The following is a 64,831-nucleotide window of genomic DNA, read 5'->3' as shown; positions in this document are numbered from 1 at the left end:
TTGCCAGTGGTGGCCGGAGAGCGATGGTACAGCAAAGGCACCCCTTGCTATTGAAGCAGTATGGGGCCTGCTCCCCTGAGTTGCCCAGATTTGGGGAGGACTGCACATACAACACTCCCATATGGTGAAGACTGACAGAGTCGCATGGCAGAATGGCGAGGCCAGGTGCGGTTGTTGTCCCTGGGGACCTCCCAGAACACATTATCCCGAAGAAGCAAGAGCTCATACTCACTGACCGCTGTGGCAAGAGAGGGGTGGCCTAGGCTCGCAACCACCCACCTGGGCAGGCATGGGGAAGACTCCATAGCACTACCACCCTCTGATCTAAGGTAGCCCAGTGCCTGGCCGCTCACCAGGCAGGTGCTGTAAACAGGGCGCATGAGGACTCACTGAGACCAGGAGAAAGGGCACACACTTGGGAGCAGAGCAACTGGAGACCAGAATACAGAACTGGCAGGGTCTGTCCGCCCAGGTAGAAGTAGGGGAGAATCAAGACAAATGAGCTGCAATATTGTGGAAACAGAGGGAAACCAGTGGGCGATGTGCTGGGTAGTGGATAGTCCTGCTGCAAGTGCCCCTGGCCCTGCGAGTCACTCTGTAATGATTGCACCTATAACTGTGGCCACGGCCACATGGACCATAGCATTTCAGGGTGTGCTGCTAACTGGGACTACGCCGGGAGCGGTGGGGGCCTGGAACAGTTTAAGGCGCTGCCCCAAGATATGACCAGGGCCCTCTGGCACACAATGCTATATTATCACGGAGTCACCAGGTCGCTGCCACATAGAGGTCGTGCTGCTAGTGGTGGGACTACTGACGCTTGGGACAGCTGCCCTGCAACCAGGAGGCAAGCAGGTTTGGATCACTTGGTTTTGAACCTGCTCGGCCAGTCCTCGTCATCCACACCTACCATCCTTCACCATGGGGAAACAAACTTCAACAGGTCGTCCAGCAAAATAAAACAGACCAATACACAGCCCCTGGAGCACTTGGAAAAGAGACCCCAAAACGCCCCCCTTGAAATCTCTCCTCCCCACTCCACATTCCTCCATGCCCCCTTGTGGGGAGACACCCATGAACACAGACACGCCCAGTGAGCCCTCTGGAACACAGATTCTTGCCATGATCAAGGGGTCCAGAAGATTGAGGCTATCTCCCTTAATGTCAGAGTGTTGTGGGTGAATCTCCGCATAGTAGCAGAGACCTTCCTGGCCACGGGGCAACATGTAAACACACTACAGGATGAGGTGTCCCTCAGGACAGCTCTCACCTCCTCAACAGCCAAAGTGGAAATCCTGGAACATAGGGCTAAAGACACAGAGGGTCGGTCCATGAGATGCAACCGCCGCTTTGTTGGCTTCCCAGAAGATGTCGAGGGCCAGTCGCTGGAATTGTTACTGGCTCAGGGGAGCGTCTCCTGTGTTTGCGATCCAAAGAGCACACTATGCACTCATCCCGAAAACACCAGTGTGAGGTCCGCCATCTACCCTCATGGCAAAAATTCTGAACTACAGAGACCGGGACTCTATCCTTCAAGCAGTGAAACAGACTGGCAACCCCAAGTTTGGAAACCATGTGATCTGGATTTTCTCAGATTACACTTGCCTAGTGTAGCAACTCCAGGGGTGTGAAGCAGAAACTCTGGGCCATGGGACTCCTGTACATGCTGTGATACCCTGCCAAGCTGAAAGTTCTTCATGCTGACCACGCCCACTTCTTCACCACTCTGGAGGCAGCTTGGACATGCCTCGAGATACGTGGGGATGGGCGGACCCCTTTGCCTTGATCACCCAGACCCGCCAGCTCGGGACCTGCGTCCCCACCCCTCTCCCCCCCGGCCATAGGGGAAGAGGCAGAGAGGAAGCAGAGTGTTCAGCTCCTCAACGTATAGTGGTCCGGCAGGGTGGTACACTGGCCCTGGAGCAGACATTAGGAGACTAGGGGCACGCCATAGATCCCGAGCAACAGAGAGGAAGCAAGAGCACTGGTGGAAGAGATGACTGCCTCCAACTCCGATTGTGGCATTTGTCTCTCAGATGAGATAAGGCCCTCTGACGAATCCCAAGACTCTTCCCTATCCATGGAAGGGTCCCTGCTGAAGGAATCTACAATGAGGTGGGGCAAAGGCCCGACTGTCAGCAAATTAAAACTGCTGCGGCAACCTCAAACAGATGGTAAAGCGTCGCTAGAAATGGGCAAGAGGCAGATGCAAATTGTTGGGCGGGCCACAAATGGTTCACCCTCTATTTAGAGAAAGTTGGGAAAGATGGATGCAAGTGACGTTTCGCTGCAGTGGCGAGATAGATATATTTGGCTTGTTTGGTAGCGATGTTTTTCTGGTGCATATGCCAGTGTGTGTGTGAATGAGACTGTGCCAGAGGAGAGGGTGGCAGCAACAAAGTACCTTGATACAGCGAGGCAGGCGTATGATCCCCATTCAGCGCAAGATACACTTGATGCAGTGAGTTGGGGGGTGTGAAAAGAGATGCGACTGCAGTGAGAGAAAATTGGATACGGCTGTTGGAGTATTACAGGCATACTTGGATTTTTAGTTTTGCTTCAAATACAGGGTTGATGTTGCAGGGCGGGATTGGATGATGTTTGGGGATACACTTGTTGGTGTTTTGTGTATACTCGGTGGTTTTGGGGGCGAGGGGACATCTATAATTTTACATGGCAGCAAGGACAGCAGTGATATCACTTGACAGGGGGTGTGGGAAGTCCGGGTGGGGGGGTTAATACAGCACACAAGGGATACTACTTATAAATTCCAGACATTGAATGCCCGGGGGCTGAACTCCTACGTGAAACGATACAGGGTGCAGACCTACCTTTGCAGACATGGAGTGCAGATAGCTCTGCTTCAGGAGATGCATCTATTGGACGATGAGGTACACAAACTACACACAAAAAATGAAGCAGCCAACTGTACTCTGCCACATAATCTACATATGCCAGAGGGGTCATTATCTGGGTTGTCTCGCAGGTCCCATTTCAGGCAGATGTAAATGGCTGGTACCTACTGGTGCATTGACTCTTGGGTGGCACGGAGATGTGCCTGTTAAATGTTTACACCCCAAATGTGGATGACAGCGATTTTTTCCTCGAGCTCGAGAAATAATTAATTCCCTATATAGGGGTACCCCTGCTGTGGACCGGGGACTTTTGTTCTAGATGGTTGAACTAGACAAGCACCACAAAACAAAACAACATGACTGATGTACTTAGTGCCGTGATTGATCATCTGCACAGCATAGATGTGTGGAGGGCCACGCACCACAGGAAGCAAGAAAACACTTTCTACATTGCAGTCTACGAGGCCTATGGCCACCTTGATAGATTCCTCATATCTGACGGCTGTGCCCTGCATCCAGACTATGGGTCGGTTCCTCTCAGATCATGCCCAGGTGTTGCTGGAGTGGGGGTTTGGGGGCAGGGGAGCTCGGGTCCACTTGTGGCATCCGTGCCTAGAGACACTGAAGGACATGCTGTTCAGAGGGGTGCTACGAGACATGACGGGGTTTTTCAACAAACTGGCTATCCACAGGAGAGAGGGGGTTGGAGTGGGACACACTAAAGGTAGAGTCTGAGGAATGACTCTCCAGAATTGATGGCATGGGAACGATTAGAAAAATAACTCCTGGAAGCAGTGGGGTCCTTAGCAGACCAATGCTTCCGCCCTGACATAGGGGAGAACCATGAACCTGTATTGCAGGCACCGCGCCACAATGCTGGGATGTGGGACAGACTGGACTGCCCCACAACGCAAATACTGGCAGTGGTCCACTGAGAGGGGGATAGATCTGGAAGACTACTGGTGTGGCTGCTGCGTCAGGAATGCCTCCCACAGTTATCCTATCTTTACTGCATCAAGACGACAGAGCGACACTGCAAGACAGTATAAATGAGCTGCTGAAGGACAACCTGGCGGATGTCTATGACGAGGACCTACAGTTGGAGGAACTCAGAGGTGCTTGGAGCCATGCCACGATGTAAAGCCCCTGGCCCAGATGGCCTGCCAGTGGAGAATTTTAGACATATGCGGACCTCCTACTACCTTGCCTGCTGGAGACACTCCAGGCGACTGGGTTCCTTGCTGTGATCTATGAAAAAGGCCCAGACAGTTATGCTCCCAAAACAGAGCAGAGACCCAGAGGATCCTGGTTCATACAGACCCCTCTTCACAGTTGTGTGTCGACAGCAAAATACTGGCTATGGTTCTCGCTGTGAGACTGGTGCACGTTGTGACCCACCTTGTTCACAAGGACCAATGTAGCATTATGCCAGGCATAACGACATGAATTTTCTGAAACTCGCTCACGTACTCCACTCTAGTAGCACAGAGGCACGAGAAGTAGTCACGCTTGGCACTGAAAAAGCTTTTGACACTATAGAGTCAGAGTACTTGTGAGTAGGCATCTGGATACCTAGCCTGCTACTTGCCTGTGGCTTCCAGCTCCTGCTTGTTCCAGACTGATCCAGTGACACCTCAGCAACCTCGTTTTCCTGACTGGGTTTTGCCATTCATTGTTCTTCCCGGCAACAGAAACCCCGCCAATCCCAGGACCTACTTGATGCAGGCCGCAGCAGTTGTGTGCTGCTGTCGCGCCACAATCAATCAAGGATTTATAGAGCGCACTAATCACCCGTTAGGGTCTCAAGACGCTGGGGGGGAGCTACTGGTCGTAGAGCCATGTCTTGAGGCGTTTCCTGAATGTCAAGCGGTCTTGGGTCTGGCAAAGGTGAAGCTGAAGGGAGTTCCAGGTCTTGGCGGCTAGGTGAGAGAAGGATCTTCCTCCGGCGGTGGTGCGGCGGATGGGGGCGAGGCTGGCGGAGCGAAGATTGCAGGTGGGGGTGTGGAAGGTGAGTGTTGTTGAGGTAGGCTGGGCCTGTGTTGTGGATGAGGAGTTTGAAGGTGATCCTCTTTGATACTGGTAGCCAGTGAAGGTCTCTGAGGTGGGGGGAAATGTGGTCACGGCGTGGGATGTCCAGAATGAGGCGGGCAGATGCGTTCTGGATTCTTTCCAGTTTTGTTAGGAGTTTGGTTGTTATTCCTGCATATAGGGCGTTTCCGTAGTCCAATCGGCTGCTGACCAGGGCGTGGGTAACAGTTTTCCTGGTTTCGACGGGAATCCACTTGAAGATTTTGCAGAGCATGCAGAGAGTTTTGTAGCAGGAAGAGGAGATGGCATTGACCTGCTGAGTCATGCTGAGTGTGGAGTCCAAGATGAAGCCTAGGTTGCGTGCGTGGGTGGTGGCTGAGGGTGCGGTTCCTAGGGAGGTGGGCCACCAGGAGTCATTCCAAGTTGAGGGGTTGGTGCCAAAGATGAGGATTTCTGTCTTGTCTGTGTTTAACTTGAGGTGGCTTGATTCCATCCAGCTGGCGATGGCGTGAAGTCCACTGTGGAGGTTGTTCTTTGAAGTTGTAGGGTCTTTCGTGAGGGAGAGGATGAGCTGAGTGTCGTCTGCGTAGGAAACTATGTTGATGTGGTGGGTTCGTGCGATGTTGGCAAGGAGGGGCCATGTAAACGCTGAAGAGCGTGGGGCTGAGCGAAGATCCTTGGGGAACACCACAGATGATTCTGGAGGCTTCTGACAGGAACAGTGGGAGGCGGACTCTCTGGGTTCTGCCTGAGAGAAATTACGAGATCCAGTCGAGTGCCTTGTCGCGGATTCCAGCGTTGTGGAGGCGTGTGCGGAGAGTGTGATGACATACCGTGTGGAAAGCTGCGGAGAGGTCCAGGAGGATGAGTGCTGCTGTTTCTCCTTCGTCGAGCATGGTCCTAATGTCGTCTGTGGCAGCAATGAGTGCAGTCTCAGTGCTGTGGTTTCTGCGGAATCCGGATTGGGAGGTGTTGAGTACCTTGCTGTCTTCCAGGAACCAGGATAGTTGGCTGTTTACAATTTTTTTCGATGACCTTGGCTGGGAAGGGGAGGAGGGAGATCGGCCGGTAGTTCTTGGGGTCGTCTGGGTCTGCCTTTCGTTTCAATAGCAGGGCGTTGATTTCTGCGTGCTTCCATTTTTCTGGGAAGGTGGCTGACTCGAAGGAGCTGTTGATGGTTTTCCAGAGGTGGGGGGTGATGATGATGTTTGCCTTATTGAAGATATGGTGTGGGCAGGGGTCCGATGGTGATCCGGAGTGGATGGAGGCCATGGTGGTGGTGGTGTCCTCTATGTTGACAGGGGTCCAGGTGTTGAGGAGGTGGGTGTTGCTTGGAGCGTTGGGTTCTTGGGTGTTTGTAGTCAGCTGGTGGGTCTGGGGTTTGAAGCTATTGTGGATTTCTTCTATCTTTCGACGGAAGTGGGTTGCCAGTGAGTTGCAGAGCTCCTGTGATGGCGGGGGTTCATTGGAGCAGGTCCTGGGGGTGGAGAGCTCATTAACGATGCTGAAGAACGAGTTACTTACCTTCGGTAACGACTTTTCTGGTGGATACATTAGCTACCTGTGGATTCCTCACCTCATGAATACTCCCATGGCGCCAGCATTCGACGGAAATCTTCTTACTAGTCTCTGCACGTCGACGAGGACGTCACTGTCTCGCACGCGACGCCGTCTGACGTCATACAGGCAATAAGAGGTCCTCGACGACGTGCGGACGTCAGTACCAATCATTTTTTACGTGCATGAGAACAACCAGGCAATGCAATGAAAGAACAAAGCAACATCCATTATATTGTAAAAATACACCACATTGTATGAATAACTGTAAATCTTTTTTATGTACATATATATATATAAAACTCTTTCTTTTAAAATATATACACACACCAAGTATATACATAAAGATATATACACATATACCTATATATATATATATAAATATATTATATATATACATCTATTGCACCCTCAAAGATCAAGAGGAGCGCACTCAAGGATTACTTGGCAAGACCATAAAGGCAACGGGGAGGCGGGTGGGACCGTGAGGAATCCACAGGTAGCTAATGTATCCACCAGAAAAGTCGTTACCGAAGGTAAGTAACTCGTTCTTCTGATGGATACAACTACCTGTGGATTCCTCACCTCATGAATAGAGTCCCAAAGCAGTACCACGCCCGGCGGTGGGTGCCTAAATGGTCAAACCAAGAAATCCTGCAGCACTGACCGTGCAAAATGGCCGTCCCTTCTAACCTCAGAATCTAAACAGTAATGTTTTGCAAAAGTGTGAAGGGACGACCAAGTTGCGGCCTTGCAGATGTCGACCACAGGAACACCTCTGGCTAAGGCCGAAGTGGCCGACTTAGCTCTGGTGGAATGAGCTCTAATGCCCTCAGGAGGATCCTTCTTTGCCAAAGAGTAACATATTTTAATGCAAAGAACAACCCACCTGGATAGTGTTCTCTTGTGGACTGCCTTTCCTCTCCTCTTGCCCACGTATCCAATAAACAGCTGATCCTCCAGCCTGAAATCCTTTGTTCTATCGATAAAGAAGCTCAACGCTCTCTTTGGATCCAGACGGTGCAGTCTTTCTTCCTCTTTGGAAGGATGAGGCGGAGGATAGAACGTGGACAAAGTAATTGCCTGAGCCAAATGGAAGGGTGAAACAACCTTCGGGAGGAAAGCAGCCTTGGTCCTCAACACCACCATATCCCCATAAAAAGTTGTATAAGGGGGTTTTACTGATAAGGCCTGCAACTCACTCACTCTCCTTGCTGATGTTATAGCTATCAGGAAGACTGTTTTTAAAAACAAATACCTCAAGGGGCAAGAATGCATAGGTTCAAAAGGGGACCCCATAAGGAAAGTCAGGACTAAGGACAAATCCCATTGCGGCATAACGAATGGCTTTGGAGGATATTGATTTAGAAGACCTTTCAAGAATCTGATAACAATAGGGGATTTAAATAAAGATGGTTGGTCTGGAAGACATATGAAGGCTGACAAGGCCGATAAATAACCTTTAATGGTAGCCACTGCACAACCTTTCTGCGCCAGAGATAGAGCAAAAGACAAAACGTCCGATAGATGAGCTTGTAAAGGATCAATCTGCCTCTCTCCACACCACGCAACAAATTTAGACCACCTATTAGCGTAGATAGATTTAGTGGAGTGTCGCCTGGCCGCTAATATAACATCCACTACCTCAGGCGGGAGAGAGAAGGAACTCAGGTTGCCCCGTTCAATCTCCAGGCATGTAGGTGCAGACTCTGGAGGTTGGGGTGTAGAACCTGCCCCTGCGACTGCGAGAGGAGGTCTGCCCTGAAAGGGAGACGGAGCGGCGGGCACGTTGAGAGTTGGAGAAGGTCGGAGTACCACACCCTCCTTGGCCAATCCGGAGCTATTACGATTACTAGAGCCCGGTCTTGGCGAATCTTCCTCAATACTCGAGGAATCAAGGGTATGGGAGGAAACGCGTAAAGCAACTGGCCGCACCAGGTCATTTGAAACGCGTCCCCCAACGCTTCCTGCATCGGATACTGAAGGCTGCAGAACAACGGACAATGCGCGTTCTCTCGAGTGGCGAACAGATCTACCCGAGGAAACCCCCACTTCTGGAAGATTAAACGGACTTGATCTGGATGGAGACGCCACTCGTGGTCTGCCGAGAAGTGGCGACTGAGACTGTCCGCACGCACGTTCAAGACTCCGGCCAGATGGTTTGCTATCAAGCAAATCCGATGGTCCTTTGCCCAGGACCATAGTCGAAGAGCTTCTCTGCAGAGAAGGTACGACCCCACTCCTCCCTGCTTGTTTATATACCACATCGTGGTAGTATTGTCCGTTAGGACCTGTACTGACTGACCACGAAGGGAAGGGAGGAAGGCCTTGAGAGCCAGACGTACAGCCCGTAACTCTAACAGATTGATGTGAAAAATCTGTTCCTCTGGAGACCAAAGACCTTTGATCTCCAGATCCCCCAGATGAGCTCCCCACCCTAGAGTGGAAGCATCCGTTATGACTGTGGCCACTGGTGGCGACTGCTGGAACGGTTTTCCTTGTGAAAGATTGTTGCTTGCAATCCACCACTTCAAATCCACAGCAGCATCTCTGGAGATCTTGACAGTACCCTCTAGATCCCCTCTGTGTTGAGACCACTGCCTTCGGAGGCACCACTGAAGAGCCCTCATGTGCCAGCGAGCATGCGTGACCAACAGAATGCAGGAGGCAAAAAGACCGAGCAGACGAAGGACCTTGAGGACTGGAACTACCGCTCCATTTCGAAACATTGGAACCAAATCCTGAATATCTTGAATCCGCTGAGGCGGAGGAAAGGCCCGACCCAATGTCGTATCCAGTACTGCCCCTATGAACAGGAGGCGCTGAGAGGGCTCCAGGTGAGATTTGGGCTCGTTCACCGAAAAGCCCAGGTCGAACAACAACTGGGTTGTTGACTGCAGATGACGCAACACAAGCTCCGGGGACTTGGCTTTGATCAACCAATCGTCCAAGTAAGGGAATACTGCTATCCCCTTCCTTCTGAGCTCTGCCGCAACCACCGACATCACCTTCGTGAAGACTCGAGGTGCTGAAGTAAGACCAAACGGAAGGACCGCAAACTGGTAGTGTTGCGATCCCACCACAAACCGGAGATACTTCCTGTGTGACTCGAGTATCGGGATATGAAAGTAAGCATCCTGCAAGTCGACAGACACCATCCAGTCTTCCATGTTCAACGCCAAAAGCACCTGTGCTAGGGTCAGCATCTTGAACTTTTCCTGCTTGAGGAACCAATTCAAGATCCTCAGGTCCAGAATTGGTCTCAAACGACCATCCTTCTTGGGAATCAGGAAATACCTTGAGTAAACTCCTTGACCCCTTTCCTGCTCCGAGACCAACTCCACCGCGCCCTTTAAAAGGAGGACTTCTACCTCCTGTTCTAGCAACAGGAGGTGTTCTTGTGAACAATACGAAGGGCGGGGCGGGATGAGGGGCGGAAACTCCCGAAAGGGAAGGGTGTAGCCTTTTCCCACAACACTGAGAACCCAAGTGTCCGACGTAACAGTCTCCCATTTGGTGAGAAAATGCTGTAATCTTCCCCCTACAGGAGAGGAGTGAGTGGGAAATGGTGGAAGCCTAAGGCTGCTTCCCCTGCTGCACCCCGCCAGAGGATGAGGAAGAGGCAGAGTGCTGCTGAGAGGCTCCCCTGGTGCGGACCCTACCCCTCCCCCTAAAAGATCTATAGGGATGGGAAGAGGCAGGTTGCTGATATCTTCCCCGAAAGGAAGAGGAGGAAGAGCCACGCCCAAATCCACGAAACCTCCTGAAGAATCTGGAAGAGGCCGTGGAAGAAGGAGCTTGGAGTCCCAACGACTTAGCCGTGGCCCTGCTCTCCTTAAAACGTTCCAAGGCCGAATCAGCCTTAGTCCCAAACAGTTTGTCCCCATCAAACGGGAGATCCAACAATGTGGACTGTACATCTGCCGAAAAGCCCGAGTTACGTAGCCAGGCCTGTCTCCTTTCCACCACAGTTGTGCCCATTGCTCTGGCTACCGAGTCGGTGGTATCCAGTCCCGTCTGGATAATTTGGGTCGCAGCAGCCTGGGCATCAGAGACAAGATCCAAAAGACCCTGGGGAAGCTCTGTAAACGAAGAGGAGATGTCATCCATCAGAGCATGAATATACCTCCCCAGGATACAGGTCGCATTAGTGGCTTTTAACGCCAGACTGCAGGACGAAAAAATCTTCTTCGACTGCGCCTCTAGCTTTTTTGAGTCTCTGTCCCCAGGCACCGTCGGAAAAGAACCAGGCGCTGATTTGGACGAACAGGAGGCCTGCACAACCAAGCTCTCCGGCGTAGGGTGCCTAGATAGGAAACCAGGATCAGTTGGAGCCGTCCGATACCTCCTGGCCACGGCTCTGTGAACTGCTGGGGAAGATGCCGGCTTCTTCCACACCTCTAAAACCGGATCCAGCAGAGCGTCATTAAAAGGTAATAGAGGCTCCGCCGCGGCTGAGGCCGGATGCAACACCTCTGTCAAAAGGTTTTGTTTCGCCTCCACCACCGGCAAAGGCAGGTCCAAAAAACTAGCTGCCTTCCGTACCACTGTATGAAAGGAAGCAGCTTCCTCGGTATATTCCCCCGGGGACGAAAGGTCCCACTCAGGGGAAGTGTCCAGCCCACTGGCCGACTCCAGTCCACGCAGCCCATCACCCGAGTCCTCTAGCTCTCCTTCCTCTAGGGCTCGTTGGTACTCCTGCTCCTCTAGTACCCGGAGAGCACGCCTCCTTGAATGCAGTCGTTGCTCAATCCGCGGAGTCGACAACACCTCCGCCGAAGTCGGAGATCGGCGCCGATCTTCCGAAGCTACCGACGCCGCATCCGGCGCCACAGGTAACTTCGGCGCCGACTGAAGAGCAGATGAAACGGATGGACCCACCGGAGTCACAGGCCGAAATCTCGACGTCGACGGGATGGAAATCCCTGGGGCCAATCCCTCCGAAGCCATCGGAGCGGCCACCGGCGCCGACACTGGCGCCGAGCCCACGTTCCCAAACGGGAGAAAGGGCATAAAGGGTGCCGGCCGAAGAGGCGCAGGATCACCCAAAGAAAAGGCCAAAGGCCCAGCCGGAGCACCCCCTGGAGCCATCTGTTGGAAGATGGCATACATCGCATTCAAGAATGCGGAACTATCGGCTCCAGGGGTGGGAAAAGCCGGATACTGGGGTGCCTGACTCGGAGGCGACCCCGACGCCGGCCTCGGCGTCTGCGCCGGAGAAAACACCTGAGGCTCCAATACCTCAATCACCGACGCCTGTCCAGGCGAAGTTGGAGACGTCGGAGAGAGCAACGGCGTCGAAGGATGCGGCGTCACCGTGGGGCTGACCTCCCATGTCCTCCGGCGCCGATCCGGAGACCTGGAACGAGCCTCCCTTGAATGACGCCGAGATTCTCTACGGCGCCGGGAGTCTCGATGACGCCGATGTCTTGGAGAAGACTTTTTCTTGTGATGCTTCTCCTTTGACTTGGCCATAAACAGCTTCGCCTCGCGTTCTTTAATGGCCTTCGGATTCATGTGCTGACACGAATCACAAGTCGAGACGTCGTGGTCGGAGCTCAAACACCAAAGGCAATCGGAATGAGGATCCGTCACCGACATCTTGCCTCCACACTCACGACAAGGCTTAAATCCAGACTTTCTCTGCGACATTATTTCCACAGAGAAAGAGTACGCAGCAAGATATACACTGTAACCGCAAGAGTAACAGTTGCTCCCTCGAAGATAACCGTTTCGAATGCACGGAAAAAAGGGAACTGACGTCCGCACGTCGTCGAGGACCTCTTATTGCCTGTATGACGTCAGACGGCGTCGCGTGCGAGACAGTGACGTCCTCGTCGACGTGCAGAGACTAGTAAGAAGATTTCCGTCGAATGCTGGCGCCATGGGAGTATTCATGAGGTGAGGAATCCACAGGTAGTTGTATCCATCAGAAGAGCTCTTTACTGTTGTGAGTGTTGTCGTCGATGCAGTTTTTGAAGTGGGTCCTTTTGGTGGTGCGGATCAGTTGGTGATGTTTGCGTAGGGCATCCTTGAAAGCGATGTGGTTGGAGTTGGTAGGGTCAAGGTGCCAGGTTTTTTCCATTCTGCGACATAGCAGTTTGGATTCCTGTAGTTCTGGGGTGAACCAGCTGGCCTTGATTCTGTGGGAGGTGTTTGGGTTTTTTTTGAGCGGTGCGAGGGTGTTGGCGCAATCTTCTCTCCAGCGATGCAGGTTGGTGGTGGCTATGTTGGGGTCCGGGGTCCCAGGGGGTGGGGCCTGGGCGAGAGTGGAGCTCGGTTGATCCGTTGATATTTTGCTCCAGTTGCGTCGGGGGGTTGTGTGCAGTGGTGGTGAGTGACTGGTTTTTGGTAGGAGAAGTGGATGCAGCGGTGGTCTGTCCAACTGAGTTCGGTGGTGTGGCTGAAAGAGACGTGGATGCTGGCTGAGAAGATGGGGTCAAGTGTGTGGCCTGCGGAGTGGGTGGGTGTAGAGACGAGTTGCTTGAGGCCGAAGTTGGCGAGGTTGTCGATTAGGTTAGTGGTGTTGATATCGTTGTTATTTTCTAGGTGGAAGTTTAGGTCACCAAGGAGGATGTAGTCTGTTGAGGCGAGGGCTTGGGAGCTGATGGCGTCGGCGATGTCGTAACAAAACTGCGGTCTGGGTCCATGGGGTCTGTAGACCAGTGTTCCTCTGAGTGTGTTGTTGGCGTTGATGTGGATTTTGAAGTGGAGGTGCTCGGCGGAGTTGATGGTGTCGTGGGAGTTGGTGGAGACTCTTATGGTGTTTTTGTGGACTATGGCGATTCCTCCTCCTGGTCTGTTGATTCGATCTCTTCTGGTGATCTTGTAGTTTTCTGGTATGGCTATTGCTACGTCTGGTTCTGAGGTCTAATTCATCCAGGTTTCGGTGAGGAATGCAACGTCGGGCGAGTATGTGGTCAGGAGGTCCCAGAGATCAATTGCATGTTTGTGGACGGAGCGGGTGTTAAGGCGGAACGTCCTCTCTACACCGAAGGCACACCATTGCTGAGGTCTACACCCTGAACACCGGACGCTGCAACAAAATGCTACCCAGCTGAGCCCACACTAGGAGCTTTCACCTACACACACTGCCACTTCACCCACCACAGCGCACACACCAGCCCATCGTTCAGCCCCACCTGAACAAAAACACCAACTTGCATGCGCCCTTCACAACACATGCTCACAATACAAGCAGTCTACCAAATTATGGTACTTCATTGCGCCCTTGCATCCAATATCTTCTCACATATGCTTGACATTGCCACAGCGATCCCTGAAGGATATAAAATCATTCAACAAGACTGCACCAAGAAGCCAGGAGGAGGAGCAGCCATCATCCACAAAGAGACCATCCAGTGCACCATTACTACTAACACCACCACTACCCCCCATGGAACATCTCAACTTCAAGCTCCACACGGATGACAAATCAACTGTCAGAGGCACCATTCCATAGCAACCCCCATGTCCGCACTCCAGCTTCTGCAACATCATTGCAAACTTCATTGCACCCCTAGCCTTTGATTCCAAGGACTACATCTTCCTCTGCAACTTATATTTCCAGACAACCTCAACGAAAACACAGCACACTTCCTCAACAGTATGAGCAGCCTCTGATTGACCCAGATCGTCCACGACCCTACAAACATCAGACACACGCTGGACCCCATTTTCACCTGCAGCAACCGTGTCAAATACAGCCACGTTTCAGAACCCACAAGGACTGATCGCTCCATCGTCCATTTCAGCATCTCCAGCCACCCACTCTGTTCTGGTATTACTAGACACCAAGACAACTTTCAATAAAGTCTCTGGCTTCTGTATTAACCAGCGCATGTCTATTCCCTTTCTGCTGGCAAGCCTGACCGGAGTGGATGCTGTTGATTTACTCCAAACATAGTTTGAGTGGGAGAGCAGGCATTTTCGGTACCTGGGAATGCAGGTGGTCTATTCCAATTATGACCTGAATTTGGGAGCAACGGTAGCTCGCCTGGAGGATGCTACCCAATTCTAGAGTCGCCTCCCGGTCTCTATTATGGGACGGACGGCACTGACCAGAATGGTTCTGCTCCCCTGCTGCCTATATGTTCTACAGAACTCAACATACATTATTCTGCAGGCCACATTCACTAAACTCAATAGCCTCTTAATATGGGCAGGTGCACGGAGCAGGGTAAAACTGGAGGTGCTGAAGCTTGACCCAGAGTTTTGGGGCATGGGGAATCACAGACCTGCAGTTGTATTACTTTGCAGGAATCCTACAATATCCTGCACAGTGGTGTGCAGAGGGAATGACAGATGACAAGGCCCATCCGGCAGGTTGGAAAGGGGTGACAGACCTTCCGTGAAACTTAGCGAAGGGACAATGGATCCCGGCAGAGGCCCCATTTGTGGTCCAACAGGTGGCTGAGGTGTGGGCAGTTACAGTTGTACTCCGCGGGGCCCCATATGCGCAACTATTGCCTCTGAATTGGCTGCCAAATTTTAGGCAGATACAGGCGGTGATGGACTTGACACAATGGTATGATGGAGGCTGAGAGACCATGAGACCTGTATTATAAAAGGGCATCCCTCACAATGGACGAGGTTTGAAGGTGCTACCCCTCTCCCAGCCAATTTTTCCAATACGCCAAGCTCTTTCGCACAGTTAGAGTGGTGTTGCCTTCCTTCTCTTTGGAGCCTGAGGAGTCCCACATGCTGCAGCTCCTCCAAGACCCAGACACTACTAGTTTTAGTTTAGGTGTTTGTAACGCACGTGGCTACCCGAATCCCTCCCAGCGCTAAATTGGAATCAGAACAAGGAGACAACTTCTGCTGTGAACAGAAGGGTTTTCAAATTCTTATGAAAGGAAATTACTTGACTATCCTGGCTGAGCTCCAAGGGAAGGACATTTCTGAGATTTGAGGCTCTAAATGCTAAAGATCGACCTCCCCATCTTGCTTTCTTAATCCATGGAATGTTAATTAGGGAGGCCGTAGAGGATCTAAGAGCCCTTTGAGGGATGTAAGGCAACGCAATCTGTTTAAGGAAGCCTGGACCCTTATTATGCAGAGCTCTGCACAGAGGGCCTTGAAGTAGGTACGTTGTTCCACAGGCAGCCAATGAAGGGAAACTAAAGCAGGTTTTGCGGACAGTTGTCTGGGAATCTTCATAAGTATGTGTACACAGGCGTTCTGTTCCTCCTGAAGTCTTTTTAGTACATATTGCGGTGAATACAGATAGAGGATATTTCTATAGTCCAGACGTGAAATTATGACAGCCTGAGTGATTAGTCTTTTGGCTTGAAAAGGGAATATTTTAAAGACTTTTCTAAGAAGTCTTAATAGACTAAAACAGGTGGCTGCCAGCTTTTTAAATTGATAGTCCATAGTCAGGTGGGAGTCGAGCCAAAAACCCATGGATTTATGTTGTCTTTTGGTGGAGGCAGGCCTTCCAACCCATCAGGGAGCAGAGAAGGGGATGTGAGTGGGCCATAATTACCCACCAGCATGACTTGTTTTTTCTTCGTTCAGCTTAAGTTTACAGCTGGCCATCCATCTAGCTACTGCTTGGAGACAGGGTGTCAGGTTGGGCTCACCTGTCTTAGAGATGGGCATTTATACAGGTGCAAGAGGTGGCCAGCAATGCCCGGTTTAAACTCACAGTTCACTACCTACACTGTATTTATCTTACTCCCCATCGGCTACAAAAAATTGATGCAGCACGCTCGTCTGGGTGCCTCTGCTGCAGGTTCGAGCCAGCAGCATTCATACACATGACCTGGAACTGTCCCAGGCTGTAGTTACTGGGCCGCCGTACTGGATGATCTGAAAGAAATCGCAGGGATCACGCAAAAAAAGGGCTAAAATGAAATATAGGTTAGTCCTGTTAGGTCTGATACTTTCTAAGCGCTGCATCGTATCCATTGAACCCGAGCTCGCCGCCCCTATCCCTACAAAATGGAGGACAGACCTGCACGAATAGGGGATAGCGGAAGAGAGGAGGCTAAAGCTAGTCTGTACTAATAAGAATGAAGAAAGGGACTTATAAATGCAGAGCAATATCTTAGAGGACCTGGAGATGCAACCGACCACACAATCTGGATGTATGCAGGATATGAATTCTGAGGGGACACAGAGTGGGGAAGAGCAGCCTGAGGGGATAGGGCAGACAACTATTGAGGGACCTACGCCAATACACACTGAAATCTCCCCACATGAGGGGCAGACAGAAGTCTGGATTCCGCGCCCATTTGCACCCCTATTATTACACGAAACGAGACACACATGCACTGACCATCCACAGCTGAGTTTTGTTGGTCCTTTCGTTTTGCTTTGTGCTTTAGTAATTTGTTGTTAATTGCATACAAACCTGCAAAGTTCAAATCTTTGGGAAGTCGAGGAAGTTCCTCAGGGTGCTTCAGACAAAGGAAATACCCTAGTTTTTCATTGCTCAAAACTGGGGAGACATGCACAGCTTCACCAAGCTGGAGTTGCCACACAAGAGTCTCCATACACAAGATTATCAACTGTTATGCCATATGCAGCCTGGGAGATTGAGATGTTCTGTATTCTTGATGAGTTTGCACAGAGCACCCATTGTATACCGATCAAAACGTAGCATGAGACAAGATGCATGAATATGCAATAAAGATGGGTTTAAGAAAGAAGAAAAACAAAAAGATTTTTAAAACCTTTTCTGAATCATTAAATGGGTTTAACTAGTCCACCACAGCCAGAGTTAACGGACCTTAAAACTCTTTCCAAGCACAGTGGGCGATCATATCCACGTCAAGTAAAAAACACAAACTTGCATGCACACACCGACCCAGTCACTTATTAACCCTTATTCAACGTATGCCCAAAACTATCACTGAAAAAAAATGAATCACCAAGTAACATTTTGGCTTAACCTCACACCTAAGGGATATGTATCTATCACACCCAGGACATAAACAATAAAAATTCTGCTCACTGTCTGGGCTGATCTTCAGGCCATCAATTGTAGGAAACCACCCATTCGCTTTCTAATGGCTTCAGAGCAGCATCAGTAACGTGGGACAGGGCTTGCTGGATAGGCAGCATATGGCAGCCAGAGTGTTGAAAACTGTCCTTGGGCAATTTAATACACCTTCTCGGAGCAATCACACCAACACAATCTTCCCATGCCACCAGCTTTGTCGGGTTCCCCAAGGCTCCCATTATTCACAGGTACTTCATTTAAACCACCATCACATACCACTAGCCATTAATGCAACATTTCATTTTACACATGATGAAGACTTGCCTTCCTTCAGACAACTTCCCCTAGCAATACGTTACAGGCAGGTATATTTTCTTTACTACCTGCATCAGGAAGGTCTTCAGCTTGCTTCAACTTATTACTATTGTGTCCCTTTTTAGCTCCCTTGAGTCCATTCCTTTCACCCAGCACATCACCAGAAATCTGAGAGCTCCTTCTGGTGCAAACTTCTGATATTTCAAACAAGTACAGCTGTTAAATCTAGTTTATTTCAATTAAAAGTGCTTGCCTACCATCTGTGGGAACATTCCACGATATGGGCTTCAAAAGATTACAGGTTCTTTACTCAAATTTGGCCTATCCTAAAGCCTTTGATACACATTATCTACACTGCAAATGCAGCTCACAACACCCTGAAATTGTCATAAGGCAACATCATACATGAAACATCAACAAAACCGATGATGTACTTAAAGATTCCAGTCTCATCTAACTGGCGTCTCCTAAAAAGTATGATACACTACAGTTTTGAGGAACTGTGACTTACCAGAGAACACATGCCGGACTGCACCCGAGATCTTTCACTGCTCTCTCTAACAGCACAATTTAATTTTGCAATGCTCAGTAAATGCCTTAATGGCGCACCACCACCATTAGTCAAATGGATTTCCAGTTACAAACCTATTAGGATCAGGATTTTGCCTATGAAATTCCACCTAAACATCCGTGTCCATCGACAGCACCTGATATTAGCTCCTTTTCAGCTTGGGGCCCGGATTATGGAATTTGATCAATGAGCCCTATCGTCTGCAGGAGAGCCTGCTACCTTGGTGACCAAGCCATGGCAAGGCTAACGTTAAGGTATTTGTTTTACAAATCCCATGACATGCTGATCTTCCCTTTCGTAGGGTTCATGCTTTAGTCACATGATTTTCAAGCAAACAGTATCACATTGTAGTAATCACGATGGTCTCAAATGACAGTTTCATATAACTTTCTCATTAATTCTTGAAGGAGCTGCAACCAGTAAACTGGGGGATACTACAACCAGAAAATTGCTAAAGGCAAAGAATATTATATACACACACAAATCTATGAAGCAGATTAAAAAACATTTTAGAACAGCTGAATTCAATTAACACCTAAAAACTTAAGTGAGATCTAACAAAGGTAAACTCAGGAAAATCTGAGAAATAAGAAGGCACAAAGGTTCTAAGACTTTAAATCTAGGACTTTTGCCGAAGAAAAAGTGAATCCAAATGTCAACTGATACCACATAGTAGTATGGCGCCTTGCATTATCAATAGTGCCACAAAAGGTTTCAAACCTTGCACTCTACCTGCAGATACAATAAAGGCAAGGTGCCATCCACCTCCTCTCAATGGTTCAACAGCTATCAATGTTAAAAAGGACAGGTTGCACTAGTAAAAGTATTTTCTCCCTAACAAATGATTAGACGTGAATAGGCGGACAGAAAAAAGAAGAAAACGATCCGTTTCAGGAGCAGTGCACTTTCCAATCATCCTACTGGCCAGGTCTACTGAATCCTAAATCTATTAGCAAACATAACGCGACTCTGCAAGAACAGCTTGATGACATCAAAGTTACAATCTGCAAGAACAGTTCAGGTAAAAAGCATTTTCCTATGAGGATGCCACAAATGAGGCGCGATTTAAATATTAGTTTAATAAATGTGGATTTTAGTGGGACTAAAAGGTCTAACAAATGGAGTTAACAGCTCAAGTGTTCACACGCGAGTTAAAGAAGGGAGGTAGTGCAGGTCAGCACCGATAAAAAGGTACAAGACATTTTTAACCTCTGTTGAGAGAATAGTAGTTCAACACAAAAAAAAACTATTGTCCAAATACTAGCTTTCAGGCTCAAAATATATTTTAAACCTAAACATCCTCCAACAGTGAGGAGTATTATAAATCATTTTGCTTTAGTACTCATGCTTCAATTACATTATTGAGAATGGTCTTTATTGTGCTCCAGTGTTATGGTTAAATGAATGCATTAAAAAGCAGCAAACCTCTGAAGGAAAGGTGGTGAAAAGAACTTACACCCCCTTCAGCTGCAGACCAACATTTTGTAAAAAAAAAAAATCCTCTCATATTAACCCCTTGAGTCAGAGTGCAGCCATTGATTCCTCTCCCAGGCGCCTGGCCAGTCAGTATGGATCTAAATTTCAGTTACTTAAAATAAATACTTTATAGACTGAAGGTACTGTGAAGTATGCCTGGCACAGTGCATTCAAAATTGCTTTGCTTTCTTAAGTGCTAGAAGGGATGCAAGCCCACACAATAATAGGGAGATCTCTGGTCATAATATTAAACTAGGCCCACTGAAATGTCAGAGGAAAAGAAGACTGCAGCAGAGTAGAGAAAGTAAATGCAGTTGTTAAGCTTAATTTCTGGAAATAACTTAGGAGCTAATGTTGTGCAAAACCTCTTTACTCAACAGAGCTGAGCACACGCGTTCTCAACAAACTATACGATGTTCCTCAAATTTGAAATCAGTGGAAAAGAACAAAAAAACAACTTTACGCCACCACAACTTATAGCCAAAAGGCTCAGGCTATAGTTTTCAGAATGGATAATGGAAGTGGAAGCAACTGGTATTCATAACCTGCACACATAACAAAAAAAAGAAATATAAAGAGGGTCTGACTGCTTGGGTAATTACTTTTAAAACTCAGCCACTGCTTACTTTTATACAGGTGTGGCCTGCTTGTGCCAATTGTATCTGGGACCCTTTATAACTAAACCAAGATCAGTTTCAGTAAGCCACAGTTTAGCCATCACAAATAGGTGGGAAATTACTGTTGTCCAGTTAAGCAGAAGAGTACTTGGGCAACATTTGAGAAACTCAAGAATAAACTACTATAAACTGTAGAACATGGAGAAACCACTACAGCTTCAGGCTGGCCCTGGGAATATGGCCACCTTCTTTCAACGGTTTCATACGTGTGAAGCTAAGACACACATTTGGTCAGATACCTATTCAGCTCAGTGACCCTCACCTATATAATGCAGAAATGTCAGCCAACGCATTATGAGGCCATCAGAAAATATTGGAGGCAAGACCCTATCCAAAAGAATTGTGTACAGTCTGTACAGGGATCATATGTTTTGGCATTTAAAATGTTTAAGTATTGCCATGCAACGACATCAGACTCGTGTCATGGAGGCCTTTCCGCTGCAGCGCCTTTATGTGGAATAACCTGCATACGTATATCTCGCCTTTTGTTTGTGGGTTTTGAACAAGCAGAGATCCTCTTGCTGTGATGGGAACACTATTCAAACTGTAAAACGAAAGGAGTCTAGATTCAAAAGTGCCTTATTTCTGGTTTGAGCACAAAATGAACCAACTTCTGTAGAACATCCATTTGCTCCACTTGATTTAGTGATTTTCTTTGAACAGGATATTCCCATAAGCAAGTCGCACAAGTCAGTATATAAAAAGGCAACCTTCTGTTTATTCTTTTTTACAATCACACAGGCCAATTACGCAAAAGTCTCCATTAATGACTGTCAGTTCTGTGGCTTGAACTTGAATTCAGGTAGTAATGTCCATGCCCTCAACAAAAGTCCTTTTCTGTGTGCACTGCTGCAACATAACCATGACCCAAGGACCCACGCTGGACTTCTTCGAGTCATCAAGTACCGTGGACCAAGGTGAATTTCTCCTTTGGTGTCCAACTCCATTTGATTAAAACATCTTCTGTCGACTGGGCAAAATTGCTTCTTTGATGAAAGAAAAGATGAGCAGGATTCCAGAGCGTTTACCCCTCTTTCCTTTCGTGAAGTAGTTTGATACAACATCATCTGTGAAGAGAGAGAGAGAAAGGTAACTTAAAGATCTGACCCCAGTGATATTTGTTCGGTGCCACCTGCCTGAACCAGGTGAAACAATGGAATTATGAGAAATCAAGCCCCAATTCACAATACAGATTATTGTCGAACAGAGAGCCTGTTAGAAATGAGAACCTGCAAACTTCATAATCAAAAACGCAACTTTTAAGTGTGTTTAAAGGGACCGAAAAGAACGCTATCGGCATGATTACTCTATTCCTAAATCTAGGATTTACTCGATGTCAGCGATATAACAAAACCACAAAGCATCCGTACTCTGAGGATTCTAGGCAACACACTGCAATGCACTAATTCGCTTTAAAATCTCATACAAAAATGTTGCAACACAAGACAGTCCTTAGCAAGAACGGGGAGCTAAAATAGCAATATTTTATGAAAGCCAACATGGAAATGAATTGCCAAAATGGATGGGTACGAGACGAATCATGAGAGCAAATTCAATTTGAGTTGTATGCAAATTGCTGAATATTAAACACACGACTGCAGTGGCAACAAAATATGTAGATATGCAGATTTAATGCATCGACCTATTATCTCCAAAGTGAACTGAGGGCATCGAGCTATTTTTCTATAAAAGAAAATTGTCCTGGACTTACCTCCCGGCTGCACTGTGGATGGAAGGACGTTTTCACCAGCAGAGAGCGACACAAAAAATGCAAATGGAGTTATCCACAAACAGAACGTGAAATACGCCAGAACCTGCCAAACGAAAGATCACTATGAATGCGGAGAAGCAAAAACATAAAAAATATATATATATGTATAAACTGTAAGAGACAGCTTAGATTAAAAACAAAGGGCAAGCATTTGAGGTCACTACTGGGGCTGGGAAAACTGGTATGTTGGGGCATGTGGGTACGAAATGAGAGGGAAGCCGGGGTACTGTGGGGTGGGGGGGCAGACCACCGCTCTCTCACCCTGTGCCCTGCAAACATGACACGAAATCTGTTCAAAAGAAAATACAACATGTTTAGGAGACTGATAGAATTCACTACAAATTTTGTAGTTTTCAGTGTTCTAACTCTTTGTGATAAAAACAGCACGCCACATGAGTTAGTGGAGTTACTGTACCGACACCAGAGCTGAAACCACGAATATGCCGCCTATTTTTTTTTTTTTTAACAGGACTTCAAATTGTGTCAAAAGCACAATATTACGACCCTGTGAACTTGAAATGGTCTTCACTCGGTCACAGTCAATGCCCATTCGCCTCCTACAACAGACCAAACAATAGACCCGAGGTAAAGTATTTATATTTAACCAGGACAAGAACGGTAGGACATTTGATGTTAGCCCGGACTCCGAAGTATTGCTCATATAAATGGGAGGAAATAAAGTTTCATGCCCGTAGTTTGTCTCTTACAGCACAGTTTTTTGGGGGGAAAAGTGGAATCAATCTGGCCCTGCAATGTAATACAACACACATGCCCCAAACACAGTCCACACTGAAGTCCCGACAGCAGAAGTGGCCTTTTCCTGTACTGCATGACAGGCCTACCCCACGTCAGATACGATTTCCAATAAATGGAAATATGGGACACTTGCTAGTGGGATGTTGCGCCTTTGGAAGTTAGATGTGTGTTTGGGGGGGGTGGAGAGATCAGATGACATACACAAACTTTTCACACATTTTTGAGGTTTGTGTAGTAAAGAATGCTGGCAAGTGACATTTCCGTATACTCCAGGCCACTGGAATTATGCAGCAGGGGAGCACCAAATTATGCAGCAGGGTTGACTAAATAATGCGTCAAGAGAAGGCAAATTATGCAGCATAATGCAGCACATTTGTTTTTTAATCGTATTACTTTTAGGATTTCCACACATGGTAATACTATCTGGGCAAAGATGTCCCCTCATTAGTACTAGTTTAACAACCACATACGAACATGTCACGTTTTTAGCAACTTTTGATCCGTTTCATCTAGAACCATTTTATTTTTAAAAATCTGCAGATTATACAGATGATGAATTATGTGACAAATTCATAATTATGGGAAGAAAACCGCAGCATCGCATAATGCCGCTTGCCCAGCTTTTACTATCCTGAGTTTCAACTCTTCAAAAAAGGTGCGGGGACACATTTGTGGCCATGCAACCTGCAGGACAAAAAAACATGCAGATGTGCCTCTTCGCGGAAGTCAATGACAAACCACAGATCCACGTTTCATGGAGGTGGTTTTTGCCTGTTCCAGCTCTCCAGTGATATAAACACCCACACGTAGATTCCATCGTGGTTATGGGTGGCGCAGGGCATGACCAATGCTAACTGGGGCAAAGGTGGCAGGTCATTCTGTGGTTTGCAGTTTCAAGCGCGTGGAGGTCTAGTGATGGCAGTTGTGTGAGATTATGGAAGCAAATAGGGGTCAGAAAGAATAAATACAGATGGCTTACAATGAATCTTTGGCCACCATTACAAGAAGAGTCATTGAAATCAATGTAAATAGAGTGAAGACTGCAAAGCCACAAATCCAACCTGTTCTTCAAGTTAATGCAATGTATTCACATGCCTAAACTCCATTAAAAGAACTACTTATCTGGTTTCCATTCCGCGTGTTGTGTTTACCCACACAAGTAATTGCACACCCTTCCCTCAACCGGGCATGATCTTCCAACTTGTAACCCAGCAATTAGCCGTACAATCAAGAGAGTTTTTCTTAATAGAACATTATTTGTATAGACCAGTAGTTCCCAACCTGTGGTCCGGGGACACCTGGGGGTCCCCGAAGCCTCAAGGGGTCCACAACTGCTTAGAAAATGGAATAATTTTAACAGATTAGGTCCCCAGCTTTCAGTGATGACTCAGTGGGGATCCCCGGATTTCAATAACGATTCAGTGGGGGTCCCCGGGTTCCAGTATTGATAAGCTGGTGGAAGGGGAGGTCCACAGAAGTCAAAAGGTGGAGAACCACTGGCATAGACCATTCAAGTGACTTAATGAAGCTTTTAAAGAATGAAAACGCCTGTGTTACATCAGAGACATACAAGTGGACGTGTCTGTTCTGTCACCCAAGGTGCACAGTAAAACCAACAGCACGTTAACGTCATGAACATCATCTGCAGTGGAGTTTGCCTTACCTCTGAAAATGGATAATATTCCTCTGCGAAGTACTGGAAGGCTAAGTAGTGATTCACCACAACCAACACTGCAAAACAGAAATACATCTTAGATCACGAGGGGAAAGGATTGAGGCATACATCGGTTTATTTTATTTAAGTCTCTTGTACGAAACGATAACACTGCCAATATTTTGCTATAGTTCTAGGTGCACCTTTTAAATCGGACGACGATCTCAAATCTCCTATTTAAAATAAGCAGGACATTACAAAGGTTAAACGCAGTGAAGGAAACACATTAAAGAACTTTAGAATTTATTTGAGAGATATGGTGGGTAAATAACGACTTTAAAATTGCTTTAATTCATAACTTGTAAGGTTGAGGGAGGCAAACTTGAAAATTCTACCATTGAGAGCTGGACTATGCGTAAAACGACAAAATGCAGGACCATATGCATTCTTGATGGCTTAAATATACCCGTTTCTAATGCATTTTTTTTCTTTCTTTCTGAGAGGGAGGCTCTATACATTTGGAGGTCTTGCTAAAAATATCGTAAACATGCACATGAAGACTTCAGAAGACACACGAGATAACAAATTGGCCTAATTTGCCACCTTGTATTGTGAAAACATGCTACTGCACCACCACTTTGCAAATCCTGCAAGAACAACTAGGGTCCGGCAAGAATAGGTTTGTGACCAAACTACGATCACAAACGTGATTCACTGCAGCTCAACCCAAAAATGTACAGCAACAGTGAGAGCCTCGGTAGAGGTCTTTGCTATCCTGTATTTGCTTTCTCATGCCTAGGCCTCTCACACCTTTGAGATGGCAGAAGAAGCTGAGGTGCATCTACCGGTCACTGCAAGACTCCCAAACTGACTGGTATTGTATCCAGCTGCTGCACAGCTGCTAGCCAGATCCTCAAAAAGGTGGAGAGAATATGCCCCAACAGAAAAGTGGGGAAACAGCTATCGCTGACAACTTCGAATGTTAAGTTAAAACCAAACTAAACAGGAAAAAAAAAAGAATTTTCGGTTAAAAGAGATCTTTTCTAACCTAAGTCAGAGTGTTCTGGAATCCTTGCTCAATTAACAGGAAAATACCGCCCAGCTGCCTGCGGTATAAGATGGGGGTAGTGCAGTCTTTAGTATTCTTTAAAGGGGCAGCGGCACTGTTCTCAAACACTGAAGAATTTTAGTTCATTGCTTTTCAGTTTTAAAGTTCACTTCGGGTTTTGTTTTATTGGCTTAAGGGAAAGCTAGCCCTGATCACCTGTTTTGTTAGCTAAATCATTTTGAATTTGGAAAATACTTATTTAAAAGTGTGTGGTTGGAAAACAGCTGTAATGGAGCAAGTCCTCTTTCTTTAGGGCTCATGCCCTTTGTGCTGTAAAAAGGACTCATTTGAATGGTCCTCAAACTTTCTGACTGGGTAACTGACCGTGAAACTGCAACAAATGTCAAGAATTTATCTTACTACTTAGCTTTCTTTCTTTGATTAAACTGCTAGGTTGTACACTGATTAAGAGGCACTGGTTTAATTGCCTTCATTCCTATGCATCTCAAACTACGCCTTACCCATGCTATAAGCCACACTCAACAATTCAGGGAAATGGAGAACCTATGAAATGTTTTCTAACCAGAATTCTTACTGTCTCTATTTCTGTTGAAAAGTAAAGATCTGTCTGAATCCGATAGTTGCCCCAATATATCACTGGCGTACAATATTAATTTACATTCCTTTTGCAGAATTTAATGCGCAACATACTGTACATTATGTGGCAGTTTATTATGGGTTTCATGTCCCTTTGGTGTTGGGTTATACATTAATTCGACTCAAAACCACAAGTCTTGATGATAGAGAGCAATACTGATTTAGCAAATGATTCCATTACCCTTCTCTTGCACACTCCCCCATTTCTTGTTTTTTGGTCCGGCTGGTGTATGGAAAAGATGCTTTTTCACTCAACCACCCATTCAACTATTCTCCCCTAATAAAGGACTTTTAGTATTCCCCTAGCCCTCAATCTACCCAAAACATGTACACGCTTCAGCACCCCACTTCTTAGTGCAAATGCACCTGTTCAACTAGCCTGTGTGGTCCAAAAAAGACGTAAAGTATTTTGGCAGTGGCAACAGTTATTTGCGACAGTGTATAAAGGTAAGGTCTTCTTTTGTTCTTAGAAACTTGCATGGTATGCTTTAAGCCTTTTCCCCCAATTTTGGTCTCCAAAGCTCCTCCAATCATTTTTCATTTATTCACAGCTATCCTGGAAAATGAACAGACTGCTCCTGTGTCTTGAAATAGTTATTTAATATTTTCTTTACTTCTCGTCTTTGAGCATGTTCAGTATCTGGCTGCCTGCACCCCCTCCAGCCCCCTCCCCCACCCAATACCAGAGGGCACTACAGGCACTTTATGATATCCACCAACCATCTGTTTATCTGGTCAGGGGAAACTTCTCAAACCATTACCAACAACATAGAGTAGTCAGAACTTGGACCTTAAGCCATCTGTAGGACTCTTTCGATATTATATAGCACATTTAAGATGCGGATTTTCTGAGAAAGAACGGTCGCTCCCCCTTGCAACACAGGAAACTGTCCCGTTCAGGCTCTCTGCGCCTCTCAAGAGTGCAAAAAGGTGTCCAGACACCTGCAACCCGCAGCAATTTAAACTGGCTGCTAGAAGCCAACCAAAATGCTCAGAAAACAAACCTTTTATGACTAGTTGAAAAGCAGGCCAATTAGGACTTATTTCAGCAATCTGACTGTCTACAATTTCAACCAAGCAGAATAAGGCCTGGTTTTTAGTCATTTTGATTGAAACTGGTAGCCAATTAGAATACTTTTGGATGCACCGGTCTTCTGACATTTATCCATTGACTGATGCAGGGTGCCGACTGCTTGTTATGTTTTTTCTGCAGTCCAAGGCAAGCGGAAGAAAATTTCTGAGAAAAAGTTGAATTTTCATATGCATACTGAGTACTATATATAGGAAAAAAAAAGAAATTATCCAGGCTAACGCTGGACTAGTATCAACATTTTTAAGCTGCGTGGAAAATACAACTGTATAAATGACTAACACAATGTTTCAACTACTGCGTTTAAATTATTATTTATGGTCATAATTTAAATGTAAAAAAAAATACACAATTTTTTTAATTTGCAGAGGAAATTGTCAATATACGTTGAGCTATTTGCCGAATCTTACCGCATGATAGTATGAAATTTGGAGACGTCAACATGATGAAAGGGAAAGTCCGCAGCAAACCAAAATACACCAAATTTGTAAAGAGGCCGACTCCCACCATCAACGCAGGAAAATTCTCAAATAGGTACAGGCCTGCGAGTACTGCTGTAGAAAACTGCAAAATGAGGAAATCCATGAGCTCCTTCCAGAACAAAGTACAACAAAGCTTCCCAAGATATCTTTGTGGAACTTTTTTCTTTCAACACACTTTAAATTCTCTCATTGATGCTTTAGGAGCAGTTCTACATCTTGCTGGTGCCCAGCGGTCTACTAGGAGACATGAGTTTCCACCTTTCGACAGCGTCTTCACTTTTGAGACTGAAAGCTGTATTAGATAAAGCAAGGGCAACTAACTCATGAGCTTATGGTTCATGCACATTGTGATATCAAAAAGCCTCTCAGAATAAAGTTGAGGGCAAGCATAAGTCACAAGACTTGGACTTTGCAAGACTAATTTTACAATCAACAAGGAACCTTATCAGAAACCCTACGCTTGTGAAGCGCTTCACTGCCATTGTTGCTATGCCCCACTATGCTTTTTTAAAAGTACTTTAACATACTTTTAATAAACAAATAACCCACACAACTGGTCTATTATCAAACAATGGAATACTGCTAGCCCATTAGCTATGCTTCAAGCACAGTAATTGTTTAATTGTGGGTCCTTATATGTTAGGTCACACATAGTTACAGGCAATGACCATAGAAACAGTTAACTCTCCAACTTACCCATATTATATATTTGATAATTCGGCTAGTGGCCACTGTATATTCTTCGATCAATTCTGCCAGATAATATAGACCAGCCGCTAAGAAGGAAAAAAAAGTACAGAATAATTAAAAAGTGCAGGTATTGAAAAGTCACATTTGAGTAAGTTTTGCAGCACGCCCGATGAGTGAACTGGTCAAAAACTTGACTTAAGAACAAACCAGCATTGGCAGAACCAACAGGTCGCACCTCTGCTGATCTATTTGCCAATGTTTTTTCCCTGATGCCGCTCTGCAAAAATAGGTACTGCAGATGCTGAATACCAAATAAATGAATAAAAAGAGGGCACAGTGATGCATATGTGCTCATGTGTAATCACGCGTCATGACGATCAGCAGTCCTAGTTTCACCACGCCTGGGTGTTGAGGTGGCGTGAATCTGCAGCCATATTGCTTTTTATTCAAGACAAACTTTCCAAGATGGCGAACAGCTACTTTTGAGCAGTAAAGAAAAGAAACACGTTTTTACTGTTTAACCTCATAATTACTGTAAATATATATTTAACGAGACTTTGCAACCGCTGTATAAAAACATGGTATTATGTAATTCCTGTATAAAAACCGGTCAGTATTTTTTTTACTATCTAAATCTGTGGCTTGTGTTGCACACAGTCGCCGATTATAAGAAAAAGAAAAGACATTAGAACTAAGCTGTAATATTTAACTACAATTGAGTTCTGATGTCACAATGCCTGCTGTCAGCAGCCAGGGAGAAAAGCAGGTCAGGTCATGAAGCATACTTAAAAAAAAAAAAAGCTGCCTAAAGAAGGAAAAATGAAACAATTCTTTTATTTCATCCATTTCATAGCTGTGCATTGACAAGAAGATAGTTATGGCAACATGTTTATTTTATGCTCTCCTCTGATAATTATAGAAAGTTAGAATCTTTATTGCATATTTCTACTGTGCCTTTAAAAAAAAAAAACGTATTAACCTGCTTGAAGTATCGTTTTGCAACAAATATCAAACAGCGTTTTTGATATATTTAATTTTGAACTACAAATTACATTTTTGATTCCTCATGTTTGCAAACATGCTCTCTCTTTCATATGATGGAGCCACGCATCAAAGATTTACGTGGTTTATGGGAAAGGAGATGGTGTGACCATGTATTATAAAGAATAAAGTATCCCCTTCATAAATTACAGTGATATTTCAAGTCACTTCGGAGTCCCATACCCTTATAAAAGAACTTGGCCTTCAGCCTCGTTCCTCCATATGGTCACTGAAGTCTGACTTGCAATATCTTTATAATGTACAGCGGGGAGTACTTGACCCCATATACTGTAGGCAACTTGTGATGCACATGGTCACCTATTATGAGGAAATGACTTGGCCACTTAACTATCATTTATTATAGTTGGGTGTTCTGATGTCACAACGCTTGCTGCCAGCAGCCAGGGGGAACAGCACTTCAGGACACAACACATAATTAGGGAATAAAAACAAAGTGTGGCTTTTCTTTCTTCTGCTCTGTTTTTCTAGCTCTGACAAGCAGAAAGAATACATTTTATAGCAATGTGTTTATTTTTCACTCATGTAATTATAACATTTTGAGCTATTGTGCCTTAAAAAAAATCTGACGTGAACTAAACAAATATGAATATCTTTTCACAATATCTACCTTTTTGTTGTGTTTGATTTTGCACTACAAATTCTATTTTTACTCTTCAACTTTAGAAATCCCGCACGGATACGAAAAAGCTATGTCCCAAGAACATAAGTGGTTTATGGGATGCACCAAGGATATAAGTGGTTTATGGGAAAGGTGACCATGAATTATAAGGAATAAAGTATCCACTGCCGTACACAATAGAGATACTGCAAGTCATCTCGGAGTACCATAACATTATAAACAAACTCAGCCTTCTGCCTATTTCCACTATATGGTCATGGAGCTGTTCGGTGACTTGCAATATCCATAATCTACGTCAGGGGGTATTCACCCCATGTATAGTATTATAGATTTGTGTACTGAAAAATCTACAGCTCTGGATGGGCATGAACATCATTATTAATTGTGTACAGGCTTCGCCTTGCCCCTTCTGGCGAGTTGACAATGAACAGGTGTTCTGTTCAGTCAGAAAGTAAAGGAGCAATAAAAACCCCATTGAAATCTTATGTTGTCACATTTGCTCTGTGTTGAGACAGAGGTCAAAAGTCAGTTTGTCTTGCAATTAATTTCCCTTCTCACTGCAGAGTTCCAGGATTTTGTAAGGTGAACTTCTCTGACCTGCTTAAAAAGAGTTATTTAAATGTTGTTTGTTAGGAAAACCTGTCACCATACACTCTTTAATTTCACACTAAGTCAACTGTACAAACATTTCAAAATATATTTCAGTAGTTGTGAAAGCCCATTTTTTGCACTTATGGGAAGAAAAAAATAATTTAAAAGGAGGAAAACAAACTCTTTACTTAGTGATGTGCAAAAGAAACGTTTTCTGAAACCAAATTTTCACCGTAATACTCTATAGTTTTATTACTAAAGCTGCAAGTTAGTGGGAAGGTTTTTGGACATTTCTTGGAAATTTACTGTCTGTAAATGACAGTGCGCTACCACATCATGCTTTAGTAATATATTTATTAAAAGTGAGTGTTTAAACATAAACTGAGAAACACTCCTGCCTTGAAGGCAGTGCTTTTAGTAAACTAAGAGGCAAGTCATGGATCATTTGTCCCCTAGACTAGATTCTTATTATACATGGAGCAAGCATTTTGGCTATTTAATCAAACAAAAGTTTTTTGTGCAGCAAAAATGCAGAGCTCACATACTTGAAGGTGAGCTCGTATGTGAGAAAGAAAAAGACAACCCCGTAAACGAATTGCCTAGGATCACACAATTTGAGACCCGTTTACAGGTCAAGTACATTACAGTTAGGCCGAGTAGATTATTCAAGGTACTCTACCTGCAGGTCTAGTAATCTTTTTATAATTTTTCGAGGCCTGGTGTATTATTGTAACATAGACCAAACCGTACACCAGCATTATGTGAGCCAGGAGTTTAGAAGCCCAATTTCCATAGACTATCAGATATCTAATGTACTAGAAGGAAAAACTAATACACTTACTTTTAATGGGCCTGGTTGCTTCTGTGTCTCTACCTATCAAGGCTGATGGGGCAAAGAGGGGACGTTGGAGGTTTTTCCAAAAGACCCCGCTACAAAGTAACTGGCCAATGGTAATATTATGTGTACTTCAAAAAACATGTGTGGGCTAAGGGGGGGAGGGATCTAGAGTTTGTCTTCCCCCGTCACATCCCCGCACCCCAAAAACCATCCCCTTCTGGTTGTGATTTTCGCTAACTACAGGACAAGGAGAATGCAAACAACCACTAGCAAAGCAAATATGTTGCGTGGGAAATATTGGCTGAAAACCTTCAGTGATTTTGGGCAACATGGCTAAAGAGGAATTAAAGATAAAATCTGATACTGCTGCATCATTTTGTAGGGGCACCTATCTCCATTTAGCAATAGATAAATAAAAAGAAACCAGCGTGGCAGCAACACAAAGGCCTTGGGCAGAGGAAGGCAACATGGAAGCCGCGGGTGGGTTTAAAAGCAAACAACATGGTGAGAGAGCAACAAGCGCATGTGGAGTTTGGGGGAGGAGCACATGGGTGAGAAAGCAACACAGGGAGAACCAGTCGAGGGCAAGTGCATTATGGAGGAATACGGAAAATGGCAACCGTGTGGCAGAGAGGGGGGAGGAGAAGCACACGAGGGAGACAGCAGAAAAAAAAAAAAAAAGAGACACATGCGCACCATTGGCCTGCTAAACTAAAACTAAGAGTGGTTGCTGAAAAGTGGGACGTTGATGGACACATTAATGTGGGACGCTCCAGAGGAGGCATAAAACACAAGAGGAAGTGAAGTCCATACAAGCTAATAAATGAAAATCAAATAACTGACAAGAAGCCAACAGTGAGGAAACTGGGAGCTGTAAGACCTCTGTAAGCTGCCAAAAGGGCTTTTTGCAAACAGATAGCTAGCATTATCTCGTAGGCAAAACCTAAAAATTGATAGTCTGGTCACACAACCACCCCATACATTTAATTGAAGTGAATTTAGATGTATGCACGTTGTGCAGGTAAATAGGCTTCATGAAGAGAAACTTAGTGTGCAAGTATGTCTGTTGACAAAATGTATCTTTCCATTATCAGCGAAAACTTGGTTAGCAGTGATGGGCTGTGAGACTCCACCCATGAAGTGTATTTACAAACAGGTGACTCAAAGTACATATAATTATGCAGGTCACAATGTTGTTTGAAAGGTTTCCAAATTTAGATAAATAGACCGTGTTTTCTACATTGGCGTTTCACTTGGTAACTTTATAATGGTGGTAAGTAAGGCAGTCAATGGCACTTTCTAGGCACGCTTCAACCTCAAACGAGGCCTCTTCAGCATACACCTATAGCTGAGCTGGCCTGCCTACTAAAAGTGTTTGCTTTTGACAATGCTGCCAACTTAAAAGGCACTGCAAAATGGGAGGATAAGTGCGTAGACAGTGCCTTTGGAAGGAGAACCTAGTAACTGAATACACTGCAGGGATTTTTCTCAACACCACCTAACTGCATACCCTGGAAACCAATCTTAAATACCAAATTATTTACAGCTAAAAGTATAATGTGTCTATTTTGTAAGCATCAACAAGTGGAGAGATTTCTGTTCTCCATTGCTTTTAATCTTGGTTTTTAAAATCACACCGATGGAGTCAGTACATTCTTTAAAACCTCTTTAGCTCAACTTACTGTAAGATTCTAAAGAAATTATATCTGCTGGAAGGTCAACACACTTAAAAACTTTGACAAATGACACCCAAAAACGAATTTCCTCATATTTCAGGCAAAAACAAAATTAGAGTAGTCAGGATAAGTTGGCACAGAAAACTGTGTTATTAGAATTTCCCTAATGTAGACGGACTGTGATGGAGACTTTATAAGTTAAGTAACCCTTTCAATATTTTTCATGGATTTCTTTAAGTTTCCAAACGCTTCTGTAGATATAAGAGATGCGACAGCTGAAGACAGGCCACTTCCATCCGAGTGTCCTCACAGCAACGGGTGGTGAACTTTCAAAGCAAAATCATGTCTGCTGAAAGACTTATTGTAAAATGTAACTCATACAATACAATATACTGACATCTGCTTCTGTTGGATCAATAAAATCAGACATATTACACTGATCACATACGGGACAGATTTGGCAACTAGCGAATTGTCAACATAAGATGGCCTGGTGTGGAGGAAAATAGCTGCATAAGCCGGAGCTCCATCCCCTAGACGCGCATTTCCTCATTCAGAATGGGTTAAGATCACCATTGATGCTTTAAAATATGGATAGGGCACCAGAATATGTAGCGACAGAGGCTCACGCTCTGAAATTCTCCCTGTAGCCCCTACTGCACCAAAACACTGCGCCTTGAATCAGGCGCCCAGCGGTCAGCCAACATGGATGCCCCATCCCTGCAACAAGATGAGAGCCATCATTATTAAATGGTCTAGTGTTAACTGGGACAGTCCGTAACCCTGTGCTCACCCATGAAACTAGTACAGATACCGCTACCACTAAACCGCTCACCTCTTTAAATATTCAGCACCTACACCCTGTGGCCTGCGCGCTCTCTTCACAGCGTTCCCCCACACTCCGGGTGATCCACGCAATGCGGGTCTGTATCACTGTCTTGCTGTGCGACCATGATCGCCTGTGCCTGACCAGCATCACCCTCAAAAGCCGCTCAGAAGTACCAGTATGAGCAGCAGAACAAATACGCAGGCAGTGAGGCCTGCTATTTAGACCAGGTCAGAGCAGTCACGGGCGAGTTCAACTCGACAGAAATACAGGCGTAACCCACCCACCTCCTCATAAAAGAGAAGTAATTTTGTGTCCAAAATTTCTGCATGCATCCCAAAATTATGTGGTGTACCGTGAACAGAGTTATACGTCTTTGACCATTAACATCAGTAGCACCGCTGTAAGCCAGGCTCAGCTTGATGCCATCCAAAAAGGTACTGCGGTAAGCAGGCAAGCACAAGGGAGGAAACCCCGGAACAAGTCACACTCCCCAACAAGGGGCCATTATAGAACAGAAGCAGGAGAATCGTTAAACAAGTTACAACCCTATGGCAGCTGCTATCGCAGTCGCTCCTCTCCTGCCCTTGACAAAAGGTAAATTCATCTGTTAAAAGCTGCAAAGAACATCCACAACCTTATAAGTATCCTGGAACTGCGACCACACAAACAGTCCAAAATTACCTTCAACCTCGGAAACACTGCATTGGCATCATAAAACGTAAATATGTCAGCAACTTCATAATCCTGCACCCGGTACCTACACTTGCCTACAATTACTTCACTTGTGCCTACGCTAGATATCACTCTACTGAAACTATACCGGGCATATTATGAGCTGTGTACATAAGCACACAGACAAGGAGATAAGTACATAAATCGTACAGAGGCCCAAATGCACAATTCCGCCAGCTAAATACCATAAGAATTACTCTTGAGGCAATCACCTCCTGTATTTTGCACCACTTTATCCTCATGCTACACTACAAATTTGGGGGGGGGGGGGGGTGTCTGCTATACCTGCATTCCAGCTTTGTGATCATCTGCCTATGAGCAGAAAAGTACCTGAAAAGCAGTCAAGTAGCGCATATGTGCCTACAGAAGTACCTAGAAACAGAAAAGTACTGCGTACGATCCTAAACAATACCTGTAAAGCAGAAAAGTACTGCAGGTGAGCACAAAACTATCGCAAAATTATTAACAACGCTACTCAGACTGCAACCTTAGCTCAGCCTTAACCATCTGCAAAATATGTGCAATAACCAGAACGACCAAGGCATCAAGATTCAAATTCTGCATCGAAAAGGGCAAAGTCAGAACCACCGACCCCAGAATCACCCATCAAAAACAAAACTGAGCTCAAAGACACAATGGACTGCATACTTAAAAAAAGAGGGGGGGAGGGGAGTGGAACTACATCAAGAGGTCTTACATATTGCCCAAACCACAAAGGTTAGCCTCAATATAATGCAGCAGGATGTGGTGGGTATGAGACTCGACATCAAGCAAAGAACCGATAAACTAACTGCAGCAGAACAGTGCATTAGTAATCTGGAGGACAAATCTCTCACTGCAAAAAGACCTCCGCTCCCTTCACAAAGCCTCAATCTTGATGCAATGCTTCATTGCTGAATTGGAAGATAGGAACAGGAGTTACTATAAGAGTATTTATCTATGTTGAAAACTGTGAAAGGCAACATGGCTCCTGCATCACCTTTCTGGAGGATTGGATCCCCTGCAATAACATTTCCTTTGATAAATGATTTGAGCTTGAGAGACCACATCGCATTCCAACATGACAAAATGACCATGCAACCTGACCTTGACCACCCAGGCCAATAATCTTCAAACCCCTCAGATATCAACATGTGTAACTCATTTTTTAATTCATTTGCACACAAACACAAACTGATCTCCTGGAAGGCCACCAGATCACCATCGCGTAAGATTACTCCACACCTACCGTACAAGCAAGGAAAGGCTTCCTTGCTCTCAGGCCCAGACTGCAAAGCATAAACCTTCCCTTTTCATTTTCAGGCCAGGCCAGATTTCGTATTGTCTACAGAGGTTCAGCGCTCTTGACAAACAGGATCTGGCCTCCTTCCTTGACAACATTCAAGAGGCCAAGATGGACATGTCTTCCAAAGCAGGGATATTGTACAGTTAGTACTATTATTCCTTATTCCATTCTTTCTGCAGTACTTGCTAAAAGGGCAATTGCTCGGTGTCCACAATACAAAATGCTTTCTTGCACCAGATTAGTATTGGATACCATTTGATGCTATAAAATTCTAGTTGATGCCTCCCACATCAGATAAGATGCGATGTTATGTAATCTCTGTTCCAGGATATCCCTTTCAGCATGGCTAGCACAGGCCTCCACAGGCAAAGCTAAGTTCTCAACTTTCAATCCACTCATCCAATGAATAACTCAAGGAGGTTGGCATACATTATATAATGTATATGTCAATTTATTTTCACAAGATAATGCAATGTTATAGATGAGATAGTTGTTGAGATGTCATGGGCATCATACTATGATACTCTGTGTTTGTGCAACTTAAGGTAGACATCACCCATAGCCTCTTCATAAATTGACTCACTGCCAGAAGATGGCATCTTGTGATCCTATATCACACACTGTTCTGTCCGTTTCCTGATTGACTCGTGTTCACTGACAAATGTTTCAGCTGTTATAATCTACCAAACGTTGGGCCAGTTGGTCCTCTTTCTTGAAATGCAACCGTGGTCACCTCTGCCAATGGCATATTGGAACCTCTCACACTCTTTTTACCCTGGTCCTTCACATTTAACAAGACAACTTCTACCAACCTTGGCTCATTAAATATTCACTAAGCTACACCATGGCACCTTGGAGATGGTCAGTCTCTTCCTTTGGGTCACATGCAATACCTATTCCAGGTAGGGGGAGGGAGGAAGAGTAAGTAGTATTGGTGGGTTCGGGTTTTGGAGCTGGTAGGCTCCCATTACTTGTGTTTTTGTTTTCTTTCTTCTCTTCTTTCATTTTCTGGGGATTACCATAACCTCTTACTCATACCCAGGGCAATCCTGGATTGCATTAGACAGTACTAGCTCACACAGGATCGGCGAACCTAGCTCGTCACATAAAAATCAGGCAGAGACATATCTTACAGCACATCAGGGTGACTGATACCCACGTCTCAGGCTCCTCATCATGTCACCCATGTCGAAGTGTGACGCTTCACAAAATCTTTCCCTCAATACAAAAAGACTAAACCATCCAGTTAAGAGGAGGAAAATTACTGAGTACAGTTACAAATTTAAATGTGACTTAAATACTCCTGCAGGAATCTAAGCTCTCATCTTCAGACATTTCCTCCTTTAAAGCTGCATGGTTCTTAGAAGTCATTGGTTCACCCGCCCACAAAAAGAGAAATGGAGTTCTTACCATCATTGCCAAAGAGGCAACAATTACTGTTTTGGACACACGCTCTGATCAGGTGAGAGGTGGATACTTAATAACTTATCTAAATCCGGAAAAGAATTGCACTTGCTGAATACATCTGCGCCAATCTCTAATGACACTGACTTCTGGAGACAAATCGACAAATTTATTGCAGGTCTTCCCATTGACTCCTGAATAATAATAGGGGGAGATGTCAATTTTCCATTGACAATAGCCAGAGAGACAAATTTTGACCATCACCATCCCACAGATTACGCCATAAAATACGTTCTACATTTTCCCTGGTAGACACATGGTATATTCAAAACCTGGATACAAGGGAGTACACTTTCTACTCCCCTTCACATCATTCTCTAGAATCACCCACATATTATCTAATAACATGGTGAGAATGATATCCGACTCATCCATAAAATCCAGACTGGTCTCTGATCATTCGGCCACACTAACTTCCTTAGACGAGGCCACAATCAAGAGTGATGATTCCTAGCTTTCAAGATGGATTGCTCAGAAAAAAACGCAAGTAGGAAAAAAACATTTCACTACTATGAAATTTTAGGTGATTTCTCTTTAAAGCGTCATTTAGTAAAATGTGTTGATGCATGCTAGTATTTCCAAACAAATATTCCTAAAGGAAAATCTTTGGAAACCATTTTTAAAAAGATTATGGGAAGCATAAACAAACAAACAAACATTGGCAAAACCAACCTATCTGGCATTTTTGGGTGAGACTTTTGGTTTTGTCAATGCATGTCTTGTTTTGACATGGCTTTTGTAAAATTTCATTGTTGTAGGAGCTGCCAGGCCCTCATCATTGGAACAAACACTGGGAAAAGAAAAAACAAGTTTTTGGTCTCAAAAAGCACACATTGCCACCAGTGGCGTAACAAAGGCCCTGCAGCCCCCCTCGAGGGGGCCCCCTCAGCACAGCACATGCCCTGAGTGAGTATTCGGGAGGGGGAGAAATTGCCACAGTAGCTGCTGGCACTGAACAAAACTACTTTGTGTGCTAATATGCTCCTTGTGGAAGAGCAGAATACAATCACTCACAGTAAAGCCAGCCGATAGAGAGAAATAGAAGTTTTTTTATTAAACTAAATGTCTTTGTTAACGCCAGACCTAATTAGGGACCCAATTCTTGGAGAAAGTCACAAAAGTGCACCTATGGTGTATGTCTTTGAATTAGTGTCTCATGTATGTATTCACAAGAACTTACAGAAGTAGACCAGGTAATCATACGCCTAAAAAAATATATTTGTGAACTGCATTTTAGGCCGAGCAAATATGTGTAGATTTTCTCATGTGAAAATCTATTGAACGTCTACAAGTTCACTTTCCCTCCAACCACTTTTTTCCCCTGACCCTGGAAGAACTGCTACTGCCATTGTCAGGGGTAAATTTCCAATCTTTCTCATCATGGGAAAAGATTAAAGAAGAGCTGGTGAAAATCCTTTAAACATGCAAGTTAGTAGGTATGCACACTCAAAGGCATTCCAGCCCTGGAACTATTGCTTATTGCTTCCTCCAGCCTAAGTGTGTAGATCTGCAGAAAAGTGGCTAAATGAGGAAATTGCTATTGTAGGGATTGACATTGCAAGTATTCAAGGCCTACTATAGTAGTAGCCCTGGCATAATCAGAGAGGCTATTATCAGAGCTCTTACATAGTGAGATTGCTGCCATAATTTGTCGCAGAATTACATGGTGCCAAATGGGGACAAGTAGATTTTTTTTACAGGACACGTAGATTTAAGAAGCAACCTGTTCCATGGACAAGTAGATATTTTATGAAATTCGACACCCCTTTAAAAAACATCTAGAAACGATCCGTAAAACCATCACAAACTTTCCTTGACACTGCCCACCCCAAACGCATTGGGCTGTCTTTAAGGTCACTATCAGGGGGGTAATAATAGGTATCAGCTAGAAACTGAGATAAAGCAACTGGAAGACAAACACCATTTAGAAAAAGGCATACTGCTGTTAGACACACTAAACCGGAAAACATATGAATCCAACAAACTCCTGGGCTCTAGGACTGGACAATGGGTGACTAAAATCAATTTGCTAGAATTGTGCGCAGGCAATACTGCTGGAAAAATTGTAGCCCACTAAAGAACAAACAAAACAACTCACATTTGACTCGAGTCAGGGACAAAAAGGGACAATTGCAGCTAGATCCCCAGAAAATTCCTAAGGTATTTTTGGAGTTTTACAGATCACTGTATGATGAAAACACTAACATCAATCCGGCAGACAGTTTGTCCTACCTCAATAAGCTCACTACCCCAAACTAGATGACAATCACCAGTCCTTACTGAACTAGGCCATCACAGACTCAGAAATAAAATCAGCAATTAAGACCCTCAAATTTGAGAAGGCCCCCGGTCCAGATGGCCTTATTGCCCAATTCTATAAATCATTCACTGAAGAGTTGAGTAAACTCCTCCTAATTCCCTTTCATGAATAAGCAAATATGGGGCACATCGGAGGCACTACCGCGGAAGCCACTATAACACTACTCCCTAAAGAAGGAAAAGACCACACAAAGCCTAAAAACTATAGGCCAATATCGCTCATCAATTTAGACTGTAAGCTTTACGCTAAAATCCTGGATAAACTTATGGAAGTGGTACTGCCACTCCTGATCTGACAGTACCATGCCAGTTTCCTCAATGATAATATCAGACTCTTGGGACATGTCCTACAGATTTCCAAACCCAAGAACTCCCCCGTTGCGCAATAGCTTGATGATGAAAAAACATTTGGTAAGGTTGCGTGGCCTTTTTTGAGAAGCATCTTATCCTGCTTTAACCTAGGTGAATCATTCCTAAAAATGGTAATGGCCCTATACTCATATCCCAGGACTAAAATAAGGTCCAACAGAGCGCTGTTGGACTCATGCCCGCTCAAACAAGGTACAAAGTAGGGTTTCCCCCTCCCTTTTCCTACCAGCCATCAAACCACTTTTAATGTCCTTAAAAGAAAAAAACAAAACAATTCCACAGGCATAACTATTAAGAGCTGATCCTTTAAAACGGCAGCATACGCAGACGATATTTTAATCGTAACAGAACAAGCAGACATCAACATTACTGAAATTGTAACCAAAATCTATAACTATGCTGCAGCTATGGGTCATTCCCTTAATAAAGCTAAATTGGAGGTTCGTCCACTGAATATTCTCTGCACCAAGGAAGTCTTGGTAAACTCTGGATTAGCTTGGCAACCTAAATTCCTTAACTATTTAGGTCTCTCGTTCATTGACAGCCTTTCCGAATTTATCCGGCATTATGAACCCTAGTGCTTCAAAAAGTGCAAAATTGTTTAGAGGGCTGATCACCAAAATTTCTGGCCAGGTGGGGCAAGCTTGAATCCATAAAAATGGTTATCACTCCGATTGTTAACTACTTACTAAACATGCCCCCATCCTGTGCTCCCCTTTTCCGTAACTCTGACCGGCTTCTCAACCAATTCATTTGGATTTGTAAAAATCCATGCATCTCTCTAAAAAAATGTGTTTACCTAAACAATTAGGTGGTGCCAATCTTCCTGATTTCAGAAAATAACAACTAGCCTTTTTGGCTGCCCAAGGGGGGAAATGGTTTGACAACATTCCTGACTTCACACCACCATGGCTCTCTTTGGAGTGGTTGCTAACAGATAATCTCCCTCTGACATGCCTTCTACTTATAAAGATCATCCTATCCTTGATAACTTCATTTTAAATCACACCAGACTCGCCCTACTACACCTTGAACTCCACCTTTTAGATGTAAAAAAGGAACACTCCCTACATTCCTCGATGTGGTTCAATAGGGACATTAAACTTGACCCAAATGTATCCACTGCCAGCTCACGGAGGTCAAAAGGGGACCTTTCTGATTGCTATAAATTCCTCAAATTGAAGGGCGCAGTCTCTGAGGACAAAGCTTCCCCTTTTAAACCTGTTTAGGGAGGGAGTTAGGTTTTAGGGTGCAGGTATGTTTTTGGGATTAGGGTGGGTGGAGGGTTAGGGTTTTGGGCGGGGTGGTTTTCGGGCTATTTGCTGAGGGGGGGTTGGGCTTGGGGGTGGGAGAGCTGTTCTAGGCAGGGGGTACGTTTTAGGGCGAGTCGGTTTTCGGGATTAGGGCAAGGTGATTGGTTCTGGGGGACTATTTTAGAGAGGGGTGGGGGTTAGGTTTTAGGGTAGGGGTGGTTTTTGAACTTGGGGGGGCTATTTGGCTGGGGGAGGGGACCTTTACCACACATATGCCTTTAAAACACATGCTTTTACAACATAATTTGTTGTAAATGCATGCGCGGTAAGGCATATGTGTAGTAATGGCATTCTCGTAACGCACGTGTGGCAACGACGTGCGCTGCAACGGAATGCGTGGTTCTGACATGCAACCCATCCACAGGATCCATAACTCGCCCTCCAGATAGGGTTGGGTTATCACCTCTCTGTCTAACTTTCTTCTCCACTCTTTTTCCTACTTTCTCTACTTCTTTTATTTCTTTACCACTGCGCGGCTCTACTTCCCTAGCTGAATCAGCTATTTACTGTATACCAGCATTAGTACCATCTAGTCAACTATATAACACATCATGTACAGAATGTACTCGGCTCTAGACGCTATGCCAACCTTTTGTTTTGTGTATTTAAATTAATTAAAAAATACTTCTTATATACCAAAAATTATTTTCTTAAGTGCCCTATGGCTGTCCTGATGGAACCACAGAAAAACAGATTAAATCTTAACCTGGATACATTCCGGTCTGGCTTTTAACTAAAGCACAGTACTAAGGCAAACATCTATGTTACATCATCCAAGTGAAACATTAAAATCAGCTGTAAAATACTCATCTTTAATTTGCGAATAGAGCGCATGCATCCTTCCAAAATGAAACAGTCGTTCTTAACCTAACAACTTCTGTGGAGCCTCACATAAACAATACTGGAACCCGGGGACCCCCAATGAATCATTTGAATCCAGAGACCCCGACTGAGTCATTACTGGAAGCTGGGGACCCCCACCAAAGCATTTTCGATGAGTTGACCAGCAAAACACTACACAACAAATACAGGAAATGGCATTCATCAAACAAATACAGAAATGAAGCATTTTATTTAATTTGCAAACAAATATAAAAACAACGTTTTAATAGGAAGGTGGGAGCGTTTCTAAATTAAACTGAGTCCATTCATTGTCCCTACTATTTTATATGTTTGATGCATGTGCAGTGCTCCCACAAATCTGAGCATACTAAACACCCTCCACGTTTAAAGAACATTTAAAATGTTCAACTGTACAGTTTGCTTCTTTGTATACAATTTATTTATCTGCTAATATTTAGTTTTCTAAGTATTTATGGGCGCCCAGAGTTGGTTTTGCGGACACCCAAGGGTCTCTGGACCACAGGTTAAGGACCACTGATCTACGGTATTTTAAGCATGGCAGTTCGGCTGTGCCTTGTCACTGCTTTGAATGCCACCATGCATACAAGCTTTCACATTAAAATCACACAAACATTAACCTTATTTGCTTAGAGCTTATGAGCAAATATTTATGTTCCTCTTATGGAGCAGCAGGATGCACCAGTCATCTATGTTATTTAGGTGCAGAGTATTTCCTCACAGCCCCGGTAAACTGTAAATCGGTGGACAATTTACACTTTCTTTAAGAGGGGCTTTTCTCTCTCTGTATTCACATCTTTGTGTAAATACTGACAGCACAAACCTAGCTGAAAAACAACAGAGCACGGTACATTAAATGTGTGGAGGTGAATACAAGATCGTTTACACTGAATGGGGATTTCACATGTTTGAATTACACATTTATATTTTCAAACATTGCAACTATATAGATTTTATTTCACATTTCTGACAATTTACGCCACACGAAGATTCAAAGATTTTCCCAGAATCACCAAATTTCAACCAAGTGCTGAAGCCGGGAGCAGAGCCAAGGTCCCAACATCAGAAGCTCAGCCAGCAGCGAGGCACACCTATAAGTCAAATAACTGATTGTGCTCCAGATAACTCAAACCTGTGTTAAGCCTACAAAATAATAGGCCATAAAATACAAATACCTTCCGAAGTGCAAGATAAATTCTCTATCCCCTCTAAATCACGTGTGAGAGACTGGCAAATGTTTTCAAGAAGCTGGGGATTATATTCCATACAAGTCACTTCTGAGTGTACACAAACAACAACAGAAACTGAGAAATGCTCTTTTCTTTTAACATAAGCTTGGTTTCCCCCTAATGCACTGGGCTTTCAGTTTAGGACGACCCAGACACCTCTATTCCCACTCTAGATACACACTCTACCGACCATTTACAATTGCAGAAAATGCCTAAACACAGTTACATACGTGGCAATGTGATCTACCAGAGACACTGAGTTGCCCCTCCACTCTCAGTTCAGTCACCAACCCTTCAACACCCAAGGAGCCCATAGGCTTTTCTTTCATTTCATCTACAATAAGGTGGAATAATAGTTATATGAGGCATTTCAAACAACAAATCATCTTCTTGTCCAATTAGCAAAAGCTGGGAAGACTCGCAGTGATAGAGGGTTCAGTTCCAGCGTTCTTAATCCTGACACGTGTCACCCAATACAGGGGCGCACACCTGCACATCAACTCACTCCTTTAAAAGCGGCACTGTCTCACGCGGCAACTCTATCATTCCTCCCCATCTGGATCAACAACCAATGCTTCTGAAGTTCAAAATAAGCTGAACTTTGAGAGGGGGCGGAGATTCGAGCTGAGGTAAATTCGTAGGAGAGGAAGTCGTAGAAAGCAGAGATATGCAGGTGGGAAACAGAAAGAAAACGTGCCAACAGAACAAAAATGTAGTTCCCTGAATGTAAACAGCGGAGTGGTAGAGAAGCTACCCTTCGGGGGCGGGGGACAAAGAGGAAAGAGTAGCCAAATAAAAAGAATAGCCAATGACATTGACGAGACAGCCAGTCAAGGATAAGCATTGGGCCTACAAGAGGCGCACAGTAAGTACCGCCCACGATAGGTGACCAGATGTCCCGGATATCCCCGACAGTCCTGGATTCCCGTCGTCTGCCCGACGGCCAGATAGTTCTAATTAAAACTAATAAGTGTTCCAGTTGTGTGCAGGGACCTCGGTGATACTAGCTTTGAAACTTAGTGCAGGCTCACATTGCCACAGGCCCTCTTCTTTACATCAACGCGTGGACAAAAGGTAATTGTTTTAGATTTTGAAAGACTTCCCTGCTGTGCTGTCTCAGTGGAGAAGCACGCCAGAGTGTCAAGAGAAGCAAATCAGCACCAGAAGAGATCTCAAACTGACATCCACCGTCATAGGCTTTCCTTCTAGCATCATTACAGCATGAAGGGGAGCAGGAGAGGGGGTATTTATACAAAACACTGGTTTGCACTAATTTCGTTTGAAATAACATAAGTTGTCAGAACTTTAATGCTATACTGTGTATTGAAAACAGTTCCTGTTACGTTGTCTTCTTGATTTCACACTCTAGCAAAAGCTAACATTTTTATGGATCCTTGCGCTTCTCTCAACCACTTTCATTCTATGTCATACATACATATATATTTTCTTCGGAAGTACTGGTTTCATAACGTACTTTAAGTTCTCGTTTTTAACATGTACACATGCAAGAATACAAGTGCCAGAATGCAACCAACCTAAAAGAGCAAATCAGGGGGCAACTTGAGATGCCTTAATGTCTTTTGCTGGTGTAAAGCTTAATGAAATGGCAATTAAGTGTAGTCATGATAGTTAACAAGAAAAGTTTTCGTGTATAATTAGTTTTAGCCGTGACCAGAAAGCAATTTAGTTAACATATTACCGAGCATTTAAATGCCGTTAGCGCCATATTGTCTGCCATTCCTATGTTGGATCGGTGCAATCACTTATGTCCTTCTGTAACCATCAGTCGATATAGAATTAAAGTCCTACTTCTACGAAGATGGGATATGCCGGGTTTGGTTTTCAGAATCTGGTCACCCTAGTCAAGACCTACAAATAACTAGATACTACAGAGGAGCACGTTACTGACAGTCTTGGAGTTCCTAAGTAGTTAAGAAGTGTGTGTTACTATAAACAAAAGAAACGGTACTAACTTTAGAGATTAGAATGAAAAAGGTCACAGGTAAACTTAGCAGTGATTGGCTAAAGTTCCGTAGATTGCAGTTAAGGAACTTCAGTAAATACCTAGGAAAATAGCTTTAATGGGTAGTTCTTAACATTAGCGACAGCATGGTATGACAAACGTAAGAGTTCAAAGGGGAATACTGTTATACTGGCTTCGAATGGACTCATACAGAAGCCTATAAACCTACAGAGCTGTAGTGAGGTCCTTCTGGTGCAGACTGCATAGGTTGGACTTTTGTCCCTCTTGATTAGCGGGACTCTTAAGGCAGCTTACAGGTGCTTATGTGTCAGCTGGTTCCAGAGGAAGCAGCCGTGATCGGCTGTCCGAAGCGAGACACTGCTACAGGTCACATACTTTCTTTACAGTTTACGAGGCATTGACAACGCCTTCTGCATAACACATTTAGCAGCAGACAACAACACTTTAAAAGCCGCAGCAGCGATGTGTTTCCCAAAGCTGTAGTATGATCCTGCAGAGGGACGCTTTACATTCGGGGGGGATTGCAGATCAGTGCAGGTGATGCACCACAGCCCAGGATGCCTGCCTGCTCCAGGGTGTGCTGTAGCCTCCCACTCCTCCCCCAGCAGGGCTGGCCGGATAACATCCACGTCTACAGGAAAAGAAGGCGGCGTGCGGGCCTTTTCCTCTGCCCGCCCCCCGAGGAGGCGGCCCGCACCGTCACACGCCGGGGGCCGGTGAAAGCACCAGAGACCCGGGCAATCAACGACCCACCGCCCAGAGCAAAGCACCTGTGCCCTCAGGGGCAGTTACCAAGGGTGGGTGGAGCTCAAAGAAAGTGAAAGTATGATAGAGCTCAATGAAAAGATGCCAACTGGACATGTCCGGGTCTGGAAGCTCCACTCACGGCGGTGTAAACACCAGGGGCAATGTGAAATGGTGGGGGCACCTCAGACACCCGAGAGAACGGGGACGTGAAAGCCACGAGGCAAGGGCGGGGTATTTCAGGGTAACAATGCGGGGTGGGACAGAGGCCACCCCGAGCTCACCCGCCCCTGAAGGCCTCCGGGGTCTCGACAAACTCTGGAAGTTCAGGGCGTCGGTTTGTGGGGTAAACAAGTAGTGGGCTGGGGGTCAGAATGCAAGGAAGCAGAATTCAGGTTTTCCAGGTAGTTCGTCCAGTCCCAGTTTCACCTTTGCATTCTGGGACTTGTAGTCCTGTTTCTGCCATTATAACTCCAGGAATAAAAGTTCCAGGATGTGAGGCATACCCACGACTGGGGGAGCTCCTCGTGTACGAGACACGTCATTACCTTGGGCCCAACAAGAGAGCTTCCAAATAATGCAAACTTTAGGGTGCGAGGAGTCTCAAGTGCCCCCAAGAAGCCTTCACACTAACAGAAATCCCCAACAGACATGGGCGCCGATGAAGGGGAGAGGCCCGTATCCAGCAAAGAGGGGGCTGGCTTTCAACGAGAGGGGGGCTCATAACGGGGCCCGGTCCTCCGTCAACCCAAGAGAGGGGGGGACAAGACCCCCGAAGGAACGGGCCACTCACCGATCGCCAGCGTCACGAAGGCCACCTGGATGAGCAGGGAGAGCCAGCTGAGCAGGTAGATGAACCACATGCTGCTGCAGCGGCTTCGGGCGCCTGCCCCGGGCCGCCCTCCCCAGCTGCCCCCGCCTGGTAACGCTGGAAGCGGCCACGGCTTCCCACTGCGGCGCTGGGCACCTCGGACCGGAACCAGAGAGACGCACCGCGCCTTCCGGGGACAGACGAGCCGCGGGCGCAGAGGCGGCGAGAGGGCAGAGCGCCACCTGCAGGCGGGAGGAATGACGGGCGGCGGGACTGAGGCGTAGACGTGGAAGAAGGACAACGCCCCCTCCGTCGAGCCTCCCCGCACTCGGAGGCACTCATATGTCTGAATGATACATTTCGGAAACTAACCCCCCGAGCGTGATAAAGTGAGGTGTATCTAGTAAAGACACTTTCAATACTTTTTCACTTGTCGGACACCTCATTCAATTCTCACTTGATTGTTTAGGTGGCATAAACGTAAACGACCAAATATTTAACTTATTAATTCAACTAGCAACAATTTAATCAAAATATCAACCCACGTGGCAGTTTTTTTTTTAGTACTGTAATAAATTATGTAAGTGGCATGCTTCTTTTCTTACACCTGGTGTTATGCAGGATCTTTTGATTTCACTAAAATTATAGCTAAACATTTTTCTGTGTCTTTCCATTAAAACAAGCATAAAAAAATTCATTTCATGGTGCTGTTTACTTTTCGAGCTGAAATGCATTAATTTGTGTTCCTTAACAAGGAAATCATCTGCATAATTCATCAGGATTTGTAACATATTTCACCATGTCCAGTGTGTGGCTTTTTCTGCCTGGAACCTATAAATTGTGCCCCTTTTGGGAGATGTGCCAGACTTTTTTCTTACCTACACAAAGGGAGACTCTGGCCCTCATTACAACGTTGGCGGTAAAAGCCGCTTACCGCCATGCAGAAGACCGCCAACACACCAACGCGGCCGCGGAATCCCGCCACAGCTATTATGACCCACAGCACGGAATCCGCCAAAATTCAGACACCCACACAAGTCCGCCACACCAAAGGTCAGTGATAAACTGGCGAAAACAAATCCTCCACCATCATGCCAACAGAAATACGCCCACACTATCACGACACACGAATCCACGTGGCGGTCTTTCAACCGCGGTATTCCATTGGCGGTACACACCGCCGCGCTCAAAATACACACACACATACAAAACACAGCCACATTGGACAATTCAAAATACACACACTACTCCCACACACCCATTACAATATAAAACACACACCCACATCACCGACAAACCCTTACTACCAAAAATTCCGAAAGAAGGACAGAGAGAGACCGCACCAGCAAGAACAACAGCATCCACAGGCACACAACACCATCACCCACAGAACTTCCACGCACCTCACACAACACACCACTACATATCAGCACAGTTATCACCACACACTCCACCCCACACATCACCTACACCACCCCTTGGCACGGCAAAGACACCCCAGGTTCTCGGAGGAGGAGCTCAGGGTCATGGTGGAGGAAATCGTCCGGGTAGAGCCACAGCTATTCGGAGCACAGGTGCAGCACACCTCAATTGCAAGGAAGATGGAGCTATGGCGAAGAATAGTGGACAGGGTCAACGCAGTGGGACAGCACCCAATAAATCGGGAGGACATCAGGAAGCGGTGGAACGACCTACGGGGGAAGGTGTGTTCTGTGGTCTCAAGACACCACCTGGCGGTTCAGCGGACTGGCGGCAGACCCCCTCCTCCTCCCCCACAACTAACAACATGGGAGGAGCAGGTCTTGGCGATTCTGCATCCTGAGGGCCTCGCAGGAGTAGGTGGAGGAATGGACTCTGGTAAGACAAATCTTAACTATTACATCCCCCACCCTACCTGCATGCCATCACATACCCCCACCCTCACCCTTACCCCCAGCCTTCCAACTCCTCACATATGTCCCAACATCGCAAACCACACATCCCAACACCAAGCCCTGCATGCAACAACAAAGCATGGACACCTATCACTAAAGCATGCCCACTGCACATACCCATACAACCCCCTAAACCATCATCACACAAGGTCCCACACAGGAATGCAAGCACTGGGTTACACGGTCACCCACCCATTGCACACCATGACACACACAGATGTAATAACCATCCTTTTATACCCCTGTAGGACCCCTACCCAACGTCACCGGACAGGAGGGTCCACACATGTCCCCACCCCCAACAGAAGAGGCCCACAGTGATGACAGCAGCTCTGTCCAACTGGATCTAGATGACCAGCCCGGCCCATCGGGGACCTCTGGACAGTAGGTTGCCCTCACCCAGTCACAGGCCACCACAGACCTTCCACCCTCTGGAAACACCAGCACAGCACCCACCCAGCAGGCCCATACCTCCGTCCCCAGGACACGTCAATCAGCTGTGTGTCCACCACTACAGGGAACCCAGGCTAACCCACCACCCCAACAACAACAGGGACCTGGGGGCAGTGGTAGTGGCACACGGTCCAGGGGACGGAGGCCCAGGAACACAGGGGAACTGAGAGGGCTGCTGTGCGACATGGGGCCGACAGGCCAAGGGAACTCACTCTCCACGAGGCCTTCTCCTCCATCATGGGAGCCTACCACCACTCCCAGGAGACGATGGCAACTGTACTGGCCAAGTTTCAGGAGACCCAGCGCCTGCAGGAGGAACAGTATATGGGCTTCAGGGAGGAACTCAGAACCATCAGCTCCACCCTGGGCACCATCGTAGGGGTGCTGAAGGAACTCGTCAACACCAGGAGGGACACTGTGGCACTACAAGGGGCCCCTGACACTAGCATGGACGAAGAACTGCATACCACCTCCGCCGGCGCTAGTGGACAGGACACCCCGCCACAGGACCACCACACCAGCACCCCACCCCCTGCAGAGGGAGAACCACCCTGCAAACGGTCCCTGAGATCCAGGAACAAGACAGAGCACGATGCCAAGACCCCCGCCAAGAAATGAGACCACCCTGATTGTCATCCTACTGTCCCACTTTGTCACCCTGTCCATACTTAAACTGCCCCAGCTCCACTTCCTATGCCCATATGGGCAATGCACCTATGAGACTAATAGACTGGACTCTGCCATGGACATTTCTCCACCATCACCCCTCACCATTTTACTACCCCCTCCAATATTGAGCACTTAAATAAACACACTTAAAGCACAAAACAATCTGGAGTCTGTCTGTGATTTCGAAATAGTGTATTAGCAATTACAGTGACAAAATGCTCTTTCAATTGTAATGTCAACATACCTATGTCACACAGCTCTAGTCCATGAGGAATCTAAGCAGATGTCACACAGTGGGACCCACATCTGTAAAATCGTAAGGGAAAGTGACAACTCAGTGACCATACACTGGGTGAAAACGACAGACAGTAGAGAGGTAGTAGTGTTAAAGTACATGTAGTAGGCAGGTCTGTACTCTTACCTGTGTCTCACTGGAAATATTGCTGGATCACTGAGTCCCTGTTGTTCATGTCTTCTTCCTCTGCTTCCTTGTCTTCACTGTCCACAGGCTCCACAGCTGCCACAACACCGCCATCTGGACCATCCTCCTGCAGAAAAGGCACCTGTCATCGCAAAGCCAAGTTGTGAAGCATACAGCAGGCCACGATGATCTGGCACACCTTCTTTGGTGGGTAGAATAGGGATCCACCTGTCATATGGAGGCACCGGAACCAGGCCTTCAGGAGGCCGAAGGTCTGCTCGATCACCCTCCTACTTCGCCCATGGGCCTCATTGTAGCGTTCCTCTGCCCTTGTCCTGGGATTCCTCACTGGTGTCAGTAGCCATGACAGGTTGGGGTAACCAGAGTCACCTGCAAATGGCGAGGGACAACTGTTAGACACACACTAACCTGTAGGGATATCCCCAGACAACCATTCCCACTGACTAGCTTCCAGGTGCTCACCTAATAGCCACACACAGTGCCTCTGGAGTTGACCCATCACATAAGGGATGCTGCTATTCCGCAGCATGTAGGCGTCATGCACTGAGCCAGGGAACATGGCATTCACATGGGAGATGTACTGGTCTGCCAAACATACCATCTGTACATTCATCGAAAGATAACTCTTCCGATTTCTGTACACCTGTTCACTCCTGTGGGGGGGTACCAAAGCCACATGTGTCCCATCAATGGCACCTATGATGTTGGGGATGTGTCCCAGGGCATAGAAATCACCTTTCACTGTAGGCAAATCCTCCACCTGAGGAAAAACAATGTAGCTCCGCATGTGTTTCAGAAGGGCAGATAACACTCTTGACAATACGTTGGAAAACATAGGCTGGGACATCCCTGATGCTATGGCCACTGTTGTTTAAAGACCCACTTGCAAGGAAATGGAGCACTGACAGCACCTGCACTTGAGGGGTATTCCTGTGGGATGGCGGATTGCTGACATCAGGTCTGGCTCCAACTGGGTACACAGTTCCTGGATTGTGGCACGGTCAAGCCTGTATGTGATAATCACATGTCGCTCTTCCATTGTCGACAGGTCCACCAACGGTCGGTACACCGGAGGATGCCGCCATCTCCTCACATGTCCCAGCGGACGGTGCCTATGAAGGACAACAGCGAGCACAGTCAAACAACTCAGAGGTATGTACCCACAGTTTACATAGAACACTATTCATACACAAAAGGTGGCCTGTATGTGTGTTGAGTCTAGGCCTAGGTATGTGTGACGCAGTTGAAAATGAAGCCATGTGGGCCCCTGAAATGGCGGCTGCCTGACCTGTAAAGTGGGACAATGGGATGTGAGGTAACTGCGCTGGCGTTGTACATTGTCGCGGTAGGCGGTCGAAGACCGTGGCGCAATGCTGCATTGGTTAACATTGGACCCTATGGGTCCCAGGAGCCAATGACGATGTACGCCGGCGGTGACGGTACGCACCGCCGCGGACGTGACCGCCATTTTCTATCTGTTCAATCATTCGATACCTGATCTTCAACAGGAAAGGACCTACACTGCAAGTGCTGCTGTGACCTCGGTCTGGAAGAGACAATGGCTCGAGTGTCTGGGGAAAGGGCCCCTGCCTTCACATCGGAGGAGTTGGAGAAACTCGTGGATAGGGTCCTCCCCCAGTACACGCTACTCTACGGTCCTCCAGACAAACAGGTAAGTACACAGGGAGCATGTTGTATGGGCTATGCCTGTGTGGAGAGGGCTGGATGTAAGAAGGAAGGGGGGAGAGTGCTGCGTGCATGAAAGACAGTGAATGCATGTGCCACATGGCAAGGGTAGGGATGGGGCCAATCAGTTTGACGGTGCAGTTGGTAATAACTTCTCTTTTTCCCCTGTACATTTCATGTAGGTCAGCGCCTACCAGAAAAAAGATATTTGGTGTGCCATCGCCAAGGACGTCCAGACCCTGGGGGTCTACCACAGACGGAGCACCCACTGCCGGAAAAGATGGGAGGACATTCGCCGCTGGAGCAAGAAGACGGCGGAGGCTCAGATTGGGGATGGCCTCCCAACGTGGGAGGGGTGCCCGTCGCACCATGACCCCCCTGATGTTCAGGATCCTGGCGGTGGCCTACCCGGAGTTGGATGGGCGCTTGAGGGCATCACAGAAGCCACAAGGTTGTGAGTACACTCTCATTCTGCTGACTTTGCGCGCAGTGGAGGTGTCTGGGTGGGGGAGGTGGGCTGTGGGTTTCCCTAGGCCAGGGCGGGTTCCGTAGGCAAGGCCCCTCCGTAAGGCAGGCCATGTGGCACCCACCCCACCTCTGTAAAGTGCCAACTACACCTAGTCATGCCCCTGTGTCATCTATGTGTGCAGATGTCGTCCATAGCCTTGTAGGCCATTTCCCAGGAATTGAACAGTGGAGCCCAAGAGCGCGGCGTAGTGCAGGGGGCTTCTGTGTCTGTCGTGTCCGCCAACGGTAGCGGTAATGCATGAACTCAACATGTCTTTCTTCTGTCGCCCCCCCCCTTTTTGTGGTCTCCCTGTTCTTGTGTGCATTAGCATCATCAGGCAGAGGAGCAGTGGCACCGGAGCACCAGGGGGCTGCATCCCACATGGCCATGGAGGACCACACTATGGAATCGGAGTTCACCAGTGGGACGGAGGGCGAGGGGAGCTCCACGGCGGGGACAGGAGCTGACACCAGTGACACAGACTCGTCCTCTGATGGGAGCTCCCTTGTGGTGGCGGCAACATCTATGCCACCCCCATCTACAGGTACAGCCGCCACCACCCCTTCCAGCACCGTCCTCCCAGCAGCCCATCAGCCTTTGCCCCATGCCCGCTGACCCGGGAGGGTGGGCATCACCTTCGCCCTAGGCACCTCAGGCCCTGCCCCAGTCTCCCCTGCTGCCCTCAGTGAGGAGGCCATTGACCTCCTCAGGTCCCTCACTGTTGGGCAGTCTACCATTTTGAATGCCATCCAGGGTGTAGAAAGGCAGTTGCAACAAACAAATGCATTCCTGGAGGGCATTCATTCTGGTCAGGTGGCCCTTCAGCGAGCTTTTCAGACTCTGGCCTCAGCACTGATGGCAGCCATTGTCCCTGTGTCTAGCGTCCCCATCCAACTTCCTCCACCCGACCCAATCCCTGTACCTCAGCCTATCCCAAGCACACCTACAGACCAGCATGCACACACGTCAACACACAAGGGAAGCTCAGGCAAACATAAGCACCACACACCCCACAGGCACTCACGCAAGCATCACACACATGCAGACACACCAACATCCACTGCCTCCACTGTGTCCCCCTCCTCCTCGTCTCCCTCCTCCCTTCCAGTCTCGTCTACACTCACACCTGCATGCACTACCTCTACAGCCACTACGTCCCTCTCCAGCACACCCACCACCACACCCCGCTCACGTGCAGTCACCACCCCCACTACCATTCACACGTCCCGTGTCCTCTCCCAGTGTGTCTGTGACGCCCCCTCCCAAGATACACAAATGCAGGCACACACCCACCCAACAGCCATCCACCTCACGACAGCCTCCAGCGCATGCACCTTTACCCAAAGTCACCAAACGTACACCTCCTACAACCACCACCTCTTCCTCCACTCCCAAACCCCCTCCGGCTACCTGTCCCAGTGTGTCCCAAAAACTTTTCCTGTCCAACCTTGACCTCTTTCCCACACCTCCCCCACCCTGTCCGTCTCATAGGTCCCGAACTAGCACCTCAGCCACAACATCTCCGGGACCAGTGGTGCCTGTAGTCACCGGAATCTGGAGTGCACCGGCCACAGGGCAGCCAGTGTGGCACGGAGCCACAGCACAGACAGTCCCCCACCTGTGAAGCATCAGAAGTTGGCCAGTGCCCGGTGGGAGAGGGGGAAGACTCCAGCCACCAAAGCCGCTCCCAGGGGTCCCGGTGGGAGTGTGGAGTCAGCTGTGACACCTTCCAAGGTGGGGAAGGGCCACAAGAAACCAGGCTAGTCTGGGAAGAGCAGCACGGCGGAGAAGACCGCCATCATCCCCGCTGCCCAGGACAGGCCCGCCAGCACCAGCCCACCTGCCCAGGACAGGACCGCCAGCACAAGCCCAGCTGCCCAGGAGGCCACCTCCAGCACAAGCCCAGCTGCCCAGGACAGGACCGCCAGCATAAACCCAGCTGCCCAGGACAGGCCCGCCAGCACAAGCCCATCTTCCCAAGACAGGACCGCCAGCACAAGCCCAGCTGCCCAGGACAGGCCCGCCAGCACAAGCCCAGCTGCCCAGGACAGGACCGCCAGCACAAGCCCAGCTGCCCAGGACAGGCCCACCAGCACCAGCCCACCTGCCCAGGAGGGGCCCACCAGCACCAACCCACCTGCCCAGGAGGGGCCTGCCAGCACAAACCCCGCTGGGCCATGAAGGACCGCCAGCAAAAGCCCCGCTGGGCCATGAAGGACCGCCAGCAAAAGCCCCGCTGGGCCATGAAGGACCGCCAGCAGCTGAGTCCCTGCAATGGAGACCGCCGCCTCAAGCACCGCTGAACAGGGCACCGCCATCTCAAGCACCGCTGAACAGGGCACCGCCATCTCAAGCCCCGCTGAACAGGGCACCGCCGTCTCAAGCCCCGCACCGCCATCTCAAGCACCGCTGAACAGGGCACCGCCGTCTCAAGCCCCGCTGAACAGGGCACCGCCGTCTCAAGCCCCGCTGAACAGGGCACCGCCATCTCAAGCACCGCTGCACAGGGCACCGCCATCTCAAGCACCGCTGAACAGGGCACCGCTCTGAACAGGGCACCACTGCCTCAAGCACCGTTGAACAGGGCACCAACATCTCAAGCACCGCTGCACAGGGCACCGCCATCTCAAGAACCGCTGAACAGGGCAACGCCGTCTCAAACACCGCTGAACAGGGCACGCCGTCTCAAGCACCGCTGGCCCATGAGCGGCAAGGGCACTGACACAACTGAGTCCGTCACGGGGTGAATGATGCACTCTGGGCACCATGCCCCCTCCAGAACCAGTGGAGACTGTCATCCACTACCTCTGTCCTTAGCAGGATGAAGCACTCTGGGCAGCATGCCCCCTCCAGAACCAGTGGAGACTGTCATCCACTACCTCTGTCCTTAGCAGGATGAAGCACTCTGGGCACCATGCCCCCTCCAGAACCAGTGGAGACTGTTATCCACTTGAGAGACTGTGGCTTTGCACTCCCCAGGATATGGCAGTGGGCAACCCACCCACTGTAGAGACTTGAGAGACTGTGGCTTTGCACTCCCCAGGATTGAACAGTGGGCAAACCACCCACTGTAGAGACTTGAGAGACTGTGGCTTTGCACTCCCCAGGATATGGCAGTGGGCAACCCACCCACTGTAGAGACTTGAGAGACTGTGGCTTTGCACTCCACAGGATTGAACAGTGGGCAAACCACCCACTGTAGAGACTTGAGAGACTGTGGCCTTGCACTCCCCAGGATGGAACAGTGGGCATGTGGCCCCCTCGTGGATTTGGTGTCGTGTACTCAAGAGGCTGAGGTGCCCCCCCTTTCCCTCCCCCTGAGGTGCCTGTTTAGTTGCTCTCTGATGCCCCTGCAGTGTTCTCTCCGTCATGGTCGGGGATCTTGTGTGGGCCTCGCCCATACCGTGTGGTCCCAGTGTTCCACGGACTTTCTTAGAGCACTACCTGGACTACTATGCTTGGTATATCTTTTGTACATTGTGTATATATATATATTTCTGCCTACTTGCTTTTAATATATTACAATGGTTACACTCATTTTCTATTGTCTTTGCATTCTTCCGGGGGGTTTGGTGGGTGTAACTGTGATGTATTGATTTGCATTAGTGTGTATTTTGTAGTGGGTGAGGGTGGGGGTGTTGCGTGTGTATGTCCCTGTTTTTTCCCTCCCTCCTCCCCTGTGTCGTAGGTGCTGTACTCACCGTGGTCTTCGCCGCCGGCATTCGTGCTCCTGGTAGAGGAGCAGGAAGACTATTGCAGGGAGAATTTGGAGTTCCGGATCCATGGCGTCCTCGTTCCTCGTGGGGTGTGTAGAGGTGAGCGTTTACCCTTCGGGATTCCTGTTTCCGCCGTGTTTTTATCCGCGGTGAATCCGCCCCGGAAAAGGTGGCGGATTGGCCTGTCATAATAGTGTGGGCGGTACATTGTCTCCCGCCTGTCTGTTGGCGGTGACCACCGCGCTGTTTGTTTGTACCGCCGTGGCGGTCGGAGTGTTAAAGTGGCTGTCTTTGTTGGCTGTTTCCGCCACAGTCGTAATTGCAATTTTTTTACCGCCGGCCTGTTGGCGGTCTTACCGCCGCTTTAACACTGACTGCCAGGGTTGTAATGACCACCTCTTTGTCAGTCTGTTTATACTTTGACTTTTCTTACCTTACAAACTGAGCTGATCTGTCTTCCGTGGACTGATTTATACTTAATCTATTTTGCCTTTTCGACTGTGCAGACACTGCACTAATCTGTCTATTGACTTAATACTTAAAAACAATCTGAGCAGACTCTATATTAACCCTGTTGCTAAACTAAACTTTAGTTCTGGCTATTTACTTGCTTTAAAGAAGAACCTTATGTTGAGCCCCTCGTATTAGCGTTATTCGATGCATTATTGATGATGATTTGAATTTGACTGACTACTTTTTGTCTTTAGTAACGGTTCTTAGATTTGAATAAACCTTTATGGGTTTGACTTTGGATTTTGACTTTGAAGGTTTCTTTCATTTGTAAATCTTACGAGACTCAGAAGGCCCCGCTCCCGTGGCTTAACCCTTTTGATTTATTAATTAAATGCGTTGACACCTGGTATGCTTGAAGGATAGTCACAGTCCCCCTGCACTCTGTACCAGGTAAGTCAAAAACCCTGTTTGCTTGATCTATTTAACATCAATGTGTACCAGATTTTACTTGCTTACTGTGAGCTTTACTTTTCGACAGGGAAGTTGAACCCTCTCAACTACTGTTCGGGAACGTGTGTCATTACAGCTTCCTGTGCCATTACGGCTGGTCCTACGTATCCGTTGTGAGTCTTCCACCAGACTACCTGCTGGAACAAGTGTATCATTCTTTCTCTTTCCCAAACCCCTTTTCCATTTGAACCCATGTTTACGTCACTGTCCTGGGGTCCTATAGAGGAGGTGTACAGACCTACATGGGGAGATTGAGAGATTTACGTCAATAACGTGCACTTGCTTGTACAAAGGTTATGACAGATTGCCAGACCATAAAATATGGATTCCAGAGGTCAGTCGCTTGCAGGCCATGGCAAAGCAATAACAAAGATACAAGACAACTTGGAGGTCACTTGGCGGGAGCACTTGTTATTCTTGATAATATTAACCAGATGGTATGAACAAATTCTTCAGGCAGACCCAGAGGTGTGATAGTTCAGCCTTCTACTCCTGCTAGTCCCACAAGCTTACAAGAGCGTGGAGCTAGTAATATGGTGGGTATCCCCCCTACTCAATCACTAGTTCCACAGGAATGGCAGCATCTAAGAAATTATCTTGTGATTCCCCCATGCTTTTCAGTCTTGCATAGCATTCAGTGTGTTAATTATGATTTCTAACCCAGCGCAGTTCAGCCTTATTTTTTCCAGTGTATAATGTTTGGCGTTGGGTTTGATTTCTAGTTCACTGCTAGGCTTCTTCTAGCTAGTATTACCCTCAGATGAATAAACTTAGTGACAATTTTCTTTTTTCCTTGGGTATGACATTAAGCCCTATCTACAGGTCTCTGGTGTCATAAGTCCATCTAGTTACAGTTATGACCTTACTTTCTTTCTCTTCCAAAGTCTACTGCATTTGGGCAGATTCATGCTACATGTAAGAAACTTGCTTCCTCACAATGAGACGTAAGACAACAGGAATCAGAGATTGGGTATGTTATTCTACTTATTTTTCTCAGTTTTAGATCTCTGTAAAAAATTAGGAGACACTTCCACTGCACCTTCTAGAAACCTTATGTGTTTGTCTCAATATCAAATGCCAATGCTCCTGCCTATATCCTTTGACCATTTCTCAGTAGCTTTGGGAGCTTTTCTGTAGGGCTTTATAAGGTATTGTTACAACATTCATCACAAATCCCAGTGATAACATTTCATTTACTTTGTGGTGTGTTGATGGTTCCTTTCCACGCTTCCCTAAAGCTTTTGCATTGCATTAGCTGCTTTAGGATATGGCAGAAGTTAGCTAGGGGGTAGGGTGGTGGTCTGTGGTACATCCTGAAAAGGTCTAAGAGTGCCTCCCACATATAGTTTGTTTCCACTATGGTAAGCCTTGAATTGGGTTGCTTTGAATGAATGTTGCCTAAGCTGGAGTCTTGTTCCGCCTCTATGCCACCACTCCCAGCATTTGTGGTAGTTCACAAATTAAGTCAATCATTTTCAACAATAATGCTATGATCTCATTTCTTTCATTCCTTGGTACAAAATATTTTGCTTTTAATATAAACACCCCAGAGACCCACTTGATCACCCATAGTAATTGTGCTGCTATATAATATAATTCAAAACCTGGCTCTCAACCTCCCTTCACCACATGGGAGTCTGAAGTTTTTCAGGGGCACTTTATGCTGATTTGTATTTTAGACCAGGTCAAGTAGGATAAGGACCTTATTTAGGTTTAATAGGTGGCCCATCATCCTGTCGATGCTGAAGATCCTAACCTCCACCACCCTGGTCGATGACTGCCCTCCTTATTTGGAGAGGTCCACCTGTCTCACAGAGATTTCTGAGTCTTCAGAAGAGCCGCTGCCATGGCGAGTCCTCTGAAGGACTGTAGCTCTGCTGAGCAGCCACCATTCTTAAAGTGGCCTCTCAGCAATTCTCTGTATTCAAAAGAAACTCCCACTGTGACACTTTGTTTTTGAAAAACTGAAAGCGAATGGCTCTGACAATCTAGGAGGTTTTTCTTTGTATGGGGGGGCAGATTTATCTTTTCATTTTTAGGACTGTCAGAAATCTCCTGGTGGTCCCAAACAGGGAAACAATTATGTCACAAAATTGCTCGAAGTATGGCGAATAGCCTGAGCTACTTAGACCAATGTCCCTGGGGGTGATGATTTGCCTGACTCTAAATAAAGCAGATGGACCAAGAATTTGGCAGACGGGGTACTCCAGTTCTTTTGTGGAGTACCATGTATTCCAATCTCTTATTAAAGCAGTTAGGGCCAGATGTATCAAACGTTTTTGCATTCGCAAACGGTGCGATTCGCAGAAATCGGCCGTTTGCGAATGCAAAAACATGTTTTGCGATGTATGAAAGGCATTCGTAGGCCAAAAACAAGGAATCGCAAAAATTGCGATTTTTTGCGAAGCGACATGGTTTTGCGTGTCGCACTCTGCAATCGCAATTTGCGACATGAATTACCGAATCGCTATTTGCATATCGCAAATTCCGAGCCCGAATAGCAACTAGGAAATACAGATTCGGTATTTCTTGTCGCAAATTGCGATACGCAGAATGCGACAGGCAAAACCATGTCGCAATTCGATGCATCAAAAATTCGCAAATTGCAAATATTCGCAGAATGGCCTTTTGCACATGCAATTTACCACGGATTGAAACCAGGTGGTAACCAGGTGCAACCTATATAAAGAGGCCCAGAATGCCTCAGCCTCTTTTCCACAATGGCTGCACTCTACGTCATGGCGAGGAGAAAGAGGATCTTGGCAGGTTTGAGGAGAGGGAGGAGGAGGCAGGAGCGCATTTTCAGAGTGCGCATTACCATTTTTGACCAGACTGAGGAGGAAATTTTTGATAAGTATAGGTTGAACTCAGCCATGAGACTTGACCTGATAGCTGAGCTACAACCCATACTGCAGCGCACAACACGCAGGACCAATAGCATACCCACCCATGTGCAGGTATTATGCTCCCTGCACCTACTTGCCTCAGGGAGCTATCAAGAGGTCACAGCAGCAGCTGGAGGGGTATCACAAAGTGCCCTATCTAGATTTATCAATGCATTCCTAAATGCCATGCTGAGCAGGATACACCAGTACATCAGATTCCCCCACACCCCACAGGAAATACAGCAGACAAAAATAGATTTCTGCCAGATAGCACAGTTCCCCCACGTCCTAGGTGCCATAGATGGCACACATGTGGCAATCTGTCCACCATCGACCACAGAGTATGCGTACCTCAACCGTAAATACCAACATTCAATGAACATACAGGTGATATGCAATGCCTCCTACATCATAACTGATCTCATGGCCAGGTACCCAGGGAGCACACATGATTCGTACATCTTTCGCCACAGCGGCATTTACACAAGACTGCTAGCTGGGGAATTTGGTGAAGGATATCTACTAGATAATTTCCAACTTTACAATGTTGCATTGATGGCAGTGTGACGTCAGATGGCACAGCTACTCATTATACCCTCTGTTCCTTCCAGGAGACAGTGCCTACGCAGTGCGCACCTACATGATGAAACCCTACCTAAATCCTGCAACACCAGCAGAGCGGAGATACAATTCAGCACACAGGGCAACCCGCAATGTTGTGGAGCGCACCTTTGGCCTGCTGAAGAGTCGCTTCCGGTGTATCCACAAAAGTGGAGGGTCACTACAGTACAGCCCGGACACGACCTGTAGAATAGTGGCCACATGTGCGATCTTGCACAATATAGCTACCACCAGGGGCATGCATACCTGTGAAAATATCGGAGCCAGACTCAGATGAGGATGATGATCCCATACCACCCCTACAGCCAGCAGACAGGACCAGTGCAGCAGAGGGAAGGCAAAGGCGTGCTGACATCACGCACAACCATTTCAGATGTAAGTAATGACAACACCACCTCACTGACATGTATTCCGGTAGTTAGCACCTTTATTACCTTGACTTCAGGTAACATACGTGTCACTAGGACAAAGCAATACACATGCGTCAGACATGAGCCATTAACAGTGTCACACTATTATCATCATAGTTTACTGTATTGCTACATGTGAAGGTAGTCCCCTGTAGCCCTCAATGTCACTTCTTACGACCACGCATTCTACTTGAGTGCGCAGTGGCCTCGCCGGCACCTCTTGTATCCGGCTCACAGACAATACTGTGCCTGGCACTGCGACGCCTAGGATCCATCACGGGGACTGCAAGACTGCTGAGGCTAGATGACTTCTCAGTATCCCCAACTCCCAGTTTGCTGGGTGTAGCACTGCGTGCTGTCAGCATAGCATCCAGAATTCTGGTTATTTGCACCAATCCCTGGGCAACGTCCCGACTACTATGTGCTGCCTCCACCTGTGCGGCCACAGCACGACGTGATATCAGGGCAGTTGATGTAGCAAGACGATTTACAGATCTGCAAAAGCCATTGAACATTCCCATGAATTGCCGTTCGCGCCTGCGGTGGCTAACACGCTCATGCCTGATCTCAGTACAGAGTTCCTAAATGGCATTTGTCAGCTCCTTGGTGTTATCCGCAGCTGTTTGCTGTCCCTCATGCAGCTTGCAGATGTTTGCATTCAGACACTCCAACTGCTTGTGCAGCCCCCCCATATTGACATTGTGTGACTGCAACTGCCTGTGCATTGCCCTCATGTTTTTGCATTGCAGGCGCTGCACTTTGAGCATGGACGCTTCAAGGCCACCAAAGAATGATGGGTCCTCACCTTCATCTGTGTGCTGTGTGCCTGCATCGTGAAGCCTCCTGAGGGGAGTTGAGTGACGCTGGGGCAGGGACTGCTGCCTTCCTGTGGATCTAGCTTCTGGGGGTGTTGTGTGGCCTTCATCTGGCATTTCATCGGAGTCCTGGTTCAAATCGTGGAGAGGTAACACCCTTGCCCTGCGTCTGATTGGTGCTATACACAATGACTCTCTGGTGTTTGAAGCCGACAGAGACTGTGTTTCTGCATCCCCCACATTGGCACATTCTGCTGCTGCTGGGCCTGAGCCATCTGCAACAACAATGTGCAGCATGTCATTTATGTATGTATCACCAAATGTGGCACAATGGTAATAAATGTACACTTACATCGTATCACTATGAACTGTGTGTTTTGTTCTTCGGTGTGTCGGTATACTTAATTGCAATCTATGTGCTATTTTCAGCTCTGGGTTGTGGACTACCACTCCCATAAGGCATTGTTGTGCCGCATGTAAGATGTGGAATGGACTACTTATCACAATGCTTTGCACTACTTGCTATTTCCTAAGGGGCATTTGTACATGCCCATATGGGGTTACATCATTATTGGACTTACCTTTACTGGTGCTAGGTGTACCGGAAGTGTCAATGTCAGTGACCCCACTGACAGCATCTTGAAGCAGTGTGGACTCCACCAGGTCTTCCATGGGGATGGAGGGTGTCTGGGTGGATGGTCCGCCTCCTGTGCTCCTTGCCTCCTTTAGCCTGCTGGCCACCCTCTCCTTGGCACGGGAACGCAGGTCATACCACCTCTTGCGTATCTCTTCCACCGAGCGCTGCGCAACCCCCACTGCGCAGATTTTGGTCTGGATGTCAGCCCAAAGTTTCTGCTTCTCACTCTCTGGTACGTGGAGTGAGCTCTTCCCAAAGAGCCGGTCATGGCTCCTGACCACCTCCTCAGTGAGCACCTCCAATTGTTGCTCACTGAATTTCAGCTTCCTCTTCCTCTTTCCCTTCTCCTTCCCATTGCCAGCATTGGCCATGTTGGTGTTAGGTCCTGGCTTGCTCACACACTTGCTCCCTGGGGCTGGTCTATGACTCTCTGACTGCTCCTGTGGGTGTGGTACCTGGAAACAGCATGGGCTGACTCACTTCCTGCTTGTGATGTCATCAGGCTGTGCCAGGTGACCGTTTTTGCAATTTGCGATTTTCCAATACCGAATCGCAATTTTGTTTGCGATTTGGTATTTGGACGTCGCAGATTGCATTAGCGATTTTTAAGAAATCGCTATTTCCGACTCGCAATTTTGTTACATCACATTTTGGGTGCCAGAAATAGCGATTTCTTAAAATTCGCTATTAGGGACTCGCAAAGCAAATTCTTCATACATCTGGCCCTAAGTCCTTAAAGAACACTCTAGGTAGGATCACTGGCATATTGTTAAAATAGCCAAGAGCCTCAGCAGAAACACCTTATTAGATAAAGAGGCTTTGCCTATTATCAAAAAGCGAGAGATCACCAGAATGATACGAACCATGTAGGCTCTACCTAACTTACCATTTATGATGCCTAACTCGTGGTGTATCTGAAGCCGTAAAAAGAGAAATGTGTTCACCTCCCATCAAAGCCAGCAATGCGTGGTCATCATCATCTCAGTTTTGCCTTATGAAGAACACACCCAATATCGACCAATTTGTCTGTAACTGGGATATCTGTCTTTAGTAAAGCACATCAGAGCATTTGGAAAGAGTGGTCAAGTGCTCGAAATCTGCAATCTTCTTCATCACCCTCAGAACATTTTGATTGCTAGGCAGACTACACTGAGATGGTCTACTTCAATCAAATGTTTCATGGAGGTGTAAATATGAAAACACCACTCTAGAATAAATGATCTTCAGGTGCCATAGTATCCTCCATAGGTGGCCTGATGTTTCTCAGGTAATTATGAGCAACACCATTCCAGGCAACAAAAACTTTGTAAAGCATCACCTTCAATTAACTAATGATTGAAACACGCCTAGCTCTCGTCCAAACATCTTCCTTAATTGAGACTGCAGCACAGGCAGTAACAGTTCACTGCAAACTTCTGTCTCCTACTCTCCCTACTCCCTCCTGAATCACACAGTTGTGGAAATATATCCACCAGACCTACAGGATAGAAAATATAACCAAAGACTTAGAACCCCAGCTGTATCAGTATATAGCCCCTCTTGAAACACCTTCTCTACTGTATCCTCCACTATTCTGACCCCAGCTCCCTCTATGTTGGCCAACCAGCATGGAATCCTGGATTCCTACCCACCCATGACTAAGTAAGTAAGTAAAACACACAAGCTTTAGTCAGTTGCCATAACCATCAAAGCTACCATTGAAACAAGTTTAAAAACATAAATGATTAGAAACGTAAGAAATTTAAAAGACAAACACTTACAATAAAGGTATAATCACTCCCACCCATGAGT

General features: G+C 46.7%; 1 protein-coding gene across 1 annotated transcript; it reads right to left on the bottom strand.

Moving 5' to 3' along the window:
- Positions 1-21,125: 21,125 nt before the first annotated feature.
- TEX261 (testis expressed 261) lies at positions 21,126-47,483 on the bottom strand. Its single transcript, XM_069205309.1, has 6 exons — positions 47,284-47,483; positions 28,582-28,661; positions 27,814-27,967; positions 24,618-24,685; positions 22,139-22,241; positions 21,126-21,494 (listed from the first exon to the last, which is right to left on the bottom strand). Exons 1-6 carry the CDS (start codon positions 47,351-47,353, stop codon positions 21,379-21,381), a joined length of 591 nt encoding a protein of 196 aa, XP_069061410.1. The 5' UTR covers positions 47,354-47,483; the 3' UTR covers positions 21,126-21,378.
- Positions 47,484-64,831: the final 17,348 nt, after the last annotated feature.

Source organism: Pleurodeles waltl, chromosome 1_2 (genome assembly GCF_031143425.1).
Source record: "Pleurodeles waltl isolate 20211129_DDA chromosome 1_2, aPleWal1.hap1.20221129, whole genome shotgun sequence".
Taxonomy (NCBI): Eukaryota; Metazoa; Chordata; class Amphibia; order Caudata; family Salamandridae; genus Pleurodeles; species Pleurodeles waltl.
This window is presented reverse-complemented; position numbering and strand designations above follow the sequence as displayed.

Excerpts from the sequence above, each read along its gene's own strand:
- TEX261 (XM_069205309.1), bottom strand. The coding sequence starts at position 47,353 with ATGTGGTTCATCTACCTGCTCAGCTGGCTCTCCCTGCTCATCCAGGTG. Across the intron at positions 22,242-24,617 it reads AATATTATCCATTTTCAGAG|GTTCTGGCGTATTTCACGTT; the intron begins GTAAGGCAAACT and ends TTCGTTTGGCAG. Across the intron at positions 21,495-22,138 it reads ATCCACAGTGCAGCCGGGAG|ATGATGTTGTATCAAACTAC; the intron begins GTAAGTCCAGGA and ends CTCTCTTCACAG.